At 50.0% G+C, this 70,207-nt stretch overlaps 3 protein-coding genes, 1 long non-coding RNA gene, 1 other non-coding gene and 1 pseudogene across 8 annotated transcripts; 3 read left to right on the top strand and 3 right to left on the bottom strand.

Moving 5' to 3' along the window:
- Positions 1–162: 162 nt before the first annotated feature.
- Dll4 (delta like canonical Notch ligand 4) lies at positions 163–10,026 on the bottom strand. 2 transcript variants are annotated; one of them, NM_001431709.1, is given in 11 exon segments: positions 163–1,215; positions 1,708–1,816; positions 2,741–3,443; positions 4,528–4,747; positions 4,922–5,091; positions 7,056–7,186; positions 7,271–7,331; positions 7,687–7,950; positions 8,736–8,793; positions 9,257–9,529; positions 9,638–10,026. In NM_001431709.1, coding segments are annotated over 11 exon segments (2,061 nt in total). In that variant the 5' UTR covers positions 9,704–10,026; the 3' UTR covers positions 163–1,209.
- Positions 10,027–10,267: 241 nt separating this feature from the next.
- Positions 10,268–15,722, top strand: Dll4l1 (delta like canonical Notch ligand 4 like 1). 3 transcript variants are annotated; one of them, XR_015684556.1, is made up of 5 exons: positions 10,268–10,311; positions 10,524–10,675; positions 12,878–13,058; positions 14,239–15,287; positions 15,347–15,722. It is a non-coding gene; the product is annotated as a delta like canonical Notch ligand 4 like 1 (long non-coding RNA). The 3 variants fall into 3 exon arrangements; XR_015684554.1 differs by having other exon boundaries at positions 10,520–10,675; XR_015684555.1 differs by having other exon boundaries at positions 10,520–10,675; positions 12,878–14,042.
- A 21,341-nt stretch (positions 15,723–37,063) lies between these two features.
- Positions 37,064–47,926, bottom strand: Vps18 (VPS18 core subunit of CORVET and HOPS complexes). The gene is given in 5 exon segments (NM_001106499.2): positions 37,064–38,388; positions 40,344–42,214; positions 42,334–42,425; positions 46,381–46,522; positions 47,580–47,926. Coding segments are annotated over 5 exon segments (2,922 nt in total). The 5' UTR covers positions 47,671–47,926; the 3' UTR covers positions 37,064–37,662.
- A 2,564-nt stretch (positions 47,927–50,490) lies between these two features.
- On the top strand, positions 50,491–50,586 carry Rnu6-603 (RNA, U6 small nuclear 603; annotated as a pseudogene).
- Positions 50,587–58,044: 7,458 nt separating this feature from the next.
- On the top strand, positions 58,045–66,762 carry Rhov (ras homolog family member V). Its single transcript, NM_138542.2, is given in 4 exon segments — positions 58,045–58,074; positions 64,707–65,031; positions 65,209–65,267; positions 65,462–66,762. Coding segments are annotated over 4 exon segments (831 nt in total). The 5' UTR covers positions 58,045–58,071; the 3' UTR covers positions 65,906–66,762.
- A 3,075-nt stretch (positions 66,763–69,837) lies between these two features.
- On the bottom strand, positions 69,838–69,943 carry LOC147995646 (U6 spliceosomal RNA). Its single transcript, XR_015685051.1, has one exon. It is a non-coding gene; the product is annotated as a U6 spliceosomal RNA (small nuclear RNA).
- Positions 69,944–70,207: the final 264 nt, after the last annotated feature.

The following is a 70,207-nucleotide window of genomic DNA, read 5'->3' as shown; positions in this document are numbered from 1 at the left end:
TGAGACACCACCCTTCCACATAACATGCCTAACCCGAGCATGCACAGGCCCTAGGGTTCCAGCAGGGCCATTCGACAATGAAAAGAAAAGGGCTTTGAACTTGGGATAGGAAGGCAGGGAAAAGATCCCTACTCTGCTATTACAAAGACAGGACCCAAGAAGTAATAAATTCCTGTACACATCTGTTCCATATTATAAATACACATTATATACAAAATAATGTTATAAAATGTAGAAAGGCCAGTGCTTCTGATTCTTAAATTATCAAAATACTAGATTCCAAAATAAACTACAAAACAAAACAAAACCTCATATTATTGATTTTTGAAGATCGGCTTCAAGGTTGGTCTCGGGGCAGCAGTGGGCACTGGTAGAGCCCAGGCTCAAGGGCACAGAAATGGGTATGAGGGAAGGAAGGGCCTAGGCCACAGCACCACCCCTCTCTCCCTTATTGGAGTTTTAGCATAAAGGCCCTGAGCTCCCCAGTTAGGCCTGTACCCCTGGCTGGCAAAGGGGGCCCTAAACTCATCTGCTCACATGAGCCCAGAGGCACCAGGACCAGGGAGAGGACCAACTCTCGCCCAGAGGTTGTAGGTGGCACCCCACCTGCTGTGGTCAGAGGCGAGATTCACACCAGCCCCCTCAGGCTCTCCTCACCTGCAGGGTAGCTCCTGCTAAATGCCAGACTCCAAGGCTGTTCTGCCTACAGGAGGCCTGTCCCTTGCAAGTCTCCTCTCTGCTTTCTCATTGGGGCCCAGCTGTAAGGATGGAGTCTGGGCAAAGGCACTTTGGAAATACAGATGCCCACAGGAGCTACAGCAGCGCCAAGACCCACTAGGGCCACTGCCACTCTCTGGAGAACAGTCAAGAGCTCCACGATGACCACTGTTGGCAGAGCAAGTCCAAGTCCAAGAGGCACCTTAGATATCAGCTCAACTGATGTTCCTCTGGCCCCTTGACTCTTCCCTTGATGGCGCTGCCCATCTGAGGCCAGACAGACTCCTGAAGGTGTGCAGAAGTGGCTCGACTCTGGGCAGGTTCACAGTCTGTCCAGTTCATGCCATTCCTCCTCCTTCTCCTCTTCTTCCTCCTCCTCCTCAGAGCAGCACTGTGCATACTAAAGATGTCCCATCCAGGATGCAATGTAAACAATGCAGAAGGAAGGCCCAGCTGCTGGGCCGAAGCTGGGTGTCTGAGTAGGCTCCTGCCTTATACCTGGGGAACATAGAGAAAATGCAAAAATTGGTTATCTTGGGGATAGGCAATGATCCAGAGGTGCTCTGGGCCTCCCTAGGAGACACAGCTGAGGGAGAAATAGCACCTCAGTCTTCTGCTGTAGGACACACAAGTGTCTGGGAGAATGGGGTTCAATGGAGGAAGTGAGTAGAAAGGCAGACACAGGTAACTGTTTTCACCCAAAAGCAAATGGGAAATAGCTCCTGATAGTTTTATCTGAATTTTCTCTGGCTCCTTGACTATGTCCCTTTCGATGGTATAGCTACCAAGTCAGGCTTACCACCTGGCTCCTGTATCACTCCTTCTAAGGCAATGGAGCCAGCAGGGTACCCAAGAGCCATTAAATACCAAGGAAGAGATCCCTGACTGACCCCATCAGGATTGAGGTTGCTAGTGACCAGGACACTTTTTTTTCCATCCACACAGAGCAGGAAGGGACATGCTGACAGGGAAGGCCAGCCCACAACTCACCTCTGTGGCAATGACACATTCGTTCCTCTCTTCTGATATCAAACATACTGACTGGTACATAGAGTCCCTGGGGGAGCATATCGCTGATATTCGACATGCCGGCTTTTCACTGAAGGAACATAAGACAGGCAGGTAAGAATGAGGGAGTAGGGGGCTGGGGATTTAGCTCAGTGGTAGAGCGCTTACCTAGGAAGCGCAACGCCCTGGGTTCGGTCCCCAGCTCCAAAAAAAGAACCAAAAAAAAAAAAAAAAAAAAAAAAAAAGAATGAGGGAGTAGGAAGGGGAGAGCCTGGAGCTCAAGGAGGTGTTAGTCTAGATCCCAGAGAGTTAAAGGGTATGTGCTGCCGTGGTACAGGGGAGAGACATCAGCTGAGGATGCCAATGCTGGCCTTCAGGGGCAGGGAGTTAGACTAGGCCCTAAGGGAGCTACAGGAGTCAATCTATAAAAGTTTAGGCCTAGAAAAAAGCCAGTGTTGTCACTAGAGACAAGCTGTACTGCAGAAAGATGGCAGTCATGAGACACTTGTGTTTGGGAGTTAAGACTGAATGAATGAATGAGAAAGACCTCCCTAGTAAAGGATCCCTAGCAGAATTCCTAAAAATGATTACACGTGCGTGCATGTGTGTGTGTGCATGCGTGTGCGTGTGTGTGTGTCACTGCATTGTGGAAGTCCAAGGACACGTTCTAATGTGTAGATCCTGGAGATTAGATTCAGTCAGCAGGCTTGGCAGCGATGCCTTTGCCCTCTGAGCCATGTCAGTGTTTTTGAGACATGATCTGCTGCTATGTTACCCAAGTTGGCATCAAACTTATCATCCTCCTGTCTTAGCCTAAGTAGTTAGGGCTACAAGTGTGTGCCATGGTGCCTGGCTCCCTATAGAAATGTAGCTGGAGTATCTTACTGTCAGTACCACGATCTTACTTGATTAAAAGTAGCCAGGGCCTGATGCCAGTCTCCCGCTCAGCCTGTGAAACCCAGTCAAACTACATAAGGGTTCGTGGCCAAGCTCTGGACTTCCAGGTGTGGCTTACCTGTGTAACCGAAGTGGCACCTTCTCTCCTAAACTCTTGTCGCTGTGAGGATACTTCCCAGGCGTGCTCCCCCGCCCCAGGAATCCTGGGGCCAGATTATAGTCCAGTGTGTGGTTCTGCAGTTTGCCACAGTTGGACTTGTCCAGGCCACAATCCACTTCCAGCTCCTTCTTCTGGTTTGTGTTCTTGAGCTGGGCAGCAGGGATTAGGTTGTCCTTCTGGAAGTCTGACAAATTGTTCATGGCTTCCCTGCTGTCGTCATCGGGCCTCCGAAGCCGCAGCTGCCGCACAGCCACTGCCACCATGACCAGCAACACCAGCAGTACCACCAGCCCCACACCCAGGGAGACAGCTACCCAGGGGAAGCTGGGTGGCAAGCCCACGGGAAACTCGCAGCGGCTGCCCACAAAGCCATAAGGACAGTTGCAGACAAAGTTGTTTGGGGAGAGGCCAGTGTAGCAAGTGGCCCCATTGAAGCAGGGTCCTGAGGCACAGGCGTCGTTGGTTATCCGCACCTCGCAGCGCCTGCCAGAAAAGCCAGCAGGGCAGGTGCACACAGGCCCGTTCTCCAGATCGTGGCAAGTGCCCCCATGGGCACAAGGGCTTCGGGCACAATCGCTGATGTGCAGTTCACAGTGGGTGCCTGTGAATCCAGGTCGACAGCGGCAGGTCCGGCTTGGACCTCTGTTCAGGCACTGACCTCCTGTAAGGACACAGGTCCTAAGTCAGCAATAGCCTGTGAATTCCCCGGTGAAGGGAATGAGGCCTCATCCATGAGTTCTTCTACCTCCATGTGTTCAGCCTTCATGAACATAGAGCTCTCTACAAAGAGAACTGTGCAAAGGCTCCAAAGCCCTGGAGATTGCCGTGATTTTTGCTCTCCATGCTTCCGTAGGCTATTGGATAATAGTTACTGGCATCTTAAGAATTTAGGGTAAGACAGATATGCTTGGCCTGATCTCTCTAGCCGGGGATCCGACACCTGTAGCTTTACCTGATCCCTTAGCCTTGGTTTCCTCACCTGCTAAACTGGAGAATTTGATCCTTTCACAGGCAGCTCTGAGGATCAGGTAGGGAAAGACACAAGGTAGAACCACACACAGGAAGCGCTCACTATCCCGCAGGTGCAATTACAATTTAACTTAATCTTCGCACCAAAGACACTTAGTTTCATTTTCCCATTCAGGAATGATGAAACTGTGGCTCAAGGGAGTTGAGTGAGAACAGATTGTGTTGCCACTCCCAGCCCCTTGCTGGCTCCTGAGTGGCTGCCTGCCTGTCTCATAGACCATCACCTGCTGACTAAGTGTACAAAGATTACCAACGTGTTCTGTTAACTTATCAAAAAGCTCTGGGTATTCCAGATTCTTTGTGCTACACTTATTCTAGGGGAGTGTGAGGGAAGATGAGGCCTCAAGGTACAGAGCTCTAACCATCACTGGCCTTCCTTGAGAAGGGATGTGAAGCCTCCAACATCCTTCTTTCTAATTCAAGGCTTGCTCAAGAAGGTCACAAGCTAGCCTCATCAGGTCAAGGCTCATCCATGGAAATAAGAATAGAAATCAGGCGGATGGACACTAACCCTCACCTATGACCCATTGCTGACCTCCTTCTCTAAAGCCCTACCCTGCTTAATGCATAAAGCTCTTCACACTCCAAAGCACAGAGGAGCCCATTTCAGTCAGTCTTCCCAGAGCAGCAGACAGGTCTCTCTCCTCCTGATTCTCTCAGGCTCTCTGACCCTGGGGCCAGTTCATCAGGATAGTAAGGTGAGAGAAAGGGCTTACCATTGGCACAGGGGTTGCTGGTACACCTGTCGACTTTCTTCTCACAGTTGGACCCAGTGAAGTTAGGGGGACACTCGCAGGCATAACTGGCCCCCTGGTTGCGCTCCCGGCAGGAGCCTCCATTGAAGCAGGGTGAATCCGCACAGGTCAAGGTACTGTGTTCACAGTGCTGGCCATAGTAGCCCGGGGGACACAGGCAGTGGTAGCTATTCTCATGGTCCTGGAGAAAGAACATAAACAGGCTAAAGTTAGACCCTGGGGAGAGGACAAGGATAAACGAGGTTGGTGCCTAGCCTCTGCTTGTCCAGAGTGCCCATCCATGCATGCATAAGCAATGACTGCCTAGATGCTACCTGGTTAGACCTGTGCCTTACTGGGCTGATGTGGGTCTCACCTTACAGCTGCCACCATTTCGACAGGGGTTGCTGGCACACTTGCTGAGTTCCAGCTCACAGTGCTCACCAGTGTAGCCTGGGAGACAGGTGCAGGTATAGCCCCTCGGCCCACTGTTGGAGCAAGTTGATCCATTCTTGCACGGAGAGTGGTGAGTGCAGTAATTAAGATCTGTGGAGACAGGGGTTGGGGATTTAGCTCAGTGGTAGAGCGCTTGCCTAGCAAGCACAAGGCCCTGGGTTCGGTCCCCAACTCCAAAAAAAAGAAAAGAAAAAAAAAAAAAAAAGATCTGTGGAGACAGGAAGGAACCAGCTGAGTGGGACCAGGAACTCTTCCCACCTCCATGCAAGGCCACCCTGTATTTGGCCCAAAGAAGCTTAAACTCAAAAGTTTAAGGCCCAAGCATCCCTCCACTCTCTGCTAGTGAAATCCTGAGTGTTAAATCATCTGAAACTACATATAGACTGAATACATATAACAAATGTTGGAAACAAAGCACAATTGGTCAGCGTCCTGCTAGGTATGCTCACAAACACTTCCAGTCAGAGCAGGATCAAGAGGAGGCCCCTAGCCAATGAGGAAGTCGGGAAAGGCTTTACAGAGGAGGTGCAGGCCTGGAAGGACTAGAAGGAGGAATTAAAATCCAACAAGTGAACAGAGTAGGGGGGCAGGGATGAGAGCCACCATAGGCAGTACCAGGCATCTTCTAAAGGAGGTGTTAAAAGTGTATTTTGGGGGCTGAGGATTTAGCTCAGTGGTAGAGCGCTTACCTAGGAAGCGCAAGGCCCTGGGTTCGGTCCCCAGCTCCAAAAAAAAGAACCAAAAAAAAAAAAAGTGTATTTTGAATGATAGCTGTTTGTTTTCTTGTTGGAGAAAAACAAAGAGGGAGAGCCAGACAAAGCAAACAGAGGGACTGTAAGGGTTATGTTTGCGGACAATGAGTATATGGTTGTGTCACCTGGGAGCAAATGTGGATGACAGAAAGGGAAAGAGGTGTGTGTGTGTGTGTGTGTGTGTGTGTGTGTGTGTGTGTGTGTAGCAGAAAAAGGAGGGAAGTTCTGTGTGTCGGGGGTGGGGGGGAGAGAGAGAGAGAGAGAGAGAGAGAGAGAGAGAGAGAGAGAGGAGAGGGAGAGGAGAGGAGAGGAGAGGAAGGGAGGGAGGGAGGGAGGGAGGGAAGGAGGGAGGGAGGGAGAAAGAGAGAGAACATAAAAAACATATAAGGGCTGAATGGACTGAATTCCATGCTGGCAACAAGTCAGGACCTAGGCAAGCTTTTTCCAGCTTGGCAAACCCACTCCCCATCCTCTCCAGGTCCATGTGGTGTTGCCATGGCAGCAGGCACAGTGCTTGACCCTGAAAATGGGAGGATGCAGCTGGCTACAGGGATGTAGAAGAAAAGGTCCCTTCTCTAAGGTTGGAGCTCAAAGACTCCTATGTGGGCCCAAGAGTGGAAACCCTCAAATATCAGGTAGAGACCATGTGAGCTTGGGCAGCTGCCTGGCAAGTGTCACTGGGGAAAGGCAGGTGGCTTTGGCCACACTAAAAAGGCAGTTCCATGTTCCCTCTACCTAGAGGCCCAGATTGGCCACAGCCCAGGGTGGCCATCGAGCACACCCCACCACACAGCTGTTTAGGGGAGAGCTGCTCAAACAGCCTTGGAAGGTGAGCAAACACTCGGGGGTTAATAGGTAACTACAAGGCAGAAAGAGGGACAGAGCTCAGCTTCCCTTTCTTTTTAGTCATGCTAGAATTTATGAGTTTGAGCTGCAGGCTGCCAAGCTGTTAGCCCTGGCCTCTTTAGTCACCCTCGCTCTTCAGGGCCTGGAGAAGAATGTCCCACCATCCCTTTATAGGTCCATTGTAAAGAGCCTTTAAAAGCATGAGTGGGCTGTGGTAGAGCTCACAGGTACAGTGCTTGCCTAATATGTGAGACACCCTGAGTTCCATACCTCATACCTTCCCTGCATGCACACGCGCGCGCGCGCGCGGACACACACACACACACACACACACACAGTCTGGAGACTTGTCATTGACCAATAATAGAAAAGTCACTTATGGACCACCAAGAAAGGGGTTCAGTCACCATCTCTAGTTTCAGGCCCTGCCACCGCATCCCTACTTCTCTCACTCACCTTGGTCACAAAACAGACCTCCCCAGCCCTCATCGCAGGCACATTGCCAGGGGATGGTGCAGGTGCCATGACGACAGCCATTGTGGGGGATACATTCATTGCATAAGGGGCCCTGCCAACCTGGACGGCAGCTGTTAAGACAAGAAGGAAGCTGTAAGGTGGGAGACCTGCTCACAGGGGAGCCCTCCCCCCCCCCGTTTCCTGTCCCCACTTACTTGCACTCATCTGGCTTGCTGCAGTAGCCATTCTGCTCATGACAGCCAGAAAGACATATAGCTAAAGAAAAGACATAGGCTGAGATGAGGTTGGGGCACCATGGACTCTGAGGCCTCAATCTCAATCTCCTGTTCTCCGGGGCTCACTTGGCCTCCAAGAGGAGCCATGGCTATCTTAAAGGGAACCAGGGACAAGGGGAAGAGCACTATGCTGGAGGGAATGAAGAATATGGACCCTGTAGGCTTAGGCACACCGGGGAGGAGGCTCTTAGGGCAAGGGTACGCCATCCCCAGGTGGTCCTGAGAGCCAGCTAGTAGGCAGCACAGACCCATTCGGAGGGAAACTGAGACACCTAGATAGTGCTTTCTTGGGAAAATCCCATCCCTTCTATTCCAGCGGGGGCCTGGCTGCTTACGCTGATCACAGTATTTCCCAGTCCAGCCCGGCAGGCAGGACAGGCTGCCATCTGGTTGGCACTCATAATGTCCGAAGTGGTCATCGCGCTTCTTGCACAGGCGAGAACAGCTATCTCCATAGTAGTTGTCGCTGCAGACGACCCGGTAAGAGTAGCGCAGTCTTGTGAGGGTGTTATTTTGCTCATCTGATTTCCAATTCTTACCCACAGCAAGGGAGCCTTGGATGATGATTTGGCTGATAAGTGAATTTCCTGGTGAAGTCTCTATAGAGAGAGGCTCTGGTCAGAGAACCTGACTCAAGAGTTGACTGCTGCCAACTGTTTCTTTAGCTGTGACCATGGTAGTCAGTTAACACTCTAACTAATTACCCAGATTAACTCCACCTGCCAGCAAGCAGGGGCCAGAGGGTCCCAGAATCTTGTTACTTAGTTTCCCTGGGTGTGTGCATGTGCAGGGGGCTCGATAGCATTCAAAAAAGGTACAATAGACGGATGTTAAGATATCCTAGGGTTGTGGAGGCAGATACGGAGGGGAAAGAGGAAAAGAGGTCAAAATGGAAAAAAGAAAAAAAGTAAAGGGGGAGGTTTTCTGGTTCGAGAATTGGGAGTAAAGGGTTCTTTGGTGTGCTTCGGGGGCTCTGTTCTAGAGGTAGGTAATGGTTTTTCTTTTTCCTTTTCAAAGTGAGAATTGTTGTGCTGGTGAAATATCCTTTTCCTCTGTGTCAGAACAACATCCCAAAGCCATTATTCCCTTTCCAAAGGAGCGGAATTCGCAAAAGGTGTAAAATACAGGAAGGGGCCCGTCAGCGGCGCTGGCAGCCTCGGCCTTTCTCACCGCCGTGCTCCCCGCGTTCCCACGCCAAAAATAACCCGCAGGAAACGCAATTGTGCTCTGAGTCCAGGCAGTGAGCGGAATCCGAGCGTCCAGCGCGAGGCGCAGCTCGGGCCAAGCTAAGCGTCCTGGCCCCCACCCCACCTAGAACTGATTAACTCTTTCGGCGCTGTGTGATGTCGCCCCCCTGTGGCTGAGGAGTTAGTTAGATACTCACCTGGCCGCAGGTCGTCTCCCGGCGTGTGCCAAGCTTGGATGTTGAGTGAGAAGGTTCCCTGGGAAGGAAAAGGAGGGTGGGGGACATAGAGATAGCGATATGAGTAGAGCGGGAAAGGAGGGGGTGCCTCGCAGCAGCCTGTTTAATTAATCTAATTGCAGGATACAGTTACCGAGCTCGGGTCAACATAACTGGTGCTCGCGCAGTGCAGCGCGCGAGATGAGAAGGCAGGGGAGGGATGAGGGATGCGGGAGTGTAAGTGAGAGCCGGGGTGGGCGGGCAGTTCAGCCTTGGGGCTTTGGCAATGAAATTTGTATCCCAAGAACTGTGGAGAAGGAAAGGGAAGAAACTGGGAAGAAAGACTAATGAAAGCCTCTCCGGGATGGTCCCCTGAGAGAACGGGGGTGGGGGGGGGGGCAAGAGAGAAAGAGCCCTTGGGGCTCTCCGGGGAGCGCTTAGGAAAGGGGCTCTGTGTCCGGTTCTCCCTTCTGTTTCCTTCAGTGCATTTAGGCTGTGCTTACCGGCCAGGTAAAATTGAAGGGCAATTGAAGAGGGTTACGACCACTGCCGCTATTCTTGTCCCTGATGACGAAGGAGTTGGTGCCCAATACCGGCGTGGAGACATTGCCAAAGGTGCAGGGTCCCTCGGAGAAGGTTGCCTGGTAATGCTTAAGGCAGATTCGGAAGAAAGTCCGGCAGCCGGGCTCGCAGGGCCGCCCATTGGCCAGCATACCGCGCTCGTTGGCGAACTCCTGCAGCCGCAACTGGAAGATGCCGGAGCCCGCCGCGCGCTGCTGCACAGGGACGGAGAGAAGGAGGGAGGAGGGCGGTCAGGCTCAGCTGGCGCCGGGACACAAGCCCGGAGCGCTGCGGGAGGGGGCGGAGAGGACGCGGGACATTACCTGCGGCCACAGGACCGCCAGCAGCAGTAGCGCCCAGCGACAGGCGCTCCGGGACCCAGGCGTCATCCCTTGGGGTGTCCTCTCCACTCGGGGGCTCTGAATCTGCTTGTTGGGATGTCGCTCTCCTGCAAGTCCGTCTGCCAACCGAGTTCCTGAAAAGCTGATTCCTCTCGGGACGCTGCTCCCTCGTCGCTTTCTCGAAAACTCCGCTGCTCGATGCCTCGGTAGGTAATCCAGGTGAGGGCGACTGGGCGGTGGCTGCTCTAAGTACGTGTCCTGGAGCAAATCCTAGGGTCTCAAGCGGGCTAGTGCGGGAGTACACTGCACCCAAGAGGCTTTGGCTGCGGCTCTTGGCCACGGGTTCCTGGCCAGCGAGCAGCGCCGCTACTGAAACCTGCTCGCTCCGGAGCCTTTCTTATATATATTGGCTCCTCTTCGCAGCCTGTCAGTCAGACAGACTCACGGTCACTCTCCCCTCCCCTCCAGGCCTCTAGTGGCTACAGTCCCAGCACCCACCGGAGGGGGCCTCCGCCCCCGCCGCTCCCCCTGTCAGCCAGCCAGTAGGGCGCAGGTCCCCGCCCCTCTTCCAACTTCTGGGCTCCCAGCTCTGCGCGTGCCCGGCGACCAGCCCTTAGAGATCGTCTGCTTAAAGGCTGAGACCCTCGCCACCAGAGGTTAGAAGGGTAGCCCAGAGATGCGGCGGGAGGTGAGGTGGTTCCCGAATGGTCCTGGGGGTGGAAACTCTAAGGGGTCCCCGTAGGCGGTGCACCTGATCCAGGCATTAGATACCTACAGTTCTCTAGCAGGTGGGGAAAACTTAAACTAGGAAAGCGAAAACAAGCGCCGGGGGACTTGGATCTCCTTTTCCTTCCCAAACTTTAGGTAGGCTCTTGCCTCGCTGGCCTCCAGCCTATGTGTGCCTACCCACTACGCGTCCCCAACACCGCAGGGAAGCCATCGGACGCGTTAACCTTTCCGTGGCCATTCCAAGCAAGGCAAAGGGCCAAGCGTCTAAGACTCTGGTCTTCTCTGCACCTGGTAGGCGTGTCACTCTCAAGCAGCGGGGCGTGCCCAGCGCGTGCCTTCTTTCTTTGTCCCCTACCCCCACTCCCTCCTGGCTCTTGCTAGAGCCAGGACTAGTGGTCCGAAAGAGAGGTGGGGGAGTGGCTCTCTAAGTAGTGGGGAGGGGGCGTCCTCAGCTGTATGGTAATGAGGTTCTAGTCGTTCCCTCAGTGCCTATCTCACCTGGGTCACGCTTGGGCTCCATAGCCCCATCTTGGCCCCCACCCGCGTCCCCTAGCTCCGCTGGAATAGGGAGGAAACTCTCTTAATTCCAGAATTTCCATAGGCTACTTGAGAGACAAGGTGAGAGAGCTTGAGGCTGAACGGGCCTAGATCTCTCCGCACAGGGCAGGATGTAGGGTGGAACTGGAGGCGCACAGAGTTGTTTGAGTTTCGGGCGGTTTCACCCATGTCGCACGCGCGCCTCTCCCGGGTGGCCTCCGAGCGCAAACCCTGCAGCTGCTTTCCCAGAACCCATCGTGCTCCCCTGAGGCCGCAGACCGGGGAGGGCTGGCTTCTCCTAGTCTTGGGGGTGCTAGATCTCTCTCTCTCTCTCTCTCTCTCTCTCTCTCTCTCTCTCTCTCTCTCTCTCTCTCTCTCTCTCTCTCTCTCCCTCCCCCTCCTCTCTCTCCCTCTCCCTCTCCCTCTCCCTCTCCCTCTCCCTCTCCCTCTCCTTCTCCCTCTCCCTCTCCCTCTCTCCCTCTCCACTGAGGGCGGTGGGGGCCCTGTGGCTTCAGCTGTCAGCCCGCCCGCGTGGTGATGGCTGGCTGTCGTCGGACGATAAGATCAGTGCGGGCGGGGGTTGAGGAGAGCAAGGACGCGGATCCAGCCCCAGGGAGGCCGTGGTAGGGGGAAGTGGAGCCCAACAGCTGCCAATGATGAACATGGTCTGATTTTTTGACTTGGGTGGTGGTGATGGAGCATTGCGGAGGGGGGGGGTGAGAAACATGATGTTGTGAGCGTGGGGTGGGGGTGGGGTGAGGTGAGGCGACAGGCTCCGGGGTCCCCCACGCACGGCCACCCCTCCCAGCCACCATCTGGCGCGAGCGGGTTGGCGTGGGGAACCGAGGTGAGGCGGGGGCCGGCAGATGGGCCCAGGCTGCACTAGCGAGTTAATGTAGGTTAGGGGCAAGCCGAGTCCCAGGCCCGAGGGAGGGGGAGCTTGGGGCGTACCTCCCGGCGGTCCTGGCAAGTGTTCTTCCAAATCCTCTCTTTCTGCATCCTCCATGCATCTGTAGACCTGCCCAGAATGCCAGAGGGTGCTCCCTCTCTTCTTGGAGCTGGGCTTGCAACCTCACATGGCTCTTAGCTTTCAAAATCCTAGCCTGAGAGTTCGTAAAAACTCTAACGCTGGCATTTGCTTGACTCTCAGGGGAGACGTCTACTTCCACACGGGATATCTATTATTCTTGGAAGTGGTCTATCCTCATACACATTAATGTGCCAAAATATTTAGCAAATAGTGAAGGACCAAACAAAAGTTGGAGTCACGATTTTCCTCAGAAATTGAGAATATGAATCATCCACTTAGACAATTTATGACCTAGGAAGGAAGGTGTTATTTTTTTTCTCTTCCCCAGAAGCACCTGTTTACAATATTCCTCGTCAAGACACCACCCTTACTTAGTCTTGGGTCCCTGCTCGAGTTCCCATCTGCTGGGATCAAACTTTACCCACATTGCTAGACATGAAGGGTTCAAGACGATGTGCCCGGTGTCTCTGCAGACCACACAGCTGGAACCCTTCTCTGTCATTCCGTAATTAGGAGTTCAAGATCCGACTCTCCAGGTGGAAGAAAGACAATGCCCTTCTGGTTACTCAGAGGAATGGAAGGTTGTGAGGCTAGTAGTAGCCGGCCACTACAGAAGCACATAGTCTCTAGTCAGGGACAGCTGACTCTGACCCTGATGCAGATGATCCATGGGTCTCTAAGCCATGTGGTTCTGGGTTCCCATAAACTACAGCCATTTCTTGGGCGCACAACTTCTCAACCCCACGGCACCCTCAACATTTCCCAACTCTGAAGCCAGAATAGTGGGGAGGCCAGGCAAAGCCTTTCTCCCTCCAAGTCTTCTGCTTCTAGTATTCCTTCCTCTTGGCCACTGTGCGTGTTACTTCTCAGTTTCTCCCACTATGCAGAACCAGCCCCCGGAACTGGAAAAAACTTTTGTCTTTCAGGCATGTCCCCAAACTGGCCACAGGTTACTGGTGGCTTCGGGCCTCCTTCCCAGCTGGAAGCCTACGAGCGCTCCCCAGGGCCACCAGAGCAGCTCCGAGACCTCCAGCGCGGTGTTATCTCTCCTCTCGCCCGCTACCCTTCCCAGGGGACAGCGATCTGGACCTGGCACACAGCACCCGGGTAGAGACGAGGATACTGCGCCCGCAGGACAGGCTGGGGGCGGGGAAGAAGGCCTGCCTGGGGCGGGGCACTTAAGCCTTGAGAGACACTGCTGTGGTCGCTGCAGAGAAGGGGCCACGTGCTGGGAGCCGCGGCCGGGGAGCTGCACAGAAGGCGGGGAGATTTGCAAACTGTTGCTGCCACATGGCTGCTTCATTCGATCCATTCACATTGAAATGAGGCCGGCGCGTGCCTCATCTGCCGCAGGGCGCTGCCACGCGTCAGGCTGGCCCGCCGCGTGCCAACTGGGGCAGTGGGGCTGGCAGAGCCTGGCAGTCATGGGGGCGCAGCTCGGGCCCTGAGGCCAGGAGGGGGTAGGGGAAGGGAAATGAACTACTCTAGTCACTGAGGCGCCGCAGATTCTCGGACCTTGGCCCTGCTTTTAGGAGTGAACCGACAGAAAGGCCCAAGACGAACGGTTTCAGAGGGGGGCCAGGATCGATGCCGCCGCTCCCCGCAGATGCGCCCCGGCAGCGCTGCTCTCCATCTGCCGCTGCTCGCACCTGCCGGTCAATAAATCGATTTTACAATTTAATGCAGCAGCTTCCCGCCCGCCTCGGACAGATGCCGCCGCAGAAGCACCTCCGCCCTTTCCCCTCCCCTTGAGGGGCGCCAGCGGTTAGGAACCGGTTTCCCGCTTAGCAAGCAGCGCCCCGCAGCGCGGCGCACTTTTCCCTACTGCCCCTTAGAGAAACTGCGTACTAGGAGTTTTTGCCCAGGGTCAGAGTGGATTCCCCAGAGAAGATGCCTGAGGCGGAGGGAGGAGAGAGGAAGATGATGACTTAGCATTGGCCTGGAGGACTAGCCGGGGGGCTTCAAGGAAGGAACAGGATGCAGGAACTGATGATAAAATCCGAGGACTAGGGAGAGAAGAGGAGCGTGGTATCTTAAGTCACAATGGACTCTGAAGTCTGAAGAGGAGGACTGAGCAAGGAGAGCACTGAGGTGGTTTGGGGTGTCAGCCATTTAGTCTGCTGAATGAGTATGACTCGGACTTGGCCATGAAACTTAACCACAGTCACTTCTGTTCTTTTATCTGTGCAACGTGCTAATAGTAGCGACCCGGGAGTGTGAAGGACTGTATGGGACTAGGCATTTTGCAAGACTCAAAGAGTAATTTAGTTCCTTTCTTTCCCTCTAGGCAATATGAAGACAACCCGAGGCCACCTTGGGGGCGGGGCACAAATGAATTTCAGAGGCAGAGGAAAAGGCCGACAGACAGACAAACTCCTCAGGGAAGAGGCAAGAGGAGCAGATTGGAGGAGGGGAAAGAGCAGAGAGAGAAAAGTCAAGGTTTCAGGGCCTTTTTTGTAGGCCTGTGATAAGGTTCTTGCCTGAACAACCCGGAGAATAGCTGCCTAGACTTTGACCTTCTAGAGGATACCTTCTCACCGAGACAACCCTACTGCTGATGTTGGTCTTTCAGAACTGTGATCTGCAGAAAGGAAGAGGTGTCACCTTTGGATGATCTAATTAGTGAGGGTGCCGGCCACCCAGAGGGGCCCAGCTTTTCTCATGCCTCTACGAAAGCCCACCTCCTGGGTTCACTGTCCACTGGCTGATTGCTCATGCCTGATGACCCAACATATGTTATATAAAGGGTGCCCAAGTGGGCAGGATTACTGGGCATGGTAGAGTGCTGCTTGGGTTTCTCCTAAGGCCAGGAAGGTCTCCCATCTCCTCTTCCAGGGTCCCAGGCACCTAGGGCCTGGAATAGTTTCATAGTTTCCTTGGCCTTCCCAGAGCGCATGGAGCCTGGAACTGAGGGGAGTTTTCTTTCTCATTAAGAGCATCTAGAGCGGGGTTGGGGATTTAGCTCAGTGGTAGAGCACTTGCCTAGCACACGCAAGGCCCTGAGTTCTGTCCCCAGCTCCGAAAAAAAAAAGAAAAGAAAAGGAAAAAAAAAAAAAAAAAGAGCATCTAGAGCCTGCAGAGACAGTAGGCCTGAGAGGAGAAGCCAAGGATTCCAGAAGCTTGTTTTTGACTGTGTGTACTGAGTAGGAAGCTTTCTTATGGCCTCTTCGGTGCTGGTTAAAAGGAAAGAAGGTGGAACGGGCACAGACTTGGCAGAACTGAGGTAAACCTGGTAGCAAAGGCCAACTTGACGACGACCCCCCAGCTGCCTCAGCCACATCTGCCAAACCCAGGAGATGCCTGGAAAGCCAGGTCCAGGAACAACACAGCCAGCGGGTATTTCCAGCCAGAGGGGAGGCTGGGGCTTAAGGCAACTTCCATGGCATTTTGCCCAGAGCCCTGGTTTCCCCTTCCCCAGTTCCTTCCTGTCCATACTCTACCAATGAGCAGGGAGGCATGGGACAGGAGGGGAAGGCTCAGGGCTACCTCACTGAGGGACCACGGGCTTAACCAGAAGTAGTGTAACCCCAGCACATGGAGGCAGAAGAAGAAGGATTAGGAGTTCAAGGCCATCCTTAATTGCATAACACTTTCAAGTTTTCTGGAGGACCCTAATGTGTTTGCCAGGGCCCATGTTAGGAAGCTTGCAATTGTCTATAACTCCAGATCCAGGATATCTGACTCCCTTTTCTAACTCCCTCAGGGATCTACACATGGCACACACACAGAAACACTTGAAAAATCAAAATAAAATTGGGAGGTAGAAGCAAACAGATGAGTTCAAGGCCTGTCTGTTCTGCGTACAGAAGAAATTCCAGACCACCAAAGGTTATATAATAAGATCCTGTCTAAGGAAAAAGTCCTAGCCATGTGTGGTGGTGCATGCCTTTAATTCCAGCACTTGGAAGGCAGAGGCAGGCACATCTGTGAGTTCAGCCAGCCTGGTCTACAAGCAGGTTCCAGGCTAGAGCTACACACAGAGAAATTCTGTCTTGAAGAAGAAGAAGAACAACAACAACAAAAAATCTCAAACCGAAAACACATGTCAGGCTGGAGGCCTCCTGATGTGTGCTCTTCAGTGTTCAAATGGTCATTGCATCCAATGCAATCTGGGCTGAAGAATGTGGCAGGTGGAGGGGAGCGGTTCACCCTCTCAGCTTGACTTCTTCATCCTGTGGATTCCAAAGACGTTGCTTCATCTGCTCAGGCATACCCTGCCAGACTGACCCCTACCCTGCCAGACTGACTCCTACCCTGCCAGACTGACTCCTACCCTGCCAGACTGACCCTACCCTGCCAGACTGACCCCTACCCTGCCAGACTGACCCCTACCCTGCCAGACTGACCCCTACCCTGCCAGACTGACCCCTACCCTGCCAGACTGACCCCTACCCTGCCAGACTGACCCCTACCCTGCCAGACTGACCCCTACCCTGCCAGGCTGACCCTACCCTTGCCAGGCTGACCCCTACCCTGCCAGGCTGACCCTACCCTGCCAGACTGACCCCTACCCTGCCAGACTGACCCCTACCCTGCCAGACTGACCCTACCCTGCCAGACTGACCCCTACCCTGCCAGACTGACCCCTACCCTGCCAGGCTGACCCCTACCCTGCCAGGCTGACCCCTACCCTGCCAGGCTGACCCCTACCCTGCCAGGCTGACTCCTACCATTGCCAGGCTGACCCATACCCTGCCAGGCTGACCTCTACTCTAGCCAGGCTGACCCATACCCTGCCAGGCTGACCCTACCCTTGCCAGGCTGACCCATACCCTGCCTGGCTGACCTCTACTCTAGCCAGGCTGGCCCTTTGATCTTCACTACAGGCTTACTTTCCCCCTAGGGAAAGCACTGCCCCCCCCCCCCAGAGGCCTTTCCTAGGGCAAGGCTGTCCAAGTCTCCTGCCTCCTCACAACACTCCTTTGTACTTCAAGTTTCCCTTAGTTCTCAAGCTCATCCTTACCCAACCCCTCAGAGTCCCTGGGTACTTTTGTGTCCTACACCTTCTTCTGTGAATGCCCAACTCATCTCTCAGAAGCAACTCTGCCTTCTCATTTCCTGACATGATCTCTGATCTCTGATCCCAACTGCCACCCAGGACAAGCGAGGTGGGGGATAGGGCCACACCCCTGTCTTTGTCTACCAACAGGAACCGAGGAGTGGGGTTTACTCAGCCCTAGTGCCCCACAGTCTCCTGAAAGGAAGGGTTAGACCTGAACCAGGAAGTACTTTTGCATATTTCTCACATAAAGAGAAAGAGACTGGGGACAGGGCCTGGGGACAGGTGCCAACTCTGAACAGCTGCTTGAGCCGAGAGGTCACTGTTCCCTGGAGAGACCTAAGGAGAGAGCTGGCTGCCACAGTCATATAGGTGATGGGTCTAAAGCAGAACACAGTGGCCAGCTCTCCCTTTCTCCCAGCACAGTCAGAATAAGAGGAAATGGGCTTCAGTGGTGGCAGGAAGGATTTAGGTTAGACATACGGGAGGACTTCCTGTGTCAGAGTGTCTACACTGTGTATCCCAGTCACTAATCCAAGTTGAACTCTCCCCTGGAGCTAATGAGAATTGCATACTGATGTTTGCTAATGAATAACTTGACCTGTCTGGGGTTAACAGAGAACCTCCTGCCCACTATCTAGGAAAATGCCAAAGATGCCACTTTTGTTTCCTGCAGCCCTGTGAGTACTACTGTAAGAAAAATCAAGGTTTGGGTACTGAAATACTTAAGCTGTGGTGAAAACTCAGGGTCTCCATTATGTGCAGCTAACACTGTGTACTCAGCAATAAATAGCAAGACCGCAACACTTCTGCAGCCGCTTACCCTTCTCCCAGGGCCCTGCTTCCGTCCCAGGAGCACAGCCATTGTTGGAGTTATCTTGGCATCTGAGAACCTCCATGTGCCTCTTGCCCACCTTCTCTGCTCTTCAACGGCCTTGATACCTCCTCTTGTCACTGTAGCTCTCTGGTAGCTAAGACAAATCCATCAAGAGAGCAACCAAGAGTGTGGGTGTGTAGTTCAGTGGTAAAGCATGTACTTAGTGTGCATGAAGCCCTGGGTTCAATCCACAGTAGAACACACACACTCACACACACTCACACACACTCACACAGTCACACACACACACACACACACAGTCACACACATTCACATACACTCACACAGTCACACACACACAGTCACACACACACAGTCACACACACTCACACACATACACTCACATACACTCACACACACTCACACACACTCACACACACTCACACACATACACAGAGCATGGTACTATGGGTTTGTGGTCTGTTTTCCTGAGGCCCCACTGAGTTCATATGCATGTGTGGAAGTCCAAGCACGGGAGGAAACATACACTGAAAGACTAGGTACAAAAGCCACCTCAAAAGGACAGCTACCTCGTGAGGCCACAAGGGCATGCAGGATGTGACTTTGCATTCATGGGAAGGGGAAAGAAGATGGAAGCACAGGTAAGGGAATGTAGGAGTTTGGAAAAGTGGATCAGCAGGTAAAGTACTTACTGTATAATCAGGAGACTGGAGTTTGAATCCCCAGAACCCACATAAAAGCCAAGGGCAGCCTTTAATCCCAGCACTTGGAAAATAGAGGCAAGTGGATCTTTGAGGCCAGCCTGGTTTACATAGGGAGTTCCAGGACAGCCAGGGCTACACAGAGAAGCTATGTTGCAAAAACAAACTAAACAAAAAAAAAAAAAAAAGAAGAAGAAGAAAGAAGAAAACTAGAAAGAAAAGAATAAAAAAGAAAAGAAAAAGAATGTGGTAGCTGGGGGTTGGGGATTTAGCTCAGCGGTAGAGCACTTGCCTAGCAAGCGCAAGGCCCTGGGTTCGGTCCCCAGCTCCGGAAAAAAAAGAAAAAAAAAAAGGGGTTGGGGATTTAGCTCAGTGGTAGAGTGCTTGCCTAGGAAGCACAAGGTCCTGGGTTCGGTCCCCAGCCCCGGAAAAAAAAAAGAAAAGAAAAAAAAAAAGAATGTGGTAGGTAGCCTGATGGAACCAAGTCTCAGAGGAAGATTTGTGGGTGAGGCAGGGTTTACACTAGATCTGGGGAAAAAACCCACCAAATCTCAGAACTTTATTATATTTATTTATTTGACTTACGTGGTTGTGTTTGTGTGCGTGCTTCCTACATGTATGCAGGTGCTAGAAAAGGGTACCAGAGCACCTGGATCGGTAGTTGTGAGCTTCCTGACCTGGATGCTTGGAGCCTAACTCTGGTCTTCTGGAAGAGCGGCAAACACCCTTAGCCACACAGCCATCTCTCCAGCCCGAGAGCTGTCCTTGGAAAGAGGGAAGGAGAACATTCCTAACAGGGTGCCGGGAGGCCCAGAATGAGAGGGGAAATAAGCAGGTGTTGCTGGCAGAGTCGGGTAGAGGACAGAGAGTTAACTTGTGAGGTTGGATATGAGCTTGGTGATCAGAATATGGAAACTCACAAGGCAGGTGAATTCAGCCTCCATTGAGCAGATGTGTTTGGATGGCTACCCCTTAGTGGTGTGGGGCGGTGCAGAGAGGCCAAAGACACAAAACTTTCCTGCATTTGAGGCTGGGGACCAAATTTATCCAAGTGCCCAGGTCTGTTCCCGAGTTGACAGCTTCCATGGTTGCATGGCTGGATTCTCTAAAATGCCAGAGCCCCAGTGACCTTCTGGGTTTAGTCCCCATGCCTTTCAGACAGGCACTGTTCCAAACTCTCACCCACAAAGACACACTCCCCCTTTATTCCAAATGAAACTCTCAAACCTGCTTCTGGTTTGTCCAGCTTCTGTAGAGTGGAGGCAGCTTGGTCACATACTGGAGCACCCCAATTCCTTCTATTTCAGTCAAAGGCTGTCCTCTTGGTGAGTGAGCCTTGGGCAGCAGAGGAGAAAGTGTTAACTCAAGCCTGGAGTCCACAAAAGTATCTTGGGAGAGTGCCCTGCGGCTGTGTCTCTACACATGTTTAGTGTTAGGTGAGCTCTCGGGAGCGCTTAGACCTGTTCTGTGCTGTTTAAGGGCTTGACTATCTCCCAGCCAGGTTTCAACACTTTGCAAGATTATCCCAGTCTCTTTAGAAGCTTTGGTCATAGAAAGTACAATTTGCTGGTTGATCTGCAAGTTCTACTGTGATCAGTGTGGGCAGCTGGTTTGGGAGAGCCGTTTGGTCTGGACCCCCGTGATGTCTTCCGCAATGGAACAGCAAAGGAAGTGTCCGCCTGTCTCTTGGACCTAAGACAATCCCCCCTGGGTTCCAAGGACCTGCCAGCTGCACCTGGCTGGCACTCAGGGCAGGTGCAGCTTAAGAATATGGGACCTCGGGGTTGGGGGTTGGGGATTTAGCTCAGTGGTAGAGCGCTTGCCTAGCAAGCGCAAGGCCCTGGGTTCGGTCCCCAGCTCCGAAAAAAAGAAAAAAGAAAAAAAAAGAATATGGGACGTCCTGGTCCGTTCCCAGCATGGGGGTGGGGCAGTCAGAGTGAGGCTGCAGGGTCAGCCTTTCTCAGCCTCACTGGGGTGCCAGGCTCAGGTCAGCCTGTCACATTGGCCAACTCACCCAAGGCTGAGATCATCGCCCTCCATGATAGCCTCCACCCCCGGCTGAGCTCACTACCATGGCTTTCTGGGGGACATTGTTGTCTCTCCGGCCCCTCCCCAGGCTCAATGAGCTGTTTGTTGGCATGTCCGGTGAGGGTAAGTGAGGGCGGGCATGGGGCGACCATACACAATGGGGATTCCGTCCATTCTGAGGTGGCTGCGGGAACCAGGCCGGCTTTGTCCCGGGGACCCTTATTCCCACCATTTAGGAGCCGGAACTTCAGGCGGAAGGCCATGTAGTATAAGAACAACAATGTCGTCACCCTGTCTGTAGGGGAGGGTGCTGCAGGCCTGGCCTCCTAGGTACCCAGGGGAATCTGCAGCCTGGACATTTCGGCCCAGATAGGTCCTCAGATCTGAGGGAGATTCAAGCAGACAGATGGAGACTCCTCACCTGCCTACTGGCCTATCTGCAGTCTGTGGTATGCATGTGAATGAACTCCCTGACATTCCCAGTGCCTGGCTTCTTAGGGGTAGCCAAGGAGAACCACAAAGTGCAAAAGAATTGGACGCATTCTGCAGGCCGTGCTGCTATGGTACGGAGAGATTGAATTAGGGATAGCCTGGTGTGCAGTCTGCCCTTCAGAAGTGGCTCAGGTTTCTCAGACAACAAGTGTTTATTTTCAGTGGGAAAGGGGGGGCACACGACAGGACGTCACTGCATTTCCCTCCTGCCTGGTGCTGCAGTGGTTCTCACAGTCTGGGCACCGGTGACATCACCGGCCTTTCCTCCTGAGTTCTGGCTTTCTTGCCTCCCTCACCCCACCCTGAGCCCTGGCCAAACCACAAGGTTCTTAGGCTCCTGTTTCCGGTCAGGGCACTTCTGGGTGGGCACTCCTAGGGGGTAAGGGAACAGTGAATGGAACAGGTTCCTCAACTCATTGCCCAGGCTGAGCCCAGAGATAGTCCTTCTGTGTTCACCCCGTGAGACTGCTGTCCCACCCAGGGCATATTCCCAGTTTGATGCTGGCCCTTTAAGGGTCTTGGGAAGACAGAACAACAGGAAATCCAAACGGCCTCATTAGGCAGCTCCAAGCTCAGCACAGTAATTAGTGCCCTGAAAACAAAACAAGGAAAAGCAGGTGGTGGTCTCTCCCATCTCTGCAGCCCCTGGCGTGGCCTGTTAGTGCCCATAGCTGGGCAGCTGGGACCGGACCCCCCCTTCTAGGCCCCCTCACTCCAAGCTTCTGAGGCCTGGTCCCCACTGCCCAGGCCAAGGGTCAGGGTGAAGCTTATGGAGAGACAGGTTGCATGCAACGCCTTCGCCAGTGACATACCCCTAGGGACACACGCCGGGGCTTCCCCTTGGCCACAACCAGGTGGTCATTTGTCCACAGCGTTTTCACCTGTTTGAAAAATACTGTGCTGGAGACTGGGGGCCGAGTCCGCCTCCTCCAGAGGGAAAGGAGAGACCCAAGATGGTTCCCTCATGGAGAACACAAAAACTTTTCTAAGGTCCAGCCCTCCGGGTTGCCCTTGAGATGGACAGGCCTACTTGAGCAGAGGTTATGGCAACCCATGGGCTCTCTCTTGCAAATGCCTGAGAGGACTCAAAGAGGACCTTAGTTGCTTCTTTTTGGCCAGGCTTCTGGTGACATCCCATTCTTTCTTTTTCTCCAGCTTTTGCTGTAAGCGGAAACCATGCTCCTGAGGTGTCTACCTTCAGCTGGAAAGTCACCTACCAACCAGATCGTCACTGAACAAATTGCAATAGTCCACCTACAGCCCTGGTAGGAGCCCTTGGGAAGGTATAAGGGACTGTAAATGACACAACCTTATGATGGTGCTTCCTTCTGTCTGACAAGGGTGGCTAATTTTCTGAGTACATAATCCCCCACAGACTTTAGCAGGTGACCAGGCACATACTTATGAACAATAGAAAGTGAGGCGGGGCTGGAGAGATGGCTCAGCAGAGCACTGGTGACTCTTGCAGAGGGCCTGGGCTCAATTGCCAGCACCCACAATTTCAGTTCCAGGTCCCCAGTGCCCTCTTTCTGACCTCTGTGAGCATACAGTGTGGTGTACGAACAGAGACGTGAAGGCAAAACGTGCCTCACACAAAATAAACTGAATCGTGTTTTTCAAAAGTGAGCTGGGAATCACATCTGACTCCGGGGACTTCAGGAAAGCCTAGGAGTTGGCACGCAGCCTGTCACAGCAGCAGTGCTGTATCGGGGTCACTCAAGCTCCAGGGGGGTCACAGCATTTATGTTTTGTGCAGAACAAGAGCTGAAGGTACTAGGGCAGGGGAGATGTAGGTCCTTTTGAGAACAAAGCTGGCGTGACCCTGAACGTGGGGGGGAGCTGCACTGGGCTGGCCTGGGCTGGAGGCCCCGTGGGGCCAAAGCCGAGCAGGTTGAGTGAGGTTGGTGGCCAGCCTGTGGCCACTGAGTGGGACTGTAATTAAACTGTGGGTGGGTTTCTGGTCACACTCCTGTTGGTTGAGAACAAAGGCCCAAGGCTTCATTGCCGGGGGAAGGAGAAGCAAGGGAGGGGCTGCAGTAACCCAGAACCTGCTATTGCGATGGGCAGCTGGCCTCCAGCTGGGGCCAGGAGCTCTGCAGACACCTCCAGAGGCCGCCAGCCTATGTGGCCACTTCTGAGGGGTTCGCACTTCTGAGGGACTTGCGCTGGATCCAAGGGTCCAATTCTGATGGTGGTGACGGGAAGGAGACAGAACGCAGCTAGAGGGCTGCAGGGGCATGGAACAAGGCCACACGGGAGTCACTGGAGCAGTTTTCTGGGGATTCGGATAAGGCCTAGGGGGTCATTGTTTCTAAAGGCATCCCCTGGGGTGAGGTGCCTGCCCCCAAAGCCTATAGTGCTCAGAGGTCACACCCACCCACTGGGCCCAGGAGCCAGTGCTGCCCTAGAAGACACGAAGACACGAAGACACGGGCAATGGCAGACACGGGCAATGGCAGACACGGGCAATTGAGTATCTCACCCGGGGACGAGGAACAAGGCTCTTTTTACCCCTGTGGAAAGTTACGCAGGGAAGTTACGCTGTCAACAAGGAGAGGAGCATTGATAGGACCCCAGTGGCTTCAGTCATGTGGTCACCTGGAATGGAGTCTCCTTGCCTTATTCACAATCCCTTAGAGCCAGTAGCTATTCCTTGAGAAAACAGGCTGGGCCCAGGAGAGAAGAGGGGTAGTAAGCACCTGAGCAAAGGGGCTAGAGTTCCCTATGGGGACGTGCCCTGTCGTGAATCATTTCCCGGATGTAGCTAACCGTCCAGACTTCAAGGTTTTGGGGGGTGGAAATCTTTTTTCCAAGTTCCTCGATCTGTCATCCCCCTCCCCCGCCGGCCGGATAGGACTGGACCAGTGTCCTTAGGGTTCCCACTCAGCCTTCCAACTCAGCCTTCTCCACTGAGCGCACTCTGGATATTGTTCCCGCCTCAGGAAGTCTCTGATGCCCTGCACTGGATTTTGTTTTCCTTGTTATCGGGACAACTAATATTTTTTCCTGTGTGGAGGGGGGTGGCAGGGGGGGGGAGATTTTCCCAAGCAGATTACAGCTGTCAGGGAGGGGGAAGGGCTGGAAGCTGAGGCTGCCCTTCACTCTCCCTCACCACCCTCCCAGATCTGAGCTTTTGAATGAAGGAGGAAGTCTGGCCCTCAAGCCAGCCTGGCTCACTGGACACAGAGGACAACTTTGACTTAGCTCTGGACTGGAAAAAGTGCAAATCCGTCCTCTCCTCCGCTCCCTTGTAGAGATATTGTTTACGGAGGCACCCCACCACCAACACACACACACACACACACACACACACACACACACACACACACACACACACAGAGGAAAAGTTGCTAATGGTAAGCTCCTCTGTTTTCTGTAGCCTTCACAAAGCCTCCACAGACAACAGACCAGAAAGCTAGGCTACATGTTTAAAGACAAGGAAAAAAAGGTCCTGGGTTGGTCTTCTCCCTAGAGTGGCGGGGAGGTAGTCTTCCTCTCCCTGCACACATGGGATGGGACTCCCATGTGCCTTGGGAACTATAGCTTCCACATCAGAACTCCAAACCGACAGGCAGCCTCGGGGCAGAACATGAGGAAGAGCAAGCATACACGGGAACCTCCGCTCTTCCCATCAGTGTGGCCTTTGGGTGATTTGCTGTACCTGCTATGTTTTAGGCCATGCATCTCCAACATGGCTTCACTTATCCAGGTGGTCTTGTTGTGAGGACACAGACAAAAATGATCTGACTTCCCTGTCAGAAGAGTCTGACTGCACAAGCTGGGTATAGTGGTTCCAGCGCTCAGGATGCTAAGGCAGGAACTTGGGCTATGTAGTGAGTTCAAGGTCAGCCTAGACTACATGGTGGGGCGGGGGGAGGGGGAACAACATCCCTCGCCACCACACACACACACAAATCACAAATACACTGAATGTTGCTAACGGCAAACAACTCCATTTCCTGTAGCCTTCATGAAGTCTTCACAGAGAACAGACCAGAAAGCAGAAGCAGACACCGTCAATGCTGTGTGCACATCCTTCCTTGATAAACTCCCACTTTCTTAGGGTTTCATATATTCCTGGCTGGACTCAAACTCATTTTGTAGCCAAGAAAGACCATGAATTTCTGGTCCAGTTTACTGAGTGCTAGGGACCTAACCCAGGGCTCTGTGTACACTAGGCTAGCCCTCCACCAACTGAACTACATCCCCAAAGCTATAAACCCCCAGTTGCAGCACTGGGGTACGTAGTGCTCGGGTAAGGCTGCTTGGGTCTTTGGGGTGGAGAACCTCCAGCAATGGGGTTTTGCTTATGATGATTAATCTCTTGTGATTTAATGACAACCGACAACCAGGGAGGTGGCTCCTCACGAAACCTTATGACCTGAGTTTGATCCCTGGAACTCACACAGGAGGAGAGGTCCTTTGACCTCCACAGGTGTGCCACAGCACGTGCATTTTCACGTACACACCCACATACAAATGTACAAAAAAGAAACATAGAGGAAAATGTCAACACAGAGAAGGACTTCAGTTGTGACTTTCTAAATCACAGTCTGCAACAGAGGAAGATAACTGGACCGACCACTTGTGCCTTGTAATCTCCCTCAAGGGGATGTTTGTCCTCCATAAGCAGGACTGTGTGCAGGACCTAGCAACGCAGCTATTGGGGGAGAGGCTCAAGAGAAGCAGAGTTCCTACTGAGACGTACCTCTAAGAAAGATGAAAAGTAAACCCTAGTGGCATTTTTTTCAAGTTTAGATTGGTTTTATTTTATGTGTATAGGTGTTCTGCCTACATGTGTATGCACCATGTGCATGGCTGTTGCCCAGGGAGAGCAGAAGAGGACGTCTGATTCCTTGGAGCTGGAGTTAGAGTTGTGAGTCACCATGTGAATGCTGGGAATGGAGCCCAGGTCCTCTGGAAGAGCAGCCAGTGTCCTTAGCCACCAGGCTGTCTCTCCAGACTCTTGAATTCTAGTAGTAATTAACATATGTCTTTCTTTCCTTCTTTCAGTTTCATTTGTGGTATTTTATCACGTATGCTGAAGTAGATCCATAGCCCTCTCTTTAAAAAAAAAAAACAAACTGATTTTATTTTAATTTTTTGAGCCAGTGTTCCAAACAACACAAACTATCTTTGAACTTGTTTTGGAGCCAAGGATGACCTTGAACTCTTGATGTTCCTGCCTCTACTTCTCAGGTTATAGGTGTGATCATCAGGCACAAACTCAGCCCTTTTAAAAATTTTCATTTTTACTTCAGACAAGTTCTTACATAGCCCAGGCTGCCTTTGAACTCTCGAAGCAGCTGAGGATGACCTTCAGGCTCTGATCCTCACGATTCCTCCTCTTGAATGTTACAGGTATAATGCACCGTACCCATCGCTCAACCTTTGTGCTTACAAATATTTGTACAGGTTGAATATGCAGTTGTGGTAGAGATCTTGCCTAGCAGACTTGGAGCCCTAGGTTCTACCCACTGAACCACAAAAACAAACAAACAAACAAATAAAGCTAAAGGTAAACACAAGGTGCTGTTTTCACAGGTGTGGTAGCTTACACTTAAAGAAAAAAATCAGTATTGGCTTAGAACCCCAAAGATGAAGTTCTCAGCACAGAGGAGATGTATTTGCCCCAGAGGGACACAGGGCAGGGAATAAGAGACAAAGATAGGAGATAGAGGATGAGGGAGAAGAGGAAGGGAACAAGGGAGAGGGAGCAGAGATATTTGTCCCAGAGGGACAAAGGACTGCCTCTGGATAGAGACAGGTGTGGCACACAGGGAAACAGCAATTTATAAAGGTGAAGGGGGCCCCATAATAGGACAAAATGTTTCTTTTTTTTTTTTTTTTTCCGGAGCTGGGGACCGAACCCAGGGCCTTGCGCTTGCTAGGCAAGCGCTCTACCACTGAGCTAAATCCCCAACCCCAAGATGTTTCATTTTAATTGGGCATATTAATTAGGTGAACCAAAGGGGGCTTTTAATTTTTTTTATTTCAATACTTTGATAGCTGGACCTTGGTAGTCTGCCTTGGGAGGAGGAAATAGCCAAATAAGGGACTAGAACGTGGTGGGTAGCTTTAGGAATGGAATCTAATGGTTTTTAGAAAGGCAGAGGGAGGCAGGTAGAAGGGCAAGGCCTGCCAGAACCATGTTTGCAGTGCTCTGGCTGGCTAGAATCCCTTTGCCCCATCACTCAAGTGGCTGAAGTGACAAGTTTCCTCAGGCCCAAGAGTTCAAGGTGAACCTGGGCAACATAATGAGATCCTGTCCCAACAACAATAACAAAACCACACAGTAACTAGAAGCTGGGAAGACAGCTCAGTGGATAAGTGCACTTATGTAATGGTTTCTTTTGAGATTGAAACATTACAGCTTATAGGAATCTCATTAAGAAGGAAGCAACTCAAAATAGCTTCAGGAAGTCCCTGAAACTAACCAGATTCACTAGGCCCTGCCTAGCCAGAGTAAGCTATAAAAGCTGAAAGTCACTCCAAAGGACTCAAGCCAAGCTGCAAGGAAGACTCTCAGACAAACCAGCCTGCAAAAATAAAACCAAACCAAACCACACAAACAAAAAACACTCTTGAGACCAGGCCAGATGCCTAGAAAAGGGTTAGACTAACTGAGCCACTAAAAAAGGACACTGTAACCTGTGTGACCTATGTGCTCCAGGTCCCAAGTTTTGTGAGCTGTCACCTATGCTGTGGTAGACTTTGATGATGCAGCTGTCTTTTGAGTCATTTCCGTTCCTATAAATAACCCTTCACAAACATTCCTGTAAGCAGCTCCAATAGAACTCATTGGTGCACCAAGTTGGACTTTGGTGTTATCTGTACTTTGGTCTGCCATGGGTTCCCTATCTGGGGTGAGTTGATGTGTGTGGTGCATCTTCCCAGGAGCAGTTTTGCTACACAATAGCATTTGATGTGTAAGCACGAGGGCCTGAGTTCAAATTCCCAGCAGGAAGACAGGAATAGAAAGAGAAAGAGAAAGAGAAGGAAAATTCAGATTCATTGACAGTCCCTGTCACATACATCACATACAACATGCATGCACACACACACAGTAATCAAAAGAGGAAAAATTAAAAATCTTTGCTGGCTCTGGTAGTACAAGCCTGTGGTTCTAGCTGCTAGGGGGGGAGGGGGGCAGGTCTGTTAAATGCCAGTCTTGGAAACTCAGTGAGATTCCTCCCCCCTCTCTTCATGCATTTGCACATGTACACACACACATGAGGAGTGGGGGGTGGGGAGACAGAGAGAAATGAGCTAGGAATGTTTCAAACCCTAGTACTGAAGGGAGGGGAAAAACAGGAAAGAAGAAGATTTGGGGAGTTTGGAACTGGAGAGATGGCTCTGGTGTAAGGCACTTTGTGTTCTTCCAGAGTGGCTGGGTTGGGTTCCCAGCACCTATATGGAAGCTCACAACTGTTGGTAATTCCACATCGGGGGATCTAATAGCCTTACCTCCTTCGACACCAGCACACATGGCACACACAGGCAAAGACTCAGATACATGAAGTAAAAGTAAGTCTTTACAAATAAACTAATAATTTGAAACAATAGCCTGCAAGGTTGATGCCATTTCTGTCCTATCAGACTGGCTACCAGGAGGAAGGGCTACGGGTGTCGCAGCTCACTGGTTCCCCGGGCCTACCTTCTCCCTGTCTCCCTTAGGCCAACAAGCCCCAGATAGTACCATGCACAGTACAGCTTCGGGGCTGGGGTCCCTGAGACTGCCTGTATTCTGTGTGTCATCACTAGGAGAAAAGTCCCTGGCGGGAGGCGGCCCTCTGCTGGGAGACCATTTCCCTAAGTGGCCAAGGTAAGAAGTGGGGGATTTCCAATCCAGTCTGCGCAGCTGCCTTTAGTTCTGGGGGCTCCTCTTCTTTCTCAAGTAGTCTGAACTGGTGTGAGGGCAGAAACTCCAGTTAGGCAGAGTTTTGGGTAAAAGGGTTGTGGGAGCAGCAGAATCAGCTAGACCTACAGGTCTCCAGCCCCCAAGTCCTCCTCTGAAGGGAACCCCAAGGTTGCATGCGGGAACCACCGGGACCCAATTCTGGAAGACCCCAACGAGATGTCCAGGAGCGGGGTGGGTCTGAAAATCCAGAGTGGCACTTACTCATGGGCCTGTGGGGAGTGAGTCAAATCAATGAATGCCCCTGCCTAACCCCAGCTTCTGCCCCAGGACTGCTGGGTAGGTCTGGTGGTTAGAAGGGCAAGTCTAAATCTCAGGCCAGCAGTGTCCTAACCAGCCAGCATTTCCAAGGCTGCAGCAGCATCAAAATGGCAATATGAGCCACTGAATACTTAGCTTGCAGAGAGGGGGACCCTTACCCTAACAGAACTACTTTGTGCTACTATATTGCACTTGCCAGACTAAGAAAGTGGGTACAACCCTAGAGACTTAGTGGAAAGAGAGGAGTGAAGCCCCAGATTGAGTGGCACACACATGTTCCATTGTCATGATACGGTGTCACATATGACACCAATGTCAGCATACTCTGGTCTAGGTATGGGCTTGGGAAACAGCTAGACCCTTTTAGGTCTCCCATGCTTGAGCACACCTGAACTTCTTCCCTTCATACCCAACCTGCAGTGTGTGCATGCTTGCTGCAGACACATCTATGCGCTCTCTCTCTCTCTCTCTCTCTCTCTCTCTCTCTCTCTCTCTCTCTTCCTCTCTCTCTCTCTCTTTCTCTCTGTCGTGTGTGTGTGTGTGTGTGTGTGTGTGTGTGTGTGTGTGTGTGTGTGTACCTCAGGTATGCCGAATCAAAGAGTAGCCAGGACTTGTCCAAGGGCCCTGTGCAAAGAGAATATGGCGAGCAGTCGTATAACGAATGCAGCCAGTGTCTTCAGTGTGAACCAAACCCTGAGCCAGCATTGCAGGTGTAAACACCAATCTGCCCGTGCGCCAAGGACGGTATTATCATCTGCAGTTTACAAATCAATAAACAGAATTTGCACCCAGGTCAACCTAAGGCCAAGTCAGAGACTTCCCACCAGGCTCTAGTGGAGCGCTCCTCTTTAATTACACTGCATCTGTTTCTTGTCTCTGAGGCCTGATCTGACAGCCACTCCCACATCCCTCTGCCCTCCCTGCTAGCAGAGGTGGCCTGTTCAAGGCCTGTGGATCTTAGGGACACTGAACATAAGACCTTCATCCATCAAGCCAGGCCCTGGTTCAGAGAGGGTCTGGCTGGTCCTGGGTGGATCAGCTGGGGTTGAGCTGGGCCAGCTGTTTACAGTAAACAGAAAGCTCTGGAGGAAGGAAGGAGGGGAGGGGCTCCAGTCGTCATGGAGACTGGACGAGCCACCCAGGCCTCAGCCGGATCCACAAGGACTAGGGCTGCATCTTTGTGTCTCTAAAACAAGAAGGTGGGGGCAGAGGTGGAGGTGGGGGTGGGGGTAGGGGTGAGGTGGGTTGGGAAGTTCTGGGCAGGACAGCCTAGCAAGAAAATCTGAGAGACACTGAGAATACACTCCTGCCTGTCAGGCTTTTGTCGCTAAGAATAACAACCACTTATTGGGCTTTTACGATATGCTTAGCTCTAGGTCCTTTCGGATATTTTTTCTTATTTAATCAAGTGGTGAGTACAAAACAGTCTCTGGTTTATAGATAAGAAAACTGTGGTTCAGAAAGTGGGGCTGGGGGTGTGGCTCAGTGTATAGTGCCCACCTCACTTCACCTCCTGGGTTCAATCCCTGCAGTGGAGGGGTCAGGACATCGCAAGTAAATTAGTTCCCTTCAAAAAAGGATTAAACAATTCAGTCATGTCCCAAGGCATGCCGCTTGTCACACTACTTGGGACACTTTGGCCAAAAAAATCTATTTCCTTCATTTCTTTTGAGGGTACTGGGAACTGACCCTAAGGTCTCACACTACTCGTCTGAAGCTCTATTCCTGCCCCCAGTTTTTAAAATTCTGAGAAAGGATCTCGCTGTCATGATTATCTTGAATTTACACCATGTCCAGGTAAATCTTGAATTTGTGATTCAATTCTGCCTCAGCCTCCCCACCAGATAAGATACTCCACCCCCCACCAGAGTGTAATGAGATGTTCTGGATGAGAATTCTCTCCACCCAGGCAGGTAAAAAGATGATCTAGGTAGGGAAACTTTGAGTCCCTGAATGAGTAGGGAAACTGAGTCTCCCTAGGTGACAAGCGGACTTTCCCACACTTCAGGCGTTAGTCAAAGAGATTGCTGGGGACAGACCTCGTGTGTTCTAGCCCTAACCACTAGACCACATGGATTATCCACGGCTTAAGCTGGGAAGGTCCAAAGAGAAACTCCCTTTCTAAGTCCCAGCCTGGCCTGTAGGCTCTTCCCCATCGAACGTGCTGGCTCTGTGGGGGCCTTGCTAGGCCAGGGCGCTGGGGGATGCTGGGGGGTTTCTGCCCACACATATGGTTTCCAGATTCCAGGGGATGAAAAGGAGGCCCTGAGGCACGGAAATGGGGGGGGTGTGTGATGACAAATTTAGACTGATTGCTTTTAGGAAAAAGCCAAGAAACCCTAAAAAATAAAAGCAAAAATTCCACTTGAAAACCGAAGGGAATTATTTGATTGTGAAACCGACCGCTGAGAGCACGGCACAGTTGAACATGGAACCGCATCAAGGGCCTTTGACTGTCCAGAGGATACAGAGGGAAGGGGGCTCTGTCTGCTGCTCCTGTCTTGTTCCTTGTTGCAGTTTGGGGTAGGGATCTTGGGTGGCAGAACACTTGAGAGAGAGGATGCATGCTGTCAGGAGAGCCCATGGCAAGCACACCAAATGTCTATACCAAACAACATCATTGGCTTGTGGATCTTCCCCATCGGATGTTCTAGTGGACTATAGAGGAAGGCCCAGAAAAAGAAGTGCAGTAAGTTGGGATCTGAGATAACTTGAGCTCCAGCCTTTAGAGGAAGGACCAAGGACAGAAGGTAAAGGAGAGGACATCTGTCTGGAATTTGGTCCATAGACCCAAGAGTCAAAGATCAAAGAGGGACGAGGGGGACTTCCTGAAGCTCTCAGGGGAGTGCCTGCCAGCCAGGCTGTTGTGCAAGGTCTGGGCTGGACCACAAGGACAGGCTGGCAGTAGGGCTGAGCCTGGTCAGTGGCCAGAGTGATGCTGGCCCAGTCCCTGAGCCCAGAGAGCTGGAGTTCTGCCCTGTGCTCCTCTTGGAACGCAAGACCCTGTTGCCCTAGGGAGCATTTCTGTGCCACCTCAGGGTTGCATTCTGCATGCCTGAGAGATTCCTCATTCTGGTCTTGGACTTCTCTTTCCTAGAGTCACTATTTTACGAGAAACCTGAAAAGCCTTCCCAGGCAAGCCTCTTTTGAGATAGGAGAATTGTGAAGCAAGAGTTACTATGGGCCTCGCTGGAGAAAAGGGGCACCTACCAGGCTTCACTACTACACTCAGTGAAGCTTCTATTGGCTGTTGGAAGTCTGTTACACTCTCAACCTGCAGGAGAAAAAGCTGTGTTCAGGGGTGTGGCTAGGCTGATAAACCCAGAGGAGAGGCTTATATTCTTTTTTTTTTTTTTTTTTTTTTTTTTGGTTTTTTTTTTTTTTTTTTTTTCGGAGCTGGGGACCGAACCCAGGGCCTTGCGCTTCCTAGGTAAGCGCTCTACCACTGAGCTAAATCCCCAGCCCCGAGGCTTATATTCTTTCTGGATCACCTCCCTAGCCCTCAGCTCAAGCCTTTTTGGCTCAGAGGGTAAAGGTGCTTGATACCAAATCCAACAACCTGAGTTTGACCCCCAGGAACCACAGAGTGGAAAGAGAGAACAGAAAACCCTTTGAAGAAGCTTTTCCACACTAGCTAAGTTTTCAGAGCCCCAGCTGCTTCTGAGAGCCAGGAGCAGGATGGGTTCTGAGCTGGGGATATAATAGGAGATGTGAGATAGACCATATCTGAGTTCTAACCCCGATGGAGAAGTGAGGGGGAAACAGCCTGAACTGTGAGCTTGGCCCTTGGTAGGGAGTTAGGAGCAAGAGTTGAGATGCAGAAACAATATGGCACCTGCTATGTGCCTGGGCAGCACATCTGGCCACAGCAGCCTGGGAACCAGGAACAGCATCCACTGTCCTGGGAGTCAAACCAGTACCTTTTTCCTTCTTCTGCCCCGGCCTGTTCTCAGTGGGCATCAGTTGCTGGCCACCAACCTGGGGTCGTTTAACATTCTGTGGTATCTCGGAATGGGTACCGGCTGCTGCCTCAAGGATTACTTCAAGGCAAGAACTGAGCAAAGGCAAAGCTCTTCAGGGAGAGGACGTCGCGAGCCATGTGGCATTTAAAAGGTGGAATCTCTTCCATCAAAGGCTGCCCCTCTGCCAGTTTTCCCTTTTGGAATCTGAGCAGGAGAATGTTGCCTTTTTCCTAGTGGCTCGCATATCCTCATCTCCATGCTCAGGTGCAGGAGGAAGCAGAGGGCAGGAAATGCCCACACCGCTCCAGACTTACTCGCTGGCATCCTCCTATCTCAACCCCTCTAGGCCTGCTGCAGAAGGCTGTTTATCCTCAACCTGCTGCAGGGACAGCCTTGCTCCCAATGAGAAAAGCTGCCAGCAGGGTCTTTTGTGGTGCTGCTCCCGTGTGGTACTGCCTAGGGGCCCCACCATGGGGGCAACAGATGGACCTATGGTCTCTACAGAACAATGGTGGGGGAGGGGCCTTGGCATCGCCTGCCCCAAACAGGAAGCTTTGACTGAGCTTCAAAGGACTGGCAGGGCCAAGGGGCTGAGTGGCGGAGTCAGTGCCAGGATTGGAGGCTGTATGAATTGCTTGTTGCCTTCCAGCCTTGATATGCCCAGCCCGGCAGCATGGGTAAGATACAGTGGCCAGGGCAGCCAGGGTTTGGGCACAGGATGGCTTGCACTAGCAGGACACCAGCCTGACAGCAGGTTGGAGGGCAGGGGCTTGGAGGCTGGGCTTTTCCCTAGTTCAGGTGCCCCTTGCCATCTGAGACTGCAGGTTCTATACACAGACACAGTTGTTCCCCCTCCAACAAACAACTGTGAGGGGAGGGCTGGCACCGGGCCTGTTGCCCACTCCCTCCCTGCCTCCTGCTCCCAGCTGCTCTGCTCAGAGCCTTTTCCTCTCCACTTCCTGTTCACACAGGGGGGGGCGGGAAGTGGAGGGAGGAAGCTGGGGGGTGGTACGGAGGGGGGGCCCATTGAATAAAAGGAATTAACCGTTTCCCTCCTCTGACCTCTGGGAATTTCCGCCTGTGAAAGTGTCTCGAAGAATCAGTAGTGCTGGAGGAGTGGAGAGGAGGTGTGCCCCCTCTTGCCCCCTCCCCCCACCCAGTGGTGGTGGGGCCAGATAAGTCCCTCTGGGCCCCTAATCTTTTGTTTCTCTGGCGCCAGGGGATGGGGGAAGCAGCGCCAAGGGCAGCCAGGAGCTTGGTGGCTTCGGAGCCCCCTCCCAACCAAGAGAGTTGGTGCCAGGCCCTGGCCTGAGACCTGAGCCTTAGAGGGGAGGGGCAGGAACCAGAGAATTGGTATCGGTGGAGAAATGAGCTCACACCCAGGCTGAGCCCTGCTCCTTCAGTGTCTGGGCTAGTGCCCTTGGCCAGTGCACTTTGGGGACAGGAGGGAGGGCAGCTGCAGGACAGGGGTGGGGGGGAGGTTAAAGCTCTGGCTGGGCACACCCTCCGTTGGCCACACCCCTTAGGAGCTCTGGTTGAGAGCATTTCGGTCGGGACGCCAGTCCATAGCGCCCCCTAGTGCACGAGGGCAACTGGTAAGGCGGTCCTTAGGGCCCTGTCAAGGGCGGGCCTCAGGAAGCACCTGCTCCCCAGGACCAGCGGCCGCCCTCAATCTCCCCCAGGTGGCTTCCTTGTTTACAGGCCTCCTGCCCTAGTCTCAGCGTCACTGCCTGTGGCCACGCCTCCTATTTCCAGTGACCTCCTATTTCCAGGCTCCAGAAGCAGCTCATTCATCTTGGCTCCTGCCTACACAACTGCTCCCTCCTCCTCCTTCTTTGGCCCCTCCCCAGGCTCAGGGCCAGAGCCCCAAGGGCCTTCTCTCTGCTCTCTATTCCAAGTCTTGCTTGGTTTCCAGGGATCTAAGAGCTGTGGCTTCCCGTTGCCCTGACTCACCGGAACCCCATTCTATCTGTGCCAGGGAAGACTGGGGCCTTTTCCCAGGAAAGAGGAAGCAGCCTAGGACCAGATGGGCTGCTTAGTATAGGACAGAAGGGGCAGGGGCGTCCCAGGCTGCTTGAGCCAAACCCTCTGGGAGAAGGGAGTAATAGGGCAGTGTTTGTTTAACTAACATGTATTAGGCCCCCATTATGTACAAAGACAGCAGTTCCAAGCTGTTTTATCTAAACCACAAGCAAGCAATCAGTTTGGTGGGAGACCAAGGTATTATGCTCAATCCCACATTGACTGTGGTGCCTCCTGTTTAATCTAAGTGTGAAGGAGCCTGAAGTCACATGGAGAAGAGATATAAGAATGTCTCCCAAATCTTCCTTGAGAGAATAGGCTTAGGATGCCCACTAGACAGAGGGCACCTCTCCCACCTGCTCCTACCCTTGCTTCTGGAAGACAGGATCTTTGAGTCATTGTGTAGGTAGCTCAGCCCTCTGGGCTGGCAGAGACCATGGGTGATCTTACTGCTCTAGAGGGTTAAGGAACTTGGCAGCACCAGATACAATAAGAACCAGATGAAATTTCTGAGACAAGATTACATTGGAGGAGAAAAGGAACATTCATAAGCTAGATCAGCTGGCCTCCTGCTTAGGGACAGAACACTCACTTGTGGTGTTACATACTGGGCCAGCTGATAGATTCCTATCAATCAAGTCAGACAATGCACTATGAGCACCTGTGCAGAGGGCAAAGGCAGTCCCCAGAAGGTCTGACTCCAACATGTCCCAGGATGTAGCTTCTGGCCCCAACTAAAACTAAGAAAGTGTTGTCTTGGGGAGGAAAGACAAAATCACAGGAGCAAGATAAGAAGAAAACAGATCAAATGCCACAGAGCTCGATAGTCCCTACAGCAAGGCCGGGGCCTAGGCTGCCAGGGGTCCAGTCTATCAGAAGGGCAAGCAACATACAGAATGTGAGAGCCACTGGAGAGAAAGAGGGACCTGCAGCTATAAATGAGGACCAGGCCACACCTCCTCAAGGTTCAGGGAAGACTACAGAAGAGGCAGAAAGAGTGGGAGGAAAGTGGTGGTTGGCACCCTATGTTCTGGGCACTGGAACTCAGAGCAGCTGTAGTTACCTGTACAGGGCCTACACCATGACTGGCCCAGTCTGTTTACACTGGCATGGAAGGACTTATGCTCGGTTAAGGGTTGATGGGGAGGAAGAAGCCTTTTCTCATTTCCTTAGTGGTGCAAACACTAGTAAAGTGCCTGTTCTCCTGTAGCCAACCCTAATGAACTTCAGTGAGGTGGGCATAGAACTACACCCACACGTATGCACACGTTTGCTCCCCTGCACACAATACAGATCTGACAGTGGAGGTGAGAAAGACTAGTGAGGAGGAGGAAGGGGACCCATATGTTATATATAACATATGCTAATAAAAAACACTTGGAGAAAGAATTAAGGGCTTAGAATCCTGGCCAGGAGATGGGGACTTCTAGAAAATTCTTGCAACAACTAGGAAGGGAATGGATGAGGAAGCATTAATAAGACTAGTGTGAGAATTTGTGCTCCAGGGTGCCAAAATTGGATGGATTTATGAGCAGCAGCGCCACCTGCCTGCCAGAGGGGAGAATAGCTTCAGGATTTAGGATGAAGGACTGTAATCTCTAAGCATTATAGTCAGAAGATAGAAGGAAACAAGTAAAATTGATTGTCCTGTCTCACCCCCAGGTGAAGGATCTTGTGCCAAGGCTTGCAGGACCCTAGAGGTCTTTTTTTGAGACAGGGTCATACTATGTAGCCTTGGCCAGCCTAGCACTTACTATGTAGACTGAGCTGGCTGTGACCTCATAGAGATCAGCCTGCTCTATGCCACCACACCGGTGCAGGCGACCTTCTTGTGGCCTTGTATCCCTTCTTGGGATCATTTCTTGTAAGCATCAGCATCAACACAAAGCCATCAAGTCCAGAGCCACCACTGTGGCACCGTTTAATGCTCTCTGCTTGTTGCTATTTCCTCTTGTCCTTGGTGTGTCCTCAGCCTCAGGGCACCCTGACACTGGAGCCCCAGGGTCACACAGCATGTCCACATGCCCACCCTTAGTACCACCCTCTCCACAAGTGCCTCCTCTCCTAGGATCTGGAGGGCTGATGGCTCGATCCCGGCAGAAGAGGGCAGGGCAAAGTGGGAGGTCCAGAGGCTGTGGAGTGACAAAGGAAGGAAGATAGGAAGGATGGACAGTGGGCTACTCAGTCCAGGTGAACATGCTGGCTATGACGAGGACAGAGGAACTGTTAGATGTAGTGAGTTGAAAGGATCACGGCTGATCTCACCAGCTCGGGCTGCCTGGGGGAGGAGCAGCTCTAAGTCAGGTCTGAAGCACAGCTTGCAGAACACAGAACGGGTTCACACCTGAAACCTCAGGGCTGAGGCTTGGCTGCAACACCCTCACAACCACAGACCTGGCAATCTCAAGGACTCAACACTAGCCAGGCATGGCTTTCCCAGAAGAGTCTGGTAGCTGTATCCCTGTCTGTCCACGTGCATAGCGACACTTCCTACAGCCAGCTGAGGTGTTCCTCCTCATAGTGCTGGGGGTCGATGAAGGGCCGGTCAATGGAGCGAATCATCAGCTCCCCACAGTACACACACTCAGCAGCCACCAGCTCATCGAGGTCAGCCTTGAGCTGTTCCCGGCTGGGCCCCACAGCTGCAGCCCCAGCTTCCGCCTCCTTGGCCTTCACAGAGCCTTTGGTTGGAGGAGGCGCAGTCCCGAGCTTGCGCTGCAACTCCTCAAGCCTGGCCTGTTTGTAGGTAGGAAGGCCAGGCCTCACGGCCTGCAGCAGACAGTCAGCGTGGAACATGTGGCCACAGAGAAAAAGGTAAAAGGGGCGGTTGAGCAAAGGGAAGTCACAGGTGGAGCATTTGTCCTGGGGCTCCACGGTGCCATAGCGCCCTCGAAGCTCCTGCAAGTCTCGTCGGATACGCTGGGCGCTGGCTGTGGCTTCCTCCATCTCGCGCTGTAGCTCCTGGATATGGTGGTTGTAGGCCTTAAGTGAACTACAGATTGCCTCCTTAAAGTGGTCGATTGTGACAAAGTCAGGAAAGAAGGGCAACACATCCTCAATCTTGAGCAAGGGGCAGCTGGCCAAGCAGGCCATGGCTGTCTGTACGTCCTCCTCCTCCTGTACCACATGCCGAGCGATCTTGAGCCATAGTTTCTTCCGAAGTTCCTCATCCTCCTCTGGCAGGTCTGCACACTGCTTGGCCAGGTCCACATCCACCTGTGGGGAAACCACGGTATCAGAGTCAAGTCATGCCCCACTTAGGGTCAGACTACTGGAAAGACAGATGGCCACAGAAAACCGGCCAGAGAAGAGAGCCTCAGCAGAATTCTCCACACTCCAGGTAACAAGAGGCACAAGGAAACCTGTATCGGCCTGCCCCGTCACAGCTGTGGAAAGGCCGTTTTGGTGGCAGGCTTCCAATTTTAGCGAATGTAAAAAGATCAGCTGGTGTTCCTAAAGCACAGCGGTGCACAACCCAGGATCCTAGCCCTCAGGAGGTGGAAACAGGAATGCTGGCAAGTTTAAGCCGGCCTGGGCTATGGCAGACCCTGTCTCAAGAAGGAAAACAAGTCACATAGGGAACTATTTGAGCTCTTGGGGCAATGTTCTAAATCCTGGGTTAAGGCTCAGCCTGGGGCTAGCCAGGGCTACACAGTGATTTCCAGATCAGTTTGGGGTCCATAACAAGTGAGATCCTGCTTCAAAAACACAAACAGAGCTGGAAATATGGCTCTGTGGTTAAGAGTACTTGTTGCACATCATTCAGATCCCAGCAACCACATAGCATGGTCTAGTACAGACCTGTAACCCCAAAGCAGAGACAGAGGATTGGCGGGGTTTGAGGGCTATCAGTGAAGCCAACAACCAGACCCTCCAGGTTTCGAGGGAGACCCTGCCTCAAAGGGATAAGGCAGAGAATGGCAGCTAAGGTCTGCACTCTGCACACGTACACCACACACACCAACAAATATGCAAATATTCCTTTCCTGCGATCATTCATGATTTGGGAGATGTAACTCAGCATCGTTTCCCTCTGCTAACATCTGAATCAGTCAGCATTCTGTGTGGTTATTTTATTTTATTTTATTTTATTTTATTTATTAGTACCTATGAAGGCAAGAAGAGGCTGTCAGATCTTCTTGAACTAGATATTTGTGGGTGCTGGGAATTGAACCCAGGTCCTCTGCAAGAGTAGCAACTATTCCTAACCTCTGACCCATATCTCCAACCCTGTTGATTTTTATTTTTTTTTTATTTTTTATTTTTAAAGATTTATTTATTTATTATATATAAGTACACTGTAGCTGTCTTCAGATGTACCAGAAGAGGGCATCAGATCTCTTTACAGATGGTTGTGAGCCACCATGTGGTTGCTGGGAATTGAACTCATGACCTCTGGAAGAGCAGTCGGGTGCTCTTAACCGCTGAGCCATCTCTCCAGCCCCCTAAACAACCACTTTTTTTTTTTTTTTTTTTTTTGGTTTTTTTTTTTTTTCGGAGCTGGGGACCGAACCCAGGGCCTTGCGCTTCCTAGGTAAGGGCTCTACCACTGAGCTAAATCCCCAGCCCCGATTTTTATTTTTTTTGACAACGTCTTACTATGTAGCCCAGGCTGGCCTAGACCTCGCTGTGTAGCTAGCTCCAGCTCCTGAATGCTTTGTTTATGCAGTACTAATTCACATAAGATACAAATACTCTTAACATTTCCCTCACAAGTTCTTCTATTTTCCTTTTATTATAATTATGAGGGAAGGATAGGTGTGTGCATGCAAGTGCAGTGTGCAGGTCAGGGAAAACTTGCAGCAGTCAGTGCTCGCTCTCCCTCCACCGTCTGCTCTAGGGATAGAACTTGTCAGACTTGTTCAAGTGCTTCCACCTGACAGCCATCTTGCTGGCTCATTACCACCATTTAGTGGATAATCTAAGGCACAGAGATGTACCAGCCCCAAATCACACAGCAAAGCCAGAATGCAAACCCCAATGTTTTATCCTGCTAACTTTGTTTTGTTTTTAAAGACAGGGACTCACTGGGTAGCCTAAACTGGCCTCAAACCACGATCTTTCTGCCTTAAGCGCCCAAGTGCAGGGATTACAGGCAACAAGCACGCACCTCAAACTCAGCTCTAAGTTACCCTCTCCAGGTGGCTCTCCTGGATAAGGTCAAGACTTACCTGCAGGGCCAGGTCCACAGCCTCTTCATACAGCTCCAACACCTTGTAGACATGGACGCAGGCGCGGTGGTGGCCGTGCTCAGCACAAAGTCGAAGTGCATATTTGAGATCATAGTGTACACGGTGCGGGCTGGCCCCAGCTTGTTCCAGGTAGGCCAGAAGTGAGGCTGGCTGGCCACGGGCATACAGTGACAGCAGGTAGTTGTGAATGGCCTGCTCAGTCTCGCCAAGCACATTCACACAGAATTCCATATAGCGGATGGCTTGGCTCACCTGCTGAGCGTCGCCCCCCTGGCTATAGTTCACCAGGGCAGGAATGAGCTGCCGGGCATCCAGCCGGCTGCCCATCTCAATCCAGGCGTCCACCAGCTGGCGGGGGATATGTCGGATGAGGACAGGCGAGAATTTGTAGAAGAGCTGGGGGTCTCGGTGGCGGGCTAGCACAGCCAGGGCCTCCTCATAGGCCTCATGCTGGCAGTGGTATGTGACCACCCGTTCATAGTCCTGCATGATCACTGCAAAATACACCATATGCTCTGTGTCCCCGTGACTGGCAAGCAGCTCGTGGATAGAGGCCCGGCTGGCAAAGAGCCACTCTTTGTGCCGAGGGCTACTGAGAAAAGTACGGAAGCACTCCCGTGTATCCCGGTAGAGATTCAGGGCGTCTGGGTCACCCTGCAGAGCACCAAGCCGGCTCAGGTAGAGCTCTGTCAGCCAAGTGGTCAGTAGTGTGGCCTGAGTACGCTCAGTTGGCTTCAAGCCGGCCAGTTTCCGCTGCAGAAACTCAGCCAGTGCCTCTTCTTGCCGGGCCTCCAAAAACTTGAGGGCAATCTCCTCAAAATAGCTCTGGGTCAGAGCATAGCAGCGGGCGCTCTCCAGGTAGCGATGCTGACGAAAGCAGAAATCAGCCTCTCGGGCCAGGACTGTGTCTAGGCAATCTGGCCGCTCGCGACAATACTCTTTGGCCAGGTCAAAGCGGTTCATGTCCAGGTAGGTGCGCCAGACATCCCGAGCCTCACGTTGCACGTGGTATCGGAAGACTGCTCGCTCAGTGTAGGCCCAGAGGTGACCCGTGGACGAGTCCTTCACCATGTGCCTCAGTGGTCCAAACTTCTCCAGGAAGTGATCCCGTAGCACCACCTGCCCTGTTAGAGTACACACAGCCTCCACCCGGTCCGCCAGCAGCAGTAGGAAATGGAACTGGGTCAAGACGATGGCTAAGGGTGGATTGGCCCCAGGACCAATCCCTGCTGGGTATTCCCACACTTTCTCCTCGCTCAGCAGGGAGTCAGGGCGCCCGCAGTCCAGTGAGCCATACAGCACACCATCTCCCATCATCCAGGCAAAGGCACGGGGTGCAGAGCGTAACTTAGGGGTATAGAAAGCCAACTCACTATACCCCAAGTTGCCAGGAAACTCACGGAATGGCGGTGGGTGGTCTGTATAGGCTGCAAAGAGGCCCGAGAAGCCTTGGGCTTCAGCATCTTCTACTGCTCGGCCTATGAACTGGAAGAGGCGCTGCCGAGTGGTAGCAATGACAAAGCCCCGTCCGTCAGGGCCACGCTCCGCCTCAAGGGAGCACACAGGTGCTGGACCCCCTTCTTCATTTAAGACATACAGTGGACGGAAGTAGAGATCAGGGGCAGGGCCAAAGAGGCCGCCTTCGCTAGCTGAGAGCTCTGCTTCAAAGATCTGTCCTTGAGCTGTGCCAACCAGGATGGGGCCGGTGCTGCTCTCACTGCCCAGCGCTTTGTTCCAACCCACACTCTCCACCAGCTGCCCCTTCCAGCGAGCCAGCGGCCGGGCCTTCTGTCCATTGCGGTTCATGTACAGGACCTCGGTGCTACTCAGAGCAACCAGCAGATGAGAGCCTGGGGTGGAGGGAAAACAGCACCTGAGTGGATCTTGCTTCTCCCTTCCCGTTTAGATCCCACCCCTCTAGGCAGTGGATTCTCACGAGAACCCTCCTCAGATCTCCAGCACCACTTACCAGTGTGGTCCAGGAACATCTTGTGGACTTTGGCATCATCCTTGCGGCCCAGCTCCACACGGTTGGGTTCGCTTGCCTTGCCCAAGTCAATGCTGTAAGGGCAAGAGTCACAATGTCACTCTCAAGAGTGTATGTGTTGTCCATGAATGCATGTAAGTATATCAAGTAGATGCAGGAGCCTATGGAAGTCAGAGAGGGTAGTGGATCCCCTGGAATTGGCTGCCATGTGGGTACTGGGTCCTCTGCAGGAATGCGTGTGCTCTCAGGCTCTGAGCCATCTCCCTGTCACTGGTGAAACTCCCTTTTAGATCACAGACTTGAAAGTCTAAGTTTACATAAACACAAAAAAGATTTGTTTATTTATATTTATGTATATGTCTTTATGTGAATGAATGCCACACATGTGGCGGTGCCCGCAGAAGGCAGAGGGAGGACTTCTTGAAAATGGAATTACAGGCCCGACATGAGTTCAGGAATAGAACTTGGTTCCTCTGGAAGAGCAGTGAGACTCCTAACCACTAAGCTATCTCTCCGATCCAAAAAATTCTTAATACAATCTCAAGAACTGCAAACTTTATTAAAACCCCTCAGTGTGGGCTGCAGAGATGGCTCATCAGCCAAGAGCATGCACTGCTCTGGCAGACAACAAGAGTTCAATTCCCAGCAGCCATGTTGGGTGACTCACAACTGCCTAACTCCAACCCCAGGATCTGACACCCCTGGCCTGCACTGGTGCCTATACTCGCTTGCATGGATCAACACACTTAGATTATTCAAAAAATAATAAACATTAAAAAGAATGTTTAGTTCAAGGAACTCCCTTACTTCATTCTGAGAATCACAATGAAGTCTTGCTCCTGTGCTCAAACCTGGGAAGACACACAGGCTTACCCTAAGTGCTGGGGTCAGAAGGGAACAAGGACAGCGGGTTGACAGTTACTAAGTAGCAAACCCCCGTTTAACCTGGTATCTCTGTCTTCACTGCAACTTTGAAAGGTGTCTTGTTTCAGTGATGGGTTCCTTTGAGAATTCTTTCCAAGGAAGACCCAGAGATATGGTTCAGTGGGTAAAGTGCCAGGGTTAAAGACATATGTATATACCACCACCACCCAGCTAGTTTTATGCAATAAAAAACATTATATTTGCGTGTGCGTGCATGCGTGCGTGCGTGCATGTAGACACATGTGCCATTGTGTATGAGTTGAGGGCAGAGAGCACCTTGCAAGAACCAGCTTTAACCTTCTACTACATGGGTCTAAGGGTCTGAGGAATGTAACTTAGGTAGTCAGGCTGGTCGCAGGCCCCTTATCTAGTAAGTCACAGTACCAGTCTGGATGTTTTAAATCTTTTTTTTTTTTCAGAGCTGGGGACCGAACCCAGGGCCTTGCGCTTGCTAGGCAAGCGCTCTACCACTGAGCTAAATCCCCAACCCCATTTTAAATCTTAAGACACTGCCAGCTTAACTTTTCGAAAGTCTTGCAGGTGTGTGCCACCGCCACCGCTGCAGCCGCCGCCACCGCCGTAAGTATTTGTTTATTTTTAATCATACATCTGATGCTGGAAATAAAACCGGGGGCCTCAGTGTGCCAGGCCTGGCAGTCTATCCCCTATACCTCTGCCAGCACTGTTTACTACTAGATTTGAATTTTACCAACCTCATGGGTTTTATTATAATCCCCACCCCTTCAGCCTTGCACTTGCAAGCACTCTCCCACTGAGCTAAATCCCCAACCCCTCCTCATGGGTTGTAATAATGTCTCTACACATCTGGAGCTCTAGTACTCGAGTGGTGTAGATGGATGGTTAGGGAGTCCCAGCCTTGCACTACAGGAGACCCTGTCTCCAAAACAAAAACACCACAAAGATATTTGTGATGGAGCTGTGTATGCACAGGAGTGCTTTCCTAGTGAGAACAAAGACCTTGGCTCAGATCAACGACTAAAGCATCTTCATTTTTTCTTTTTCTTTTTTTTTTTTTCAGAGCTGGGGACTGAACCCAGGGCCTTGGACTTGATAGGCAAGCGCTCTACCACTGAGCTGAATCCCCAACCCCGACTAAAGCATCTTGTTAGTACTATTCTAACTTTTTTTTTTGCCTGTTGAGGAGCCAGTGCTTGTAACTGCTGAGCTCTCTCTGTCCCCTATTACTTTATTTTTGAGGTAGAATCTCATGTAAACCCCCCTGGCCTTGATCTTACTGTGTAGCCTAGGGTGGTCCTCCTGCCTCCACTCCCAAAGGATAAATACCTTTCTGGGGCTGGTGAGATGATCCAGCAGGTAAAGGCTCTGGCCACCATTCCTGATGTCTGAGTTTGACCCCTGGGCCCCATGTGTTAGAAGGAGGTAAAGGGGCTGGAGAGAAGCCTCACTGGTTAAGAGCACTTACTTCTTTTTGTTTGTTTGTTTGTTTGTTTGTTTATTTTGTTTAAAGACAGAGTTTCTCTGTGCCCTGGCTGAACTAGAACTAGCTCTGTTTATCAGTCTGGCCTAAAACTCCAGAGCTCCACCTGCCTCTCTGCCTGGCCAATGTTGGGCACTAAAGGTGTGTGCTACTATACCTAGAACAGAATATAATTTAAATATTCATCTTATTTAATCGTTCCTCTGTGTGTGTGTGTGTGTGTGTGTGTGCTCACGCGTGTGCCTGTGCAAGTACTCACAGAGGCCAGAAGAGGGCACTGGATCCCCTTAGTCCTGGAGTTATAGGCAGTTGTGAGGCTTAGTGTGGGTGCTAGGAAGCAAATTCCAGTCCACTTCATTTTTTGGGGGACAGGGGCCTCCCTCTGAATCCAGAGCCTGCAAGTTCCTGGGATTCGCTTGTCTCCGATGTACTCCAGGGCTGGGGTTACATATTTTGCCAAGTGCGGTTTTTTACATTAAGGGCTCTGGGGATCTGAAGTTGGGTTCTCATGCTTACAAAGCAGGCACTTTACTGGCTGAACCCATCCCTGAAGTTCTTGCTGGGGGCACTGCCTGTGAGATTTACGCTCCCTTTTCTTGTAAATTCTCATCTTACCAGTTTCTAAGAGGTTTGTTTCTTTGTTTTGTTTCTCTGAGACAGGGTCTCACTATGCAGCACAGTGCTAGCTCCCAATCTTCCTGTGTTAGCCTCCTGAGTCCTAACACAGTGCATGTGCCACACACTTAAATCTGATTATTTAAAATGGGGCTCCCTGGCCCAGGCTGGCCTCAAACTTACTGTGAAGCCAACGATGATCTTGAATTTCAGATCCTCCTGCCTCTACCTCCCAAGCCTTGTGATAACAGGTGTGCACCACCATACCCGGTTTCTGCTGTGCTGAGTATCTAATCAAGGACTAAGTGTGCTGTGCAAGCACTCTCCCAGATCCAGCCTCACTTATCTACAGCATCTTATTTTGCAGTGCTAAGAATCAAACTCAAGGGGGCTGGAGAGATGGCTCAGTGGTTAAGAGCACTGATTGCTCTTCCAGAGGTCCTGAGTTCAAATCCCAGCAACCACATGGTGGCTCACAACCATTTGTAATGAGGTCAGATGCCCTCTTCTGGTGTGTCTGAAGACAGTGAGAATGTACTTATATATAATAAATAAATCTTTTAAAAAAAAAAAAAAGAATCAAACTCAAGGCCTCAGGAATGCAAGGTACTCTATTACTGGGCCACACCCCCAACACCAGTGGTTACAGCTAGTCATTCTGGGATTCATGGTTGTGAGACAGGCTAACCATTTTATTCCAGATAGCTTATCCCAAATGATAAACAATTTTGTCAACACTTTTTGCCAACTAGAGTATATACTCCAGGATTCCAGACTGTTCCAATGATTTGTGTGGCTAACTCTAGGGAGGCTGAGACCACCTTTCACTGCTGAAAGACTAGAATGATCAGCTGACTCACTCGAGACCGAGATCACGGGCATAGCTGGAATCTGAACATAGGTCCTCCTGATCTTCAACCACTACATTGGTTCTCTTTGGGAAGGAATAGCATATCTCCTGAAAAACTACTGTTTCACTTGCTAAGTATGGGAAAAGACCCTGATCAGTTAAAAGTCTCCAAATCCATTACCGGAGCAGCGTATCCTTGCCCAGGCTCATACAGAGCTGACTGCAGGAAACAACAAGGCTGGTGATTCGCTCGGAGGGGGTGAAGTCAATCCGCTGCTTTGTGAAGATAGGCACCTCCTTCTCCAGATGGGCATTTACATACCCTATAGGTTTGGAAAGAAGAAAACAATTGGCATCCAGAGAAGGGGGCGGGGCAGCGCGGAAAGCCCAGAGAAACCACAGTGTTAGCTGAAACTTCTACTTCCCAAGTATACTCCTACCAACCCACAGGATCTTGGTTTATGAGGAATTCAACATGAAAGAGTTTTCTGGTTGTCTTTATAGGAAGCGTCCTGGGCTCTTCTCACACTTGTGGCAGTAGAGAGGAATTGGTTCTCTGGGCCTGAGACCAGGTAGTATCATGATATGATATGCATGTTCCCAGTGGTAATGGGGGAGAGAGGGAGACGGTACAGGGAAAATGGTTTCAGCATTCTCCCTTATTACCCTTACTCTTGCGCCCACCAATCACAAGAGAACTAAAGCTGTCCCGTGCTCCCTGTCCACACAGTATGGCTCAGTGAGTCTCCATCGCATGTAGGGAGTTCCATCACTACTGTTCATAGGCTGCAGCTGCTTTTTCTCTAATCCGCTGCAATAAAATACTATCATAGTACGGGTAACCCTACGCTATTCTCTTACACTCTAAACTACAGCCAGCTTTACCCCAGGCCAATCATCTCCATCTTTCCTATTCAGTGACAAAATTCCCTTCACCCATAACGTTCACGTTCCACCAAGTTCTGTGCTCATTCCGCCTTCTCTGCTAGACGAAGTCTGGTGGGGAAACACACACACACACACACACACGCACACACACACAAAACAAAAACTAAAAAAACCCCATAGAAGCAGACACGAAAAGAAGCATGGCACCTGTTTTCAGTTCTCCCAAGAGTCAAACTGCAGCCCGGTAGGCAAGTACTGTAACAAGTACTTCCTTATCTGAGCCCAAGTTCCCTCTTTTGAAGGACCTTAGTCTTAGGCCTAGATCACGCGGCTGCTACTGTGGCTCTTTCAAACTTCGACCACTGCAAGCTGGACAAGACAAGAGAGGCCTGGGCCTTGGATCGTAAACACACGCCGCAAGTTCTTGAGCGTCCCTCTCCCGTAAATGCTACAATAACAGAATGGGGGCAGAGGCAGCCTCTTCTAACTTACCAGAATGGGGGATGCCCACGCTGGGGCAACCAGTCTGCAAGACGGCCGAGCGGGACAATGAGTCCTCATACTCATCCAGTATGGACGCCATGGTTATCAAACTCTGGACCTTTGGTCTGGGACCTGGGGGTCACAACTGGGACCCCGGTCGTCCTGGATTTGCAAGTTGTGCTTCCCCCAGCGTCTGACAGATCCTGAGAACCTTTTAAAAACTCTGAGGCCTTTTTCGCTTTCTCTGCATAGGAAGAGACGATCGAGGAGCCCCCACTAGAATATGGCGCAGTTTGGCACCCCAGCTCCAGTCCCAAGAGATTACAGGCTCCCCTTAGCAGATCCCAGGTGATCGTAACCTCACCCAGGCAGCTCAGCTGACTCCGCCCCCGTGACGCGTGCTTATGACGCGCTTCCGGGTTTCAGAAGCGAGTATTAACTGGAGCCCTGGGCATTGGAGCCTCCACAAGGAGGCGTTGTCGGAGACTCGGAGCGGCGTGGGTGGAGCCAGCGCTGGGCCTGGAGCAGCTGGAGTACTTGCGGGCGACCCTGCTGCAGTTCCTCATATTGGCGCTAGGGGACAGCCCAGGACTTCCCTGCGGCGTCCTGTAGCAGGCTTGCGTGGATCCTAGGTTTCCGAAGCCCAGGCTTCACTCCCTCAGATTGTCACTTAAAGGCCGGCTGTGCTCCATCTGCTGCACTATCTCCTGTTTCTCAATCGAATTGCTGCCTCTGTTCATCTTCATAAACACAGGTGGAACAGTTTTAGCGTCCCTTCTTCCACTCCAGGGACCCACTAACTTCCAGAGAAAGTAGCTGAATGTGTCAGAAGTGTGGCTCAGGTGTGCATAAGCACTTTGCCCAGCGGGTATAAGACTTGGATTTTTTTCCCTACACTACAAAAAGAAAACCATACAAAATTTAATCTCCAGCAGCGGGAAGGCTGAGGCAGGAGGATTACTAAGGATTGGGCTACAGGTGAGACCCCCAGAAAACAACAGGAAGAAAGACATTGACAATACAGCATAGCTAACAACACTAAACCGTGTGCCAGGATATGCAAGCTGCCTCATAGTGGCTCCTTCGTGTAGGAGGAGAGACAGGGTGACCAGGGAAACCGAAGCACGGGCTGCTTCCAGGCACTTGATCAGTTGAATGATGCTGACTCTCCTTGTCTACCATGTGGGAAGCCTTAGGATCAAGCCCTAGTATCAGAAAAAGAAAAGAAAAGGACATTATATATGACCATCAGGAAAATTATGGACAAAAACCAATAAACCGTATGATGCTTGGGAGTGAAGAGAAGGGTGGTAGAGAAAGTGGGGCTGGCCTTGGGCAGACTGTGGAAGCTGTTGTATGGTTCACTGGGAGACATAACTGAGAATAAGATCCAATGCTAGAAAGATAGCAGGTATTTGAAAGGGACATGAGACCTGAGGCAGAGGACAGACTTTAAGTATCCAACCGTAAGATAGAGAGAGGGCTGGGGGACAAGAGAACATCTCAGACGAAGGCATCATAGACTTAGTGACAGGTGAGATGTGGCAGATGAAGGAGGAGTGGGGACAGCTGAGACCTGGCAGGTAAAGTCACTGAAACTTATGCAAGGGACAAAGGAGGAGCTGAGTGAGAGGGGGTGGAGGTTACATGACTGAGTTCAGGGTACTTGTAGGGAACTTACAGGGGAAGTCCCGACAATACCAGTAACCTGTTCAAGGGCAGTCACTAATAACACTAGTAAACATTTATTAGACATTTGCATAAATGAACTCTTTGATGACTCAGTTTCTACATTTTTAAAAAAACATCTTTTAGAATTATTTGATGTATATGAATATACTATACCTGTCCTCAGACACACCAGAAGAGGGCATCAGATCCCATTACAGATGGCTGTGAGGCACCATGTGGTTGCTGGGAACTGAACTCAGGACCTCTGGAAGAGCAGTCAGTGCTCTTAACCACTGAGCCATCTCTCCAGCCCAGTTTCTACATTTTTTTTTTTGGTTCTTTTTTTCAGAGCTGGGGACCGAACCCAGGGCCTTGTGCTTCCTAGGTAAGCACTCTACCACTGAGCTAAATCCCCAGCCCCCAGTTTCTACATTTTTATAAAATGAGAAAATTCTCTTTTTTAAAATTTTTAAAAAATTTTTTCTTCGGAGCTGGGGACCGAATCCAGGGCCTTGCACTTGCTAGGCAAGAGCTCTACCATTGGGGCTGGGGACTTAGCTCAGTGGTAGAGCGCTTACCTAGGAAGCGCAAGGCCCTGGGTTCGGTCCCCAGCTCCGAAAAAAAAAAGAACCAAAAAAAAAAAAAAAAAAAAAAAAAAAAAAAAAAAAAGAGCTCTACCACTGAGCTAAATCCCCAACCCCTGAGAAAAATCTCTTAATAGTGTGCGGCGTACAGTTTTGGATGTTTACAAGTCACTGGATGTTAAGTTTGTGTTTAGACATTACTAGTATCTAATAGTGGATTGTTAACTAAATCCAAATCCAGACCAGAGAATCAGACCCAACGCTTCATAAATACTGTGTGAGTGCTACATTACGGCCTACACCCTCAGTCTTGGACTCTCCGTTGAACTGAAAAGGTTTAGAGTTTAATGGCATGGGGGACTGTGGATCTAGCTTACTTGGCAGACAAGAGGGCTTGTCTAGCTTCATAGGATGAGACCCTCAGCACAGCATAGAACTAGGTGTGGTACCTATAGTCCCAGAGTCAGGAAGTGGGAACAGGAGGGTTAGAAACTCAAAGTCGGGGTTGGGGATTTAGCTCAGTGGTGGAGCGCTTGCCTAGCAAGCGCAAGGCCCTGGGTTCGGTCCCCAGCTCCGAAAAAAAGAAAAAGAAAAAAAAAAAAAAAAAAAAAAAGAAACTCAAAGTCAAAATTATAAGAGAATAAGAGAGCAAAGGGGTGGGGGGCATGTTTTGGCAGCATATATACTACAAGATTGAAACAATGCAGAGAAGATTAGCATAGCCCCTGTGCTTGCAAATTTTTGAAGTTTTTCATATAAAGAAAAAGAAAAGAAAAGAAAGGTAAAAAAAAAATTTTTTTTTTTTGGTTCTTTTTTTTCGGAGCTGGGGACCGAACCCAGGGCCTTGTGCTTCCTAGGCAAGCGCTCTACCACTGAGCTAAATCCCCAACCCCTTAAAAATTTTTAAAGAGGGAAAAAAAGTTCATCTTTGACTACAAAAACAAAATAGGGGCTAGCCTGGGCTACATGAAACCTTATTTCAAAAACAGGGAGGGCTGGGAGATAGTTCAGTGGATAAAGTGCTTGCTGAGGAAGGAATCCCGGCAGCCACATTAAGGCAGGTCTCTGGCTGGGTATGATGACACCTTTGACCCCAGCACTGGGGAAGCAGAGTGACTAAAACAACAACAAAGCAGGCACCTGAAACCCCAGCACTGCTGTGAGACAAGACAGGTGACTCCCCAGCACGACTGACCAGCCAACTCAATTTAACAAGGAGTGAGCTCCGGGGTCAGTGAGAAAGCTGTTTAAAAATAGAGTTGCCAGGTGGTGGGGGCACACCTTTGATCCCACACAGGCAGATCTCTGAGTTCCAGCTCAGCCTGGTCTGCAGAGTGAGTTCCAGGACCACCAGGGAAACACTGTCCTGAAAAACCAAAACCAGAACCAAAAAAGTAAAAATAAAAGAGTCAGGCAAATTCCTAGCACCCACACGGTGGCTCACAACCATCTGCAATGGAATCCAGTGCCCTCTTCTGGTGCATCTGAGGACAGCTACAGTGTACTCCCATACATAAAAAAATAAATACATAAAACAAGCAAACAAAAAGCTCCCTGAGCCTGAACTGCAGAAGTCCAGATCCAGGCCCCCCAGCACTGACAAAGACTGGGCCCAAATGTCAGACCGTTAGTAGCAAGGAGGGGACAAGCGATAACAAAGTGATGAACTGATTACCTTCGTATGGACTGAATTCTTTTTTATTTTTAAAAATATACACTTTGTATATTTTGCTTTTGGGAACAGGGTCTTCTGTGTCCCAGGTAGACTTAGAACTCGCTGTGTAGCCCATGATGTCATGCACGTGGAGGTGAATGAGGGAATGTGTCACAGTGCACATGTGGAGGTCAGAGGACAACTTGTGGGGACAGTTCTCTCCTTCCAGTGTGTGAATTCTGGGGATCCAACCCAGGTCATCCAGCTTGGAATTAAATGTCTTTACCCCCTTTACCCGATGACCCAACTTCAGGCCCCAGACTTTCTTCTGACCTGGATCACAGAAGACAAAATTCTGAAAGTTACTTTACGTGACAAATCTGTTTGATAGTTCTCAGGCAGGGTCTTGACCTCATCTGAGAAAACCAGCTTTGGCCAAGAAGGAACTGCTGTGAGAGTCCATTCTCACAGAGTACCCCTCTGTGTGGGCCCGTTTTATACACTCCCGAAAAATCAGCTCATCATATAGTGTTAGGAAGTAGGCACCGTTTTATTTTCTCAATGGAGGGAGAGGCTTGAGACAGGGTCTCATATTAATTGGGCTATCATTGAACTGACTGTGTAGTTGAGGATGACTTTGAACTCCCAGCCCTCTAGCTTCTGCCTCCAGAGGGCTGGGATTACAGGCCTGAACCATGCCTAGTGAAAGAGATAGTCTTTCAGTATCCTTTTGCAGATACTCTGAGCATACAATGGCCCAGAATATGCAACACTTTTCCATGGGGAGGAGATGGAGTAAAGAAATATGGGATCAAAGCAAGACTGAAACCTAGCAAGGCAAACTCCAAATCCTATGACTCTGAGTCAAGAGCCTTAGTTGGCTCCACCCTTCTGGCTTTGCTGCCTACAGCATGATTCTCCCTCTTAGGCTGATTCCAGTCTGTGCACGGCTCTCCCCAGCAGGTCCCTTTAACTCTGGCATGTCCAGCGTCTTATAGTCTTCAGAACAGTCCAGGGCTTCTTTTTCACAGCTTCAGGCAATAGCCTTTCAGGGACTTCCCTCCTACATACCTAGCCTCGGCAGCTGTGGAGGAATATCCCATAACCCCCTTTTTCCTTCCTGACTATAAAGCCAGAACCATGTGAACGATACCGCCACAGTCTGCTGCTGGTTTCGGATAGAGCCCAGTCCCCATGGGATCGCATTTTCAGCAGCCTTACTTTTCTGTTGCTTCTTTAGGAGCAGAAAAGTCTAAGATTCTTCTTTTCACAGGCTGGAAGCTTAGCTGACTAGAGTCTGGCTCTGAGGTCACCTGTCTCTGTATTTCAATTTATGCTGATTCTTCGGGCTGTTCCCAAGTCCCCATCTTCTTAGTCACACCACTGGAAGTCCAGTCAGACTGACCAAGTTCGTGTGGGAAGAGAGAAACTGCTTCTCTCAGAGTTGGCTGTAGAGCTGTGCATGGTTGTGCAAACCCCTAATGCCAGCATCTGGGAGTTCCATGACCGCCGGAGCTGCACAGTAGGGAAGCAAGCTGCACAAGCCATGGAGGTAGTTCCATCAGTGTTCCTTCACGGTTTCAGTCCCTCCCTTCAGGTTCCTGCCTTGAGTTCTTGTCATGGGCTCCCATAGTGTAGAACTGTGATATAGACATGTAAACCAGCTAAATCCTTTCTCCTTCAAGTTGCTTTTGACCATGGTGTTTATCTGAGCAATAGAAAACAAACTAGAAAGAACATGGGCCCTCTTTTGATAATGTTACTGATTTTCAGGCTGAAGATATGTCTCAGTAAAGTGTTTAAAAGTGGACCCTGTGGCATAAATCTGTAACTCCAGCTCAGCTGTGTGGACAGAGACAGATCCCTGGAGTTCCCAGGTCAGACAATCTAGATGGATCAATGAGCTCCAGGTTCAGTGAGAGTGTTTGTTTCAAACAAACAAACAAACAAACAAAAACAAAGCTGAGAGTAATAAAAGAGGACACCTAAGACTGACCTCTGGCCCACACACAGGTGCACACACACCTGCATGCATGTGTGCACACACCCACATGAACATATATATACACAATACACACACACACACATTGCTTAGTTACTTTCTCACGGTCACCATCACATAAGAACACGTTTTACTGTTTACCCCAGAGATTTGAATGGACTCCAATGGTAACAGGCCATGGTTCAAGACGTCAGGCCAGTGGATCCAGTCTTTAAGGGAGAAGCAGTTACAGATTTGGCTGTGCCGTGGCTTGGCTGTGTGACCAATTGCCTGTGGCATCAAAGAAGTTGTGACTGCTAGTCTTATCACCATTTGGCAACTCGTCACCATTCACTCATTACGTCGTAGATGGTAAGCGCCTGTCAGTGAAATCGACAGAGGACCATTCGTAATCCTGCAATTCAGCATTAAAGACAAAAATCCCACAACGGCAACAACAAAACACTTGCTATGGTGCATTTCCTCTCTTTTTCTTTTTTTTTTAATATTCATTCATTTTGTGTCTGTGAGTACACTGCTGCTCTCTTCACACACACCAGTGCTCTTAACCGCTGAGTCATATCTCTCCAGCCCATCCTCTCTTTTCTGATACAGAATAGTTTCAGGTCATTTTTTTATCTGCAGAAGTAAAAGATTCAGGAGCCAGAGAGCTGGCTCAGTGGCTAAGACTGCATCCTGCTCTTGCAGAGAATCCAAGTTTGGTTCTCAACGCCTGTGCTTTGGCTCACAACTCCCTGTCACTCCAGCTTCTGGGGGATGCAGTGGAGCGCTTGTGGCCTATGAGGAGATCAGCACTCATCTGCCCATGCCCACATAGACAGAGACACACTAAACACAATGAAAACAAGGAACTGGAGAAATGGCTCAGTAGTTAAGAGGGTTTGCTGCTCTTTCAGAGTGTTGCTGGAATTTCCAACCTCAATAAGCCCATATAAAAAACACAATCCAGGGGCTGGGGATTTAGCTCAGTGGTAGAGCGCTTACCTAGGAAGCGCAAGGTCCTGGGTTCGGTCCCCAGCTCCGAAAAAAGGAACCAAAAAAAAAAAAAAAAAAAAAAAAAAAAAACCACAATCCAGCCATTTTAATTATAAGCTATATGTCTAGATTGGACAGATCTAACACTATACTAATTTATTCCCCAGCTATGAGACCTCTTGTTCTTGAGATTTATCCCAGCCACACAGCTCTGGTCCATCTCGGCTTCTCCTTCTCTTCCTCCATCCTCTCTCTTTCCCTTCTTGTTCTCCCCCTCTCTCCCCAAGTCTTGAGCCTCCAGCCCCACCTTTTCCCTCCACTGCCCAGTCACAGGCTCTTGCCTTTATTGACCACTCCTCTTTTTTTTTTCTTTTTTTTTTCTTTTTTTTTTTCTTTTTTTTTTTTTTTTTCGGAGCTGGGGACCGAACCCAGGGCCTTGCACTCGCTAGGCAAGCGCTCTACCGCTGAGCCAAATCCCCAACCCCTTGACCACTCCTCTTGAGGAAGTAGAATTAACATCGGAATACAGCAGGAAGTTCAAGCCACTACCTGGGAGGATCAGAACTCAGTTCCCAGCACTAAGGTTTGACTTGATCTGCATATGATTCCAGCTCCACGGGGAGACAGGGTATTTTACATAGTCCTGGCAGTTCTGGAGCTCACTCAGTAGACCAGGCTGGCCTCAAACTCACAGAGATCCATCTGCCTCTGCTTCCCAAGTGCTGGGCGTAAAGGCACCACCTTTACCTGTTTTTTGGGGGTGGTGGTGGTGGTGTTTGTTTTGTTTCATTTTTAAGTGAGGGTCTGGAGAGTTGGCTCAGTGGTTAAGAGCACTTGTTGCTCTTGCTGAGAACCAGGGTGTAAGTCCCAGAACCCACATGGTGGCTCTTAATTGTAACTCCAATGTTCTCTACCTCTGCACCACCAGGCACACATGTAGCGCATACACATATATGCAGAGAAAACATACAGGCGAAATAAAATAATGGGCAGGTGAGATGTCTCAGTTGATAAAGGCCCTTGCTATCAAGCCTGATGACCTGAGTCTGATCCCCAGATTTCACGTAGTAGGAGGAGCTAACCCACTATCTTCCATTGTCCTCTGACTTTCACAGGTGCACCAGGGCACATATATAGCCCCCACCCATACAATACACATGTACATCTATCCCTCACATACAAAATGTAATTTTTTTTTTGAGACGGGTTCTCTCTTTAAGTACCTTTTGCCTTTCCATCACTATGTAGACTAAGCTGTCCTGAGAGATCCACTTAATATGCTTTGGGATTGAGGATATGTGCCACTGTGCAGTATGTGTGTAATTATTTCAGAAGCGAAATGCTCAGAGGCAGCTGTAGTGACACACCCCTGGGACCACAGCTCTCAGTAAGGGCGTGGTCAGAGCTCCTTGTGCATCTGCGGAACCAGCACCTCATCTAGTTTACTCCACATTGGTTCTCATTGGGTTAAATTGGTAACATTCTTGAGATCAGGCCTCATATAGCCCAGACTGGTCTCAAACTTGCTATGCAGCTAAGAATAACCTTGAACTCTTGATCCCAGCTTCCCCCCAGTCCCCCTTAAGACATTCTTCTTGAATAGCTTTGACTGACCTGGAGCTAACAGAGATTAACCTGTTTCTATTTCCCAAGTGCAGGGATTAAAGGTGTGCACCACTATACCTGACACATCTTAATTCTTTTTTTTTTTTTTTTTTGTTCTTTTTTTTTCGGAGCTGGGGACTGAACCCAGGGCCTTGCGCTTCCTAGGCAAGCGCTCTACCACTAAGCTAAATCCCCAACCCCACATCTTAATTTTTTTAATTAATTTTTTTAGGTATCTCTCCTTTTTTTTTTTTAAGATTTATTTATTTTATTTATATGAGTACACTGTATAACCAGAAGAGGGCATTGGATCCCATGGTTGTGAGCCACCATGTGGTTGCTGGGAATTGAACTCAGGACCTCTGGAAGAGGAGTCAGTGCTCTTAACCACTGAGCCATCTCTCCAGCCCTTTAATTTTTATTTACTTTTGTGTGCATACGTGTAGGTACACAGTGCCATGGCATCTCTGTGGAGATCAAACGACAGCTTGTGGGAGTCAAGTCCCTCCCTTTACTGTGTGTATCAGGAGGGCCACAGTCAGCTTGTCCCACTCAGGAACAGATCCCTCTACCCCCTGAGCCATCTCAATTAATCCCTTTTCATTCTCCTTCTTTCTGTCTTTTAGCCTTTAATTTTAAATTTTAATGTGTTATTATTATAAAAATTATTTATTTATATAGTTGGTTTTCTCCTTCCACCTTTATGTGGGTTCCAGTCATCAAATTCCTGTTACCAGGGTTCTCTTCTTTACCTGATGAGCCATTGTACCCCCATCCCACCCACACCTTTTCAAAGATTTTTTAAAAATTTTTTATGTGATGAATATTACCTGCACATATGTATGTATGTATACCACATGCATGTCCAGTGCCAGTAGAGATCAGAAGAAGGCATTGGATTCCCTGGAACTGGATTTACAGATGGTTGTGAATAACCATGTGGGTGCTGGGAATTGAACCCTGGTCCTCTCCAAGAGCAGCCAGTGCTCTTCACCACTGATCCATCTCCCTGACACCTCCCCTTTCTTTTTTTCCATTTTATTAGGAGACAGGAAGTCACGACAACTTCAGACTCATATAACTGGCCTTGAACTAGATATGGGACTGAAGTTGGATTTGAACTCCTGATCTCCTGCCTCCACCTCCCTGGGATTATGGGAATATGCAGCAATACCCAGTTAAGATGGCTCAGTGGTTAAGAGCACTTGGCTGCTTTTCCAGAGGACCATCTCACAACTGTCTGTTAACTCCAGTTCCAGGGCACTTGACACCTTCTCACCAATGGACATAAAAGAATAAAATTAAATAAAAAGAAATTCTTTTCAGTCATATTGGGTGGCCCACATTTATAAACCCAGCACTCCACAGGCTTTCACGGGTTTGTCGCAAATTTGCCATTGGCCTGGGTTACATAGTGGATTCCACGCCATCCTGGGCTACAATGTGTTCCTTCCCACTCCTTATAATTGAAAAAATAGTTTTAGCGATCATCAGAAATAATAGGGACCTGAGTTAATTAAAAGGAGTCCTTTTGGATGAGGCTAGTTTTAGGCACATACAGTCTTTCTAGAGCTCACTCGTTGGTCCTAAGGACCTCTGTGAACCAGAGGGGTTTCCTCCCCGAGTTCTCCTGTTTCCGTGGCCTCATGAGAGACGGTTCCTTCCGGTTCACCACCTTTTCCTTCCGCTTTGCTTCGTGTTGGCTTCGCATTGGCGGTATCTTCTGGTTCGTACACTTCTGGTGCGATGAACTCGATGCCCCAGGTAGGCCACCTTTTTGCTAGTCTTCAGCTGCCTAACCTGAGGCCAGCAGGGATCATCATCCGTTTATTTTGTTTTGTTTTGTTTTGTTTTGTTTTGTTTTGTTTTGTTTTGTTTTGTTTTGTCATAGGAGGGAGGGAGTACATAGAACATTCTAGATTGACCTGGCCTTGCCTGGTCCGGTGTAGCAGCAGGCCTTAAACAGGGCAAAGATGGTGCTCGGCTGAGGGATGTGTAGCAGCCTTAGCCATGGTTTGTTTCTGTAGAAAGTTCGGGAAATGTTAATGCTTCTCTGTGCAAGACCGTGGTTATGTGGATCCACCGGGCCACCACAGAATGGCCCTGTTGCTAGGGCATTAAAACCTGCCCCTTCGCCATCCTGGGCTATTGCCCAGGAAAGTTTTTGTTTGTTTGTCTCCTTTTTGGTTTGATTTGGTTTGTTTGGTTGGGTTGTCTTGGTCTTTTTTGAGATAGAGACTCTCTGTAGCCCTGGCTACGCCGGAACTCTCCCTGTAGACCAGGCTACCTCGGATTCATAAAGATCTGTCTGCCTCTGCCTCTCTAGTGCTGGGTCTTAGAGTGTGTGCCACCAAGGCCCGGCTTTTTTTGTTTGTTTGTTTTTTGTTTTTTGTCTTTTGTTTTGATTTTGAGACAGAGCCCTACTCTGTAGCCCAGGTTGGCCTGGAACTCTTAACAAGCCTTCCATAACTTCACAGGAGTGAGCATCTAGCTGGGGCTGGATGAGCATTTTAAGGGACAACTCTTACAGGCCTTTCAGTAGTATTGGCAGGGTTTAAGGAGACTTAGAGGTTAGAGGTTGGGGGCGGATATCAGTTGGGGTTGGCTCGCTAGAAGTGGCTGAAGAGAAAAGTGGAAGCTAAGGGTAAAGAACTCTCCCACAGGAAGTGGAAGGACATGATAGAAGCCCAGAGATCGGGGAGGGTTGGGAGCTAGAGGGTTCCACAGTGTCACCATAAATGCATGACAACACAGTGCACTAAATATAACACCAAATGCTCTGGTGATCCAGTTGACTGGAAAATTTAATTTGTATCTATTGACTGTATCAGTGCCATCATTGTCATTAGAATGCTGGTAAATAGGTGTTACATATATAATTCTTTTTTCCTTCTGAATTTAATTTTTATTTTTATTGGATTACATCTTAATTTAGTGCGTGTTTGTGCCTTCAGGCAGCAGATCTGTGGAGAGCAGAGGACAGCTTGGAGTCAGTGCTCTCCTTCTGCCCTGTGGGTCCCAGGGATTGAACTCGGGCCTTCCGGCTTGGTGGCTGGCATCTTTACCTGCTGAACCATCTCAAACACCCATAAGATTTTTTTCCCTTTCATCTTCTTTATTTCAAAGCTTTTTGATCTCTGGGCTCATTCTTACGGCAGGCTTGAATAGCAATATAGAATGTACAGAAGAAAGATTGGATAAAGTGGATTTTATTTCCCTGAACTTTTGTGTGGAGCTAAAACATTTCTTGGAAACTGTAGGGTTTTTTGTTTTGTTTTGTTTTTTGAGACAGGTTTTCTCTGTGTTGCATTGGCTATCCTGGAACCAGCTTTGTAGATCAGGCTGGCCACAGAGATTAGCTTGCTTCTGCCTCCAGAGTGCTGGAATTAAAGGAGTGTGCCACCACCTGGCTTGTTTGGCTTTTTAAAAAAGCTTTTGTATTATTATTATTATTATTATTATTATTATTATTATTATTATTATTATTTTGGTTCTTTTTTTCGGAGCTGGGGACCGAACCCAGGGCCTTGTGCTTCCTAGGTAAGCGCTCTACCACTGAGCTAAATCCCCAGCCCCTTTTGTATTATTATTATGTATACATATATTTTGCTTGAATGTATATGTGTATGCCATGTGTGTGCCTAGTACCCCTAAAGGTCAGGAGAAAGTGCCAAATCTCCTGGAACTGGAGTTGTGGTGGGACTTGTTAGGATATTGGGATGCTGCCCTGTGGATGTTGGGAACGGAACTTGGGTCCACATAAAATTAATAAATCTAAAGAATAATAAATTGAATAAGATAAATACATTTAAACAAGATAAGGAGCAAACAGAAATGCCTAATACCACAATGCACTTTAGCATGGCCCTGTGACTTGTTGGTTCTGAGGAGAGACTGTCACTAGTTTCTTTGAAATCCACTAATTCTGTAATCCATCTTTTGGACTTCAGTATATCCAGTAAACAACAGGAACATGCACATGCACACACATGCACAAGCACACACATGCACATGCACACACATGCACAAGCACACACATGCACATGCACACACATGCACAAGCACACGCATGCACAAGCACACGCACACCTCACTCAGTTCTCATGTTTGTTATCAGTCAGGGCAAACAACAGCACTTTTACAAGCCTTATACAACTGGACTGAGCAGTCTCGAAGCAAAACATTATTGTTTCTATAATTCAGTATTAGGACTATAGTGGATTTGTTTGTTTGGGATGTTGCTTGTTTTAGAAGAGTTTAGATTAACAGAGAAATTGAGGAAGACCATCTGAGGCATTTTTATGTACCCAACACCCAGGTTGCTGTAATTATGAATATCTTATACTAGTATGGCATATTGACCATTTTTCTGTTTTTATTTCTTTGTGTATGGGTATCAGAGACAGACAGACAGACAGACAGACAAAGTGCACGTGTATGTGGAACAGCCAACTGCTTTTTTTTTTTCTTTTTTCTTTTTTTTCGGAGCTGGGGACCGAACCCAGGGCCTTGTGCCTGCTAGGCAAGCGTTCAACCACTGAGCTAAATCCCCAGCCCCCAGCCAACTGCTTTTAGGTGGACTCTGGGAATTGAACTCATGCCATCAGGCTTGCACAGCAAGCACTTGCCTACTGAGCCTCCTCTCCAGCCCTGTTTTCATTTATTGGGATAGTCTTGCTATGTAGTTCATCCTGGGTTGACTTTACAGCCCTCCTGCCTCCATTTGTAAAGCTTTTGCCTTACAAACACAGGGAGCTAAGTTCCAGCCCCAGAACCAAATACAAATGCCAGGTGGGGGACTTGATGGCCAGTCAAGTTAGCCTAGTTGGTAAGCAGTAAGCCAATGAGAAATAAGTTCCCTAGGAGGTGGACAGTGTTCCTGTGGGTAATACCTGATAAAATGTCTTCCAACCTCCACACATGTGCATATATATATATATATATATATATATATATATATATATATGCATACGCATACATGTGTACATACTATTTTAAAAAGCAGGTATTTGGTCTAGGTATAATGGTACAAGTTTATAACCCCAGCGCCTAGGACACAGAGGCAGGAGAAACAAGAAGGCCATCCTCTAATACATAGATAATTCAACACCAACGTGGGCTACATGACATACTACCTCTAAAAAATAAAAAAGATTTACTTCCTATCTCCTTCAAGGCCAAGGACTTAAAAATGTTATTTGAAGTTCTTATCCTTACCTTATTTATGTATAAGTTACTTGTAGGTATGAATTCATAAATATTTGTCTTATACTGCATTAGAATATTGCTTTACCTTGTTTAGATAGCTCAGTTTGAACCATCACAGACTCTTCCAGTGGCTTCTTGTTCATATGCACAACCTACATTTTCCCTGTCATGTTTGTCTGTTTAGCACTTTCTTACTTTCTGTCCACATGTGTTATAGGCTCCTTTTATCTGTTTCCCGACGAATCCTAGAACATACCATTTATCCAAGACATAATTTTGGTGCCACGTTGTAACCCTAGCAAACTTGTGGAAGTTGGGGCAGATGCGGCAGGTAGCAGGAAAACACAACCCCGACACCTCGAAGAGGACTTTCCCAGAAGTAGCAGCCAAAATCCCAAGTCCTCGGCTGAGAAATAGATGACTCACCAGCTCCTGGGGCTGTCTCCTCCCTCCCCCTCTTGCTGACAGGACTGTACCTAAACCAGCTCAGACAGAGGGACCTTGGTCAGAAATGGCTCCACCCATGAGACCAATGAAAAATGACCAGTTTCACACTAAGGCAGAACATTTACTCATACCCAGCAGACATTGCCTATGTTTGTCCCATTAGTGTATTATTTCTATGTCTTCAGAAAGGATTAAATAGTATCACCATTAAATTTACATCTTTAATACAGCTTTTTTTTAAAAGATTTAATTTATTTATTATATATAAGTACACTGTAGCTGTCGTCAGACACACCAGAAGAGGGCATCAGGTCTCATTACAGATGGTTGTGAGCCACCATGTGGTTGCTGGGATTTGAACTCAGGACCTCCGAAAGAACAGTCAGTGCTCTTAACCGCTGAGCCATCTCTCCAGCCCCAATACAGCTTTTTTTTTTTCTTACTTTTTTCCCCCTTTGAGAGAGATTCTCCTATCCCAGACTGCCCTTGAACTTGCCACATAACCAAAGTTCTAAGGAGGCTTTGAACTTCTGGTGCTCTTGCCTCTACCTCTTTTTTTTTTTTTTTTTTTTTTTTGGTTCTTTTTTTTTGGAGCTGGGGACTGAACCCAGGGCTTTGCGCTTCCTAGGCAAGCGCTCTACCACTGAGCTAAATCCCCAACCCCTATTTTATTATTTTGAGACGGTCTCATTGTGTAGCCCTGGCAGGCCTGAGACTCAGTAAGTAGGCCAGGGTTGCCTCAGCCACAGAGATCTGCCTGCCTTTGACTCCTGAGTGCAGGGATAAACAGTGTGTGCCGCTCCGCCCTGCTCTGCTGCTGTCTTTTAAGCACTGGGATGGTAGGAGTGTGCCTTCACTCCAGATGCATGTCCTGCTGGAGTAGAACCCAGATCTTGCTTTGTTTGATGGCAAACCTGCTGCCTCAGCCTCCCAAGTGGGATCCCAGATGAGCGCCACATGTCAGGCTAGACATCTAGTTTACTAGGTGTGTCTGTAGTGTTCACCACCTCTCCTCTTTACGTCTTGTCCTTTCCCCAAACTCATGAGTATCTTCCTGCCTGTGTGAAAGTGTCTCTGAGATCCATGTGCATGCAGACTGAGATGAAGCCTGCCTCCAGAATCAGAGACAGGATTCTCAGCCTGGTGTAACTTGTTCTGGCTACAGTAGAGACTACATTAGTATCCAGTTACTCTCTCATTTGCTCTCTGGTTGACCTTCCTAAGGCTGAGTCTGTAAGTTCCTTAAAGGGCGAGGACAGTAGGTGGCCCAGAAACAGCATCTGCAAGTGGGTAATTATGGCGGACTTTTCTGATAATGATAATATCAGGTGCTGGGCTGGAGAGATGGCTCATTAGTTAAAGGTACATGCTACCCTTCTAGAGGACCTTCTAGAGGAGGTCAGTGCCCTGGGTAGCTCCAGCTTCAGGGATCCCAGGCTCTCGTTTTGGTCTCCTCAGGCACTGTATTCACGTGCACATATTCATGCCTATGTAAGATACACTTAATCATAAATGAAATCATTTTTATTATTTTATCAAAAGGATAACAGAAGGTATTTGGGGAACTTACAAATATTCAGATGTATGGTAGAGGTGCTGAGGAAATGTCCCAACAGTTAAGAGCACTCGTTGCTCTTGTAGAGGACCTGAGTTTGGTTCTAAGGCACCCTTCTGATCACTGACAATCCTCTGTAACTCCAGTTCAGGGGATCTGACTCTCTTCTCTTCTGGTCTCCGTGTAGTACATAGACATACATACAGACAAGACACCTATACACATAAAAATAAATCTTTAAAAATATCCAAAATATGTTTCATAATGAAAGTATAAAATCCACCAAAAGTTCTACACCTGTTGTCTGAATGGCTATTGTAACTGTATACTGTATTGTAACTGTTCATTGGCCATCAGTCATCTCTGCAGCCCGTGTGTGTGTGTGTGTGTGTGTGTGTGTGTGTGTGTGTGTGTGTGTGTGTGTGTGTTTGTAGCTAGACATTAAACATAAGGCCTCAAGTATGCCAGGCAAGCACTCTACATAGATTACATCACCAGCCCCTATAATTTATGTGTGTATATTCATTTTTGTTTGTTTTGAGACAGAGTTTCACTTTAGTCCTGACTGGCCTAGAACTTACTATGTAGACCTAGTTGGCCTCAAACACACAAAGATCCTTATGCCTCTACTCCTGCCTGTTTCTGCCACTCTGGTGCTGGGAATAAAGACATGGTCCAGCCATCATGCTGGGGTATTTGTTTATTTGAGACGGGGTCTTACATTATAGTCCATCTGACTCTATACAACAGAAGATGGCCTTGAACTTCTGATGCTTCTAGGGCTGGGATTAGAGGAATACTCCACCAAGCCAGTGTACTATGACAAGACCCAGACAAGCACTCTGAGCCACATTCTCCGATTCAATCTCAGTAAATTAAAAAATGCTTTATTAATAAGATTACTATACTGGGCTGGAGAGATGGCTCAGTGGTTAAGAGCACCGACTGCTCTTCCAGAGGTCCTGAGTTCAAATCCCAGCAACCACATGGTGGCTCACAACCATCTGTAATGGGATCCGATGCCCTCTTCTGGTGTGTCTGAAGACAGTAACAGTGTACTTATATATAATAAATAAATAAATCTTTAAAAAAAGATTACTATACTGATGTTTAATACTTGTACCAATTTATGTATAAAAGTGTTTCTGACTTAGAAAAGATTGAATGTGTCTAATTTGAACATGCTGTATTATGGATTCTGTAGTTGCATCTTTTTACTAACAATAATTGTGGATTTACCAAAATGTCATATGCGGGGTCTTTATCCTTCCGTGTACCTTTGTGGAGCCAGGTTTTTATATCCCTTTCTTCTCTGGATCCTTTGCTATTCCTGGGTGTTCTGCAGAGGGAGGTTCCAGGTCGGTGGGCGGGGTCCGGGGCACTAGGGACATGCAGATGAGGTGGGCGGGGCCCAACACTTAATACCTTCTGTCAGCCTCCAGCGGGCGTGCCCAGCTTGGACAGATTGTCAGCGTCCGGCTGCGGAACCTGCCTCCCTGAGCGCCGCGGAGCCTGGTCCGGGCTGGCCCCTCTGCTACCCCGGGAGCGGGCCATGCCGCCGCGGGAGCTGAGCGAGGCCGAGCCACCGCCTCTCCCGGCCTCGACCCCTCCTCCGCGGCGGCGCAGCGCCCCTCCGGAGCTGGGCATCAAATGCGTGCTGGTGGGCGATGGCGCGGTGGGCAAGAGCAGCCTCATCGTCAGCTACACCTGCAATGGATACCCCTCGCGCTATCGGCCTACAGCACTGGACACTTTCTCCGGTATGTTCTATAGTCCTGGGGCCCCTGAGGCTGGGTAGGGTTGTGCATTCAATAGCCTGCTGGTGGGTGGTCACGGAAGACCCCGGGAGCAGGCCCGGAGGTGGCGCTGGTGAGGCCTGACTAGAGGGACGAAGGATGCTGTGCCTAAGTCATGTTTTCCCCTCCCCACCTCTGCAGTGCAAGTCCTGGTAGATGGAGCCCCTGTGCGAATTGAGCTCTGGGACACAGCAGGGCAGGTGAGAACCTGGGTGTAGCCTTCCTTGGGCAAGGGGTTGGAGAGGGTTGGAGGTTGGGAGGATCCCTGCATGGAGTAAGAACGAAGCAGGCCTTGGGCTTTAGGACTTTTAGGTCTCCAACCCCAAGGGAGAAGCAGATTCTGGTTCCAATGTGGAGGGAATGATGTTGCTAACCACTAGCCTTGCCACCACAGGAGGACTTTGACCGGCTTCGTTCTCTCTGCTACCCGGATACCGATGTCTTTCTGGCTTGCTTCAGCGTGGTGCAGCCCAGCTCCTTTCAAAACATAACAGAAAAATGGCTGCCGGAGATCCGCACTCACAACCCCCAAGCACCTGTGTTGCTGGTGGGCACTCAGGCCGACCTGAGGGACGATGTCAATGTACTAATTCAGTTGGACCAAGGAGGTCGGGAGGGCCCAGTACCCGAACCCCAAGCCCAGGGTTTGGCTGAGAAGATCCGGGCCTGCTGCTACCTTGAGTGCTCAGCCTTGACGCAGAAGAACTTGAAGGAGGTGTTCGACTCGGCCATTCTCAGTGCGATTGAGCACAAAGCCCGCCTGGAGAAGAAACTGAACGCAAAAGGTGTGCGCACGCTCTCTCGCTGTCGCTGGAAGAAGTTCTTCTGCTTTGTTTGAGCAGCTATGGCAGTGCAAGAGATAGGCAGGTGGCCTGAGACTTCTGGACCCTGAGACATCGGGTACTGGCAGGGCCTGGCCAACCCCTGGGACTCAGTTCTCTATTGAACACAGGGGATATGGGCCTCAAAGCTGTACACTCTGGTAAGCCAGGGTGTGCCTCTGTCCTGTGCAAGGGCTGGCTGATTTGGATTTCTTTGGTCAAGACTCACAGGGAAATCCCAGCACTTTGGTTTTCATGGGATAGTTCCATCAGTGTCAGTAGCGCTGAGCAGCTTGTGATGTAATTCTCAGTTTCTTATCCTGGGCCACAGGTCAGTTTGGCTGAATGCAGGTCCCTCGCTGGGTCCTCACCCTCTCCTAGCACAGGTGTGACAAAGCTAGGAAAGGAAAACAGTGAGGCATCCTGGAGGGCTGGCGGCTGGTCAGCCTTGACAGGGAGACGTTTGAGGTGGGATGTGAAGAAGAGGCTAGTGAGAGATTGGGAGGGAAAACAGAAAGTGAGGCAAGTGGTGGACAGGGGACATATTAAAGTAGAGGCCTGGGCCTGGAAGGAGGAAAACAAAAAGAAGGGTGGACAGCTGTGGAGAAGGCTGACACCTGGGCTGCCCTCAAGCCCCAAGGCCAGGGAGGACAGGATTGTTCCCTGGGAAGAACTGGGTCTCAGGGCTCCCCAGGCACTGCCCAAACTGGCTGGGCTAGCAGAGGGGCAGGAAGTGAGAGTTAAGGCCCAGCAAAGGGAGGGGGAGGAGCTGCAAATACTCTGAAGGAGGAAGGGGCAGGGATCGTCCCTTTCCCCAAGGTCATAGCTTAGAAGGTGAGCTATGCAATCTGCAAATAAACCTTCTGTTTCTGAAGCTGCTGTCTGTGGTTTCCTGGAGTGGTCAGCCAGTGCCCCCTTCATCACCTTTGCCACGGCCAGACAGCCTTGGTGGATGGATGGGGAACTGCGGCTTGCTTGAAGGGTGGGGGTTGAATGAGATGGGACAATGTGATGGGAACTGGACTAGGGGGAACAGGTGTGGGGCTCCCTGCTTGGGGCTTGGTTTACTTGGTTCCCAGGAGAGCTAGCGTGGGAAGCAGCCTGGAAACGGGTTTCCCCAGGTGTCAGCGCCAGAGCTGCTTTCCCATGACCTCATCAGGTAGGTGGGGCCCCTCCCTTCTCCCCCTCCTTTCTAGAGTATGATGCTCAGCTTTGAGGCTCTAGGACAATCTCAGGCCCTCCAGCCATTCTGCTGCTATTCTTTGAACAGTGTTCAGGACCCAGGACCTGGCTGGGGAATGTCACCCCAGTTTGAATACCAAGAGAATCCTATACAGCTTTAAAACTCAACCACTGGCCGAAGCTTGTGGCCTCAGGTTGGTTGGGCCAGTCTTTAGTCCTTGACACATACATACTTACTGCAGTTAGGGTGCTGGCTGTGGACAATGCAATAGAGATTTGGCCCCAGAATCTTGTGTCAGAGAGGGTTCACTGGCAGGAGGCTTGAGGGGAATGGGAATTCAAGGATTGGAACTAGGAGGCACGTTAAGAGTATTTTGGGGAAAAACAAAACTTATTTTGCCTTAAGAAAATTGTGGTCTGGAGACAAAAAAAGATAATATATAACTGAGTGGTTAGAGGAGCAGCATGGTCAGGTGTACAGGTGGCATTCCGTAGACATATTTCTGAGGTACACCTAGGACACCTGCTGGGCACCTGCTGGGCCAGGTGAGCACCCATCCCCACCCCCCATCCCAATCCACTGGGCCCAGGTTGTGTGTGTGTGTGTGTGTGTGTGTGTGTGTGTGTGTGTGTGTGTGCTGAGGGACACTGAGGGACAGAATAAGAAATACTAGCCAAATGAAACCTTAGGTAACCCCAAGTTCAGTTTCAGCCAAGAAAGCCCCGTATCCCCAAGAGCACCAGCTACCTTCTGTTTCCTTATTAGGTGAAGGTGGTAAGCTGCATTGTGACAGGTAGATCTGTGGCTGGCTGCTACCCTAAGCCAGCATGGCTTGCTCCTTTCTAGGACAGAGAGAGACCCAAGTTGAAGATTGAAAGTTCATATCCTGACCCCTATCACTGCAGGCAAATAATTTTGATTTTTAATTAATTTTTTTTTGAGACAGGACCTCACTGTATAGCCTTGGCTAGCATGGAACTCACAAAGCTCTACTTGCCCCTGTGTTGGGATACGAGGCCAGCTCTACCAACCAGCTCATTTCCCCTTTTTGTAACTCAGTTTCTTTATCTGCAGAATGACATACTCCAGTAGACATTGGCAAACCGTTCCAAGGGCCGTGTGGCCTTCGCTCCACCATGGCACTTGAAATCTGGTTTCTCTCATGGTCCCAGCATCTGAGTCACTGAGGCTGCAACCTCGGCACTCATGCTTCCTCTCATGACAGTTGCTGATCCTGGTCAGGATCTCTACTGACTCACTACTGCATCCATCCCCAGGCCGCCCTGGCACCTCCTCGCCCAGCACGGTTATCAGTTCTGACTGTTTTCAGCGAACTCCCAGCTCTTTGCTTGGCCTCTAAGGCCTCCCCAAATCTGACAGCAGTCTGGACCAGTCCAGTTTGTCTTGGTGATCCTCAATTATCTCCTGTCTTTGACCCTTAAGTTTTGGTTTTTGCAAGATGTAGTTTTTTTTTTTTTTCTTTTTTTTTTTTTTCGGAGCTGGGGACCAAACCCAGGACCTTGCGCTTGCTAGGCAAGCGCTCTACCACTGAGCTAAATCCCCAACCCCGCAAGATGTAGTTTTTAAAAATGTTCCCTTGCCCCTCCCAGGTGGCCTGCTTCTCCTCTGACCATCTTCCAGCACCTCCCTCCCCCAGAAGGTGCTGGGCTGTCTGTGTCTTCATGGCTGCTCAGCACAGGGAAGGCACACTGACGATACTCCCACTTTACCAAGGAGATGGCACTTTTCCCTGTGGGCTCGGGCAGTGTGGACCATTGTCCCTTAACCATTTAGACTTACCGGGATCACATTCAGTTCCAGGTTTGTGTCACTGAGGCTTGGGGCCAGGGCTTGTGCAGGACAAAGATGTCCAGTTCCCACCCCCATCCCCATGGTGCCTCTGTGCTTCCTGATACAGGCTTTTCATTTTTTCTTTCAGTCCTGAGGATCAAAATCAGGGCTTTGCTCAACTGAAGCAAGCATTCTACAGGCGTCTACACTTACAGGAATAGCTATTTCTTGGATAAAACCGTGTGTTACATACAAATGTATATACATATGTGCCTGTAGATGTATATGTGAATACAATGTCCATGTCCATGTAAATTTTCTGAGATGGGGGTCTCACAGGTTGGTGTTTCTAGTTTTTTCATTGTATTTGCTTATTTATTTTAATTTTTAATGTTTTTGCCAGCATGTATTAGCTATACATAATAATTGGTTTCATTATGACGTTTTTATTTGTATTTTTAAGTCAGGGTCTCTCCTGAAGCCTTGGCTGTCCTGGAACTCACTCTGAAGGCCCCAGGCTGGCCTTGAACTCACAGAGACCTACCTGCTTCTGCCTCCTGAGTACTGGGATTTACCAAGTCTGTGTTACCACTACCCAGCTAGCTCATTATGGCATTTTCATACATGTACACAATGGATTTTTATATTTTTGGTTGTGAGCCTAGCCTTTAACGACTGAGCCATCTCTCCAGCCCCACAATGGATTTTTAATGCATTCAATACACACACAAAATACAGTTACCATTTCCTGTCCCTCCTCTCACTCCCATTAATTCTCAACTGGACCTCTCTTCTAGAGAGAGAGAGAGAGAGAGAGAGAGAGAGAGAGAGAGAGAGAGAGAGAGAGAGAGAATGTGTGTGTGTTGTGTGTATGCAGTATGCACATGAGCACAGTGCCTTTGGAAGCCAGAAGCATCTGATCCTGCTGGAGTCACAATAGCTGAGCCGTCTCTATACCCCCCACCCCCACACTTTTAAAATAAGAAATGTTTCGCAGATTTGTATGTCATTCTTTCACAGGGACTGTGCTAACCCCGTGTCTTTCCAGTGATAGTATATGCAGTGCTGAAAGGTGAAACACCATCTTTTTTATTGAAAAGATTTTTTTCAGACAATATATACAATCATGGTTTCTCACCCCTGCCAAGTCGCAGATCCGCCCCACCCTCCCAGCTCCATGCCCTTTCTCTTCCTCTCCACAGAAAACAAACATGCAAAAAAACCCAACAGTGCCAGAATAAAACCTCCAGATATACAAAAGCAAAGCCCATCAAAATACAAAATCAGTAACTATGATCTATAAGCAAAGGGACAGTAAGACAAAGAAAATGCCCAAACGAAGCAA

The sequence above is a fragment of the Rattus norvegicus genome, chromosome 3, assembly GCF_021556685.1.
Source record: "Rattus norvegicus strain SHRSP/BbbUtx chromosome 3, alternate assembly SHRSP_T2T, whole genome shotgun sequence".
NCBI classification, from domain to species: Eukaryota; Metazoa; Chordata; class Mammalia; order Rodentia; family Muridae; genus Rattus; species Rattus norvegicus.
This window is presented reverse-complemented; position numbering and strand designations above follow the sequence as displayed.